General features: G+C 33.3%; 1 protein-coding gene across 1 annotated transcript; it reads left to right on the forward strand.

The window, feature by feature from the left end:
• The first annotated feature begins 29,519 nt into the window (after positions 1–29,519).
• Positions 29,520–58,455, forward strand: LOC129217563 (crossover junction endonuclease MUS81-like). The gene is made up of 11 exons (XM_054851887.1): positions 29,520–29,710; positions 34,682–34,754; positions 37,226–37,303; positions 41,598–41,874; positions 44,207–44,417; positions 45,466–45,579; positions 45,679–45,774; positions 47,973–48,077; positions 49,755–49,858; positions 51,640–51,723; positions 58,266–58,455. Exons 1-11 carry the CDS (start codon positions 29,588–29,590, stop codon positions 58,330–58,332), a joined length of 1,332 nt encoding a protein of 443 aa, XP_054707862.1. The 5' UTR covers positions 29,520–29,587; the 3' UTR covers positions 58,333–58,455.
• Positions 58,456–60,948: the final 2,493 nt, after the last annotated feature.

Here is a 60,948-nt window from a genome sequence, read left to right on the forward strand (position 1 = left end):
TTAAACTTCTAGATATACGTACATGCTTTACAATATTCCAACGATGCGCTAAAAGAATTATTATGTTTTATAGGATAGACCGACCTTAAAATGAACACTTTTAAGCACTATTTTATTTTCAGAAATTCATTGCGTCGTTAAAAACTGCAGCATTTGGTTACATATTTGGAACATATAATATTTTTTTTAAATCGGGAGAACTTTTGAGATTCTTTTTCTGGGGAAGAGGGGAGGGGGATGAAATGAAATGAAAAAAAAAAAAAGGTGCCTCAACCAGCCAGTGAATAAACATCCTCAACCATTGGACATAGGCATGATCCTCTAGTTGCGTTCTCTTTGGAAATGTACATAGAAGAAAGTTACTATTGCCAATTCATCTGCAATTTTTTAAAACTCATTTTTCAAAAAAAAAATAAAATAAAATAAAATAAAATAAATAAAATAAAATAAAATAAAATAAAAAAAAGTTATTTGAATTTTGACAATTTGAATTCAAATTATGTTTTTCGCAATCACGAGTGTGTGTGTATGTAGGCGTGTGAGTTTGTGTGTGGGGGGGGGGGCATGTGTTTGTGTGTTTAGGCATGTGTGTGTGCGTGTTTTCTGGGGGGGGGTATGTGTGGGTAGTTGTGTGTAACGTGTGTGTATGTGTAGGTGTCTGTATGTGTTTGTGTGCACAGGTGTGTTTGTGTGTGTAGGGAAGTAAGTGACGCAACCTGGAGACGGTAGTTGATAGAGTCGGCCGGGCAGCATCGTGAGGCAGCCGGCCGACCGTGGTGCTGCAGAGGGAGGCGGGGGAAAATAAAATCATTGGAACATCAAAACCGTCAAGTGAGAACAATAAGCAATCGTGATTGCTCAAAAAAAAAAAAAAAAAAAAACTATTTATTGACTGGAGGGGGGAGGGTGTTAACCCAGTGGTCCTGTACATCCAAATAAATTACAAATTACATAAGTCTCTAAGTAAGCTTCATGCGTATTAGATTTTGCAGTGCATGTTTTGAAACAAAATGTGCTAAAATTATTGAACCTTGCCTTCCAAAGTAAAAGATTTCCGAACATAAATAAACAAAACATCATTATAATCACGTATCTACACCTAATTGGGAGAATTTCCTAATGGTATTATCGTATTTCAGCTCTTAAAATCCATTAAAATTGAAACCAAAACCGAATAATTAATCCGTACCTCAAAGCAGGAAGGGCGTAAGTCACATTATGGTAATTTTACAGGAGAGAGCTCTTGGTAAAAAATTGAAAATGATTTTTTTTAAAAGAATTGCGTTCACATGGTTCGATGCAGCATAGGATTCTACACACAAATGCACTAATAAACGGAAAATCGCTATTTTTAGATTTACTTCCTTCAGTTTCTGAAGTACAGAAATATGAAGCTAAGTAATTTTAACATTAATGTGAAAATTAAAATAGAATTATATAAAACTCACTTTTTTCTGGATGACATGAGGCTTCCAGGACTGAAAATTTCAAAACAGAAAATTCTTAAATCTAGGTATAACGAAGTTTATAAAACTTAGAGGAGAATAAATTTTTCCCGATAAGCGTCCCCTTTTATTCCTGTATTTTTTCTAATCAGCGACTAAGGATTGGTCCTTTTTGATGTCATCCAATTAACATACACATGCAACATTTTGATTGGAGGAGACAATATAATCACCGTGATGTCATAAAAATGCGTAGCTAGATTCCATGAATTTAGAACTAAATAACAACAAATCCTTTATAATTAAAAAAAAAAAAACTGAGTCACTAGAGGGGGACTAATGCGTAAAAGTAACCAAAACAATTGGGGATGAATAATGAAACATTTAAAAAAGGAATACAACAGTTTCAATCAATGGTATCACGTTATTAAATTATTTTTAAATCGCAATGTCTAGCCAGATCATTACGGTTTATTTGAATTATTTGAGGATTGCAAAAAATTTCATAATATTGAAAAATAAACGAATTTTTTTGTCGCAATAATTTTTCTTTATTTGACCAAAAAATTAAAAAAAAAAAAAGTTTAAAACGAATATTAAACTGTAAGTGACATTCGTTAAGTGTTAGGGAAGGGAGCAAACTGCTGAACGGTCTTAGGTAAGGGGCCACTCATTAACTACGTAAGGATGATTTTGGTAATTTTTGACCCCCCCCCCCCCTCCCTCATGTAAGGGAAAGTAAGATTTTTCAAACCCTTTCCCCCCCTATCTTACGTAAGATTCCATTTCGTTTTCCAAAACAATAAAATAACGAATCTGGAATTGTTGTTAAATTCTCTGCCATAGTGGTTCTCAACCTGTGGGGAGCGCACCCGGGGGGGGGGGGAGGCACGAAAATGTCCAAGAGAAAATAATATTCAAAAGAATTGACAAACTGACTGAAAGGAAAAGCAGACATGCAAATAGAAAAGAAAATGCATTTCAACATATTTAATAATTTTCTTATTAAAGTGAACAACTTCTAAATCAAAATTCTCAATAAAAACATACCAAATTAAAAATAAATTTAGCAATTATTAGTAACTTCCTTGGGCCTATTTGGAAGAACAAAGTTTTTCGAAGGAAGGCTTAACATAAGAAATAGCCACTCTCAGTTCTGTTTCGATATTTGACCGAGATCTATATTATGCGAAATGCCTCTTTTTCCGCATTAAAAACATTTAATGCGGAGAAAGAATCCTCTATCTAGGGTAACAGCACCAGTAACAGAAAACAGACAGTCGTAAATATGGATTTAAATACTAAGAATTTTAGGCAGGTAAAACTGATGTTGCTGTGGCCCATGAGTACGGTGCAACCATCTAGTGTTATCAAAGTGAATTTTATTTGCCAGTTGGTACTTACAAAGCAGTAGGGTTAGTTTTTGAACAGCTAACCACAAGGGCGTCCATATAGGGGGCAAGGGGGGGGGCTCGAGCCCCCTTTTTGAAATTAGAATTTCCTTGTTTTTAGTACTTTTTTCTTTGCAAAAATGTAAAAACATTTCTTCGCCAGCCCTTAGTGAATAAATTATTAAAAATGTCGAATTTTAATGACTCTAATCTGTCCTGAAATCAGTTTTTACGGGGAACATATCCAGCTAAACCACGGGGAAAATATTTGAGCCCCCCCTTGCAACTTTGCATATGGGCGCCCATGGCCACCCACGTGGTCTGCCGGTGTTTTATGTTCATTAATAATTAATAAGGTTTTAGATCTACAAATAAAGACCTTTTGCACATTTTGAAGAGTAAAGGGTACTTCTGTCCGTTGCTGGTCCTTTCCTCATCCTATCTGTTACTGGGTATCATCAGAACTGCCGGTGTCTGTTATTGGGGGCGGACCTTTTTTCGAGGGTGAGCAAATTAAAATAGAATTAGCTAATTCAGAGGCTCCAGAAGCAGCGCAAACGTTAGGTGAGATATAGTTACATGAGAGAAAAATAGCTTTAAAAAATCTAAATACATTAAACGGCTCAGAAAAATTGAGTTAACCTGAGAGCGATGTCTTAAGCATGTCTGTTACTGGTGCCGTTACCCTACTCCTGACCAACGTCAAAATTGAAGTAGTGATTTATTATTAAGTTGTCTTTTGGTTTGGCCACTTGTTTTAAAATGAATTTTTCTTCCTCATGATTGGAGAGTCCTTCGGGAATCTTATGAAATGGATCTCGAACCCACTCGTAACTTGCTGTCAGTTTGTCGTCAGCAAGAAAATACTTTTTAAAATTCTTTGCCAGCATGGCTAAATGATTTTCAATGGTTACAAAAACAACTTTTACATGTTCTTCTTCAGCTTTGTAAATTTTAGTAACTGTTTTAATCAACCTCATCTAGGTCCTAGATTGCTTCCAAATTATTTGCATTCAGTCCTTAAATTTCCTGTATTCTAATAGGACTATGCTCAAAACAAAGTTATGGACAGTAAATTAAATTTGTTTTGGCCGATGGTTCAAAGACGGCAAGACGGCAGATAGCCGATGGCCGATTATTTTCTGTTTCAAATGGCCGATGGCCGATTCCGATGGCAGATGGAAACATCTAACTAAGGACGGCCGAAATATAGATTTAAAACATTTTTTAAGGAACAAAAAAGTCTTCAGTATGTTTTAGAAATCGATGACAAGTCATATCGCTCGTTTGGAAGAAGATTGCCACAATACGAATTTTTTTTTTTTTTTAAACTTAAAGGCTTTCAAAAGACGTTATCTTCTTTGGAAAATAATGAGTTTTTTTTTTGTCTTAATATTAACCACTGGAGAGCACAGCAAACTTATTTCTCTTAATGCAAATTGCCTAAAGAGTTCAACTTCAAACAGGGCTGCGGAGTCGGAAGAAAAATGGTCGACTCCGACTCCGGTTTCTTTCTTTCTTTCTTTATTTATTTATCTAACCCCCCTCTCATGGGAAGGGGGGGAAAATCCCTAAACAAAGATTGAAATATTAATTCCTTTTTATGAAATTTTCGTGTTGTATTTTATTGTAAACCTAACATGTATACAACGTTAGAAACTCAATGTGAAAATCAAATTACCCAACAGTTGCGATTTCTAAAGTGAGATTACTTAAAAATCCCTTTTTTAAAAAAATTGAATAGGATTAATGTGCTTCCTTTTAGTGTTTGACAAATAGATGTTGATCAAATCTTGTGCTTTCAATTTTTGAAAGCTGTAACTTGAGAGATTTTTTTTTGGCTGAGTCGAAAAACTTTTTTTGAGAGGAGACGATCCTCTCCCCCCTCCCGGGTGACACCCATCTGGTGGGTAACAACACAACTTAATTTCAGAATTTATAAAAATTTAAATACATTAATTCTGAAAAATTTCCCCACTAATAAATTTTAAATTTCATCTTAAAATATTCAACAAAAATATTGCACTATATTGCGGGGAGAGGACGGGCACATGTACGTAGTGACAACCAAGCTTTCTTAGAAAAAGTAATTGAATTTAAAAAATTGCATTTTATCGGATCTTTTGGATTTGCGCTTTCGTGACAACACTTACTTGGCACTCTTAACACTTCACTCAAGCACTTACTCCTTAATTTAACACGCGACCTCAAAAGTTTCCTGACTTACTCATACATTCCTTTCACTATTTTATAACTGAAATCGAGGTTAAAAATACATTATTTTTATTTGAAAGTGATTACTTAGAAAATGTTAGGCAACAAAACTGTTTGCTGAGAGTTGCGATCAGTTAAATAAAGTTAAAAAATTAGCAAACTAGGATTCGGCGTAGGTAGCTGTTACATAAAGCTCAATAAACAATGAAGCCAGGTGGTTGTCACAATTACAATTTTTTTCTTATAAGTAGTCCTTTATACATGTAATCAAATTTAATCGTAGTCAGTTTTTGAAAAAATGCAAGGAGAATCGGTGAAAATTAAAGAAAAAAAGAAACCCGGAGTTGGAGTCGGGGTCGGCATGTTTTCGAACGACTCCGACTCCTTTACCCCAAAATCTATCCGACTCCGACTCCACAGCCCTGCTTCAAACGCTTCTCCTGAAAAATTTCATTTCTTCGTATTGTGGCACTCTTCTTCCAAATGAGCGATACATTAAAAAAAATGGATGGATAAATAAATATGATAGTTAGACTACTGACATATTTATATTTCTTATTTTTTGAATAAAAATATTAAGTCGAAATTCACAGCGAAGTAGAGAAAAATACATAGGCCGCAGAAATATGTTTTTAACTGGAGAAAAGATAACAGAGAAAGAGAGACGGATTTAAAGGATTGTAATGAAAAGTCACACCAAACACTAATAGTTAAATGTTCAAAAGTAAAAACGGAAGAAAAACAAAACATTAACTAGAGATTTATAGTATTTCAACATATAAAAATTACAAGGATAGAAATCTAAATATTACTTTCGAAAAATATAACTTTTAAATGTAGTTGAAAATTTAAATGTAGTTGGAAGTTTTGCCATAAAATTTTTATTAAAAAATAAATAAAAAAAAAGGGACGCGTAGCCAAGAACGAAGAGAAGCGGTCCTTGAACTCAATCCTTTCCTTAGACTCGACGTTAAATCCCGGTTATCACAAATTTGCCATTTCAACTGCGCTTGCGCGCGGACTTAGCTGATTTCAAAACTCTTGCTAAATTAATTACAAACATTTTAAATTTGGTAATAAATATGAGATGGCAAGAGATAAAAATTAGAAATCACAAAGTTTTTTCTGATTTAGTTTTTAGGCCTCGGTAAAGATTGAATTTTGCGTCTTAATTATTAATGGATTCGGTGTTTGAATCGTCTGTCCTTTTTCAGGACCAAATTTTTAACCTCAGAAGAGCGTACGAGAATTTCAGCATCACTTCTAATACAAAGTCGAACCTTCAACCTAAATAAAAATGTATAATACTAAGCTGTTTACGCCTAACGTAAAATATCCGCAAAAGACAGATTTCTGTACTAATATTCCAATCATTTTTGAAGTACACAACGTGTTTTACACTTATGTTAAATAAATATTTCCAAACTAATAAATATTGAAGTGTCATTTTTCTCTTAAGATTATCAATTATTCATATCCGTAGTTTCATATAATATATCACGAAGTCGCTGTGAAAATATTCTAATCACATTCATTAATTTGGTGGGACTCTCGCTCAGCTTAAATATAAACAAGCAACACGAAATCTTAAAACAGAAAGCCCAAAAAGCTAAGTCCGCGCGCAAGCGCAGTTGAAATGGCAAATTTGTGATAACCGGGATTTAACGTCAAGTTTTCCTTAGTGGTCCCAATCGTGACCTGAAATTACATTTTCAGAACTTTAGTTTTGAAAAATTACTGCTATTGAATGAGTCATCTTTTCCTCCGAAGTTACCAAGGAGGACCTAAAATCACGTTTTCAAGACTACAGTTTCGAAAAAATTCCAGGGCTTACAATCGCGTTTATAAGCCTTCAATTAAAAAGAAGGGGGAAAAAAATCCGGGGAACGTTCCCAAACTCTCCCTCTCAAGATCATCAAAGTTCTTCTAAAATTATTTAGGAGTTCAATTTAAACATTACTACCCCTTTCCCCTCTAACATCTTCGGATACCGTCTAAAATTGTGTTTTGAAGCTTCCATTTTGAAAGGGTTGGGGGGAGGAGGGGGGGGGGGGGGTTTGACGGGAGAGAGGTTGAATCCAAATTCTTCCTTAAACGTTGCCAAAAAAGCTTGCAATCGCGTTTTTAAAACTTCTACATATTTTGAAAGGTTTTCTTTGGAGAGCAAGTTTTACTAACATAATCGAAGATCTTCAAAAACGGCGTTTTTTTTAATTCTATTTCCGAAAATTGCTCCGCACGTCGTCCCTGAACTCCACCACCTCCCTCTGCTTTCGCTACCAAAGCTGGGGCCTACAATTGCATTTATAAGGGTTCAATTTCGAAGGCTTTGCGGGAAGGAGCATCCCCTGAGTCCCTTTCGCCACCAACAAGGTCTTCTTAACTTCTTTTTAGGACTTCAATTTTTTTGAATCTGTTGAAAGTTCCCTTAACTCCTACCTCCCCCTTACATCATCAAATATCTCCTGAAACTGCGCAAAACGCGCTATGCGTCTACAAGATGCGCAGATAGGTACGATTGAAAGTGTGAAAGCTTGTGTCAAAGGGCACTTCAGACGAAACTCGAGTTGTAAGGACGCTATTGTGACTAGGACGCCCTTTTAGAGGTATCTGAACAATTGTTGGAATTTTTAAAGGGACTTACAGTAGGTCTCAGAGAAGCAGGTTGGTTGTACGCACGTATCTGCCGCCACCTCGGTCGGAGCTATATGGTAGTAACTTAAGTGTAGGTAAAAATAAATGAATCATTCCATCAGTGGTTGGAAGTAGCGCGCTACAAGTAGCTACATTTTTGAGTAGTTTGTAGTGTAGCGCACTACTTTTTTTAAAAAAGTAGTGTAGTGAGTAGTTGACTACAAAAAAATAGTAGTTTGTAGCGATTTCTGGAAACTACTTTTAAATAAACTGAAAACAAACAAAAAAAAAGGTTCGAACGAATTTGATTGGCTCAAATTTTACACAAGTACATCAGCGGATGCAATGAGAAATAAGACTCATAAAAATACGAACTGACCTCAGGCATTTCATTTTGACGCCATACATTCTATCTGTTTGACGCCATTAGTTTTTTTGCCGTTGTAATTTTCATATTTCACCAATATTCATATTGCAAAAAGCACTTATTTTCGCGAAAATAAAGATATCGGTGATTTCGCGAGTTGAAAATTTGGTGAATTTTATATGAACTGACCGAAGATTAAAAAACAAAAATATTTTAGCGAGACTTAGAACTTTGAAAAGCAATTAATTATTCATTAAATTTACCTTTATTGCTATTTACTGTGGTTAAAAATATTCAAAATCAGGAAAATATATTTTATGAAACATTTGTCGTCTCATGTCAGTATGATTTTAAAAAAGATGTTTAAAAAACGTGTAGGAACTGAATATTTTCTCTTAAGACTCGCGGATTAAGTTAACTTCATAAAGGCCTATGTTGTTCAAGCAAACTCACAAAGTTCATTGCTGCGCAACGTTGAGCAGCATTGCACGTAAAGCTTATTATTGTGCAACGTTGAACAGCACAATTGAGAAGTTTATTTCTGTAAAACGTTGAACAGCAGAAAGTGCGAAGTTCAATGCTGTGCAACGTTGAACAGCTCAACTTAAAACGTTTATTGTTGTGTAACGTTGATTCAGGGCCGATCCTAGGGTGTCAGCCGCCTTTCTGCAAAGAACTAATGTGCCGCCCCTGAAGAGCAATTTGCATGTTTTACTATAACGCCCATATAAATATCTTCCTTCAAATTTCTGTATCGAGTTCTAATTTAAAAATAAAACAGAAGAAGGATGAATTTATGTAAAAGGTTAGAAAAAGCTCCTTAGGTAAAGTTTATATCTTTGAAGAAAGTAACAGGTACAAAACATTTACTAGTCGTAAAAACGTATTTTATAGTCTGTCTTTGGTGACATCAGAGAAAAGACGGAGGAGGGAGAAACGGGGGGGGGGGGGAATCGCCCCCAGAAAATATTCGAAATTGGCGTATGAAAAATAGCTGTAATTAATCTTTGGTTGTGTTTGGTTGCAAGGACAAAAGATTCGGGAACATTCAAGTTCCATGGAGAAATTTTCAATATTGACGTCCAAAATTGCAATTTTAGGAAATTTTACGAGACTTGAGGGGAAAGTAATGTTGGAGTTCTTTCCTAAAATTCTTTAAAAATTGATGTTAAATTGCAGCTATTTTTTGTGACCTTAGTTTAGAAAAGATCGGCGCTCTTCCAGAAAATTTTCTGAAACGGAAGTTTTAAACAAGCAATTTTGGGTTATCTTTGTTGACGATGCTGGAGGGAGGGAGATTCGGTCGTCTCCTATCGATAATTTTCAAAATTGAAGTTTAAAACTCAAATTTAGGCTGTCTTTGGTGACGGTAGGGGGTCTGGCATCTTTCCTCTATTAATTTATCGGCACTATTGTTTCAAAAAACACATTTTTCGCTAGATTTGGACACGATAGGGGAAACGGGAAAATATACCGAACTGAGAGAAATATTTTTCGGAATTAAAATCAATTCTAGGCTATTTTTGTGAAGGAAGGGTTTTAGGGCTCTTAAAAGCGTAATTTTGTACTATCTTTCGTGACGTTCAGGAAACCGAGAAGCTTCACCGGATCTTTCTGAAATTTTTCGATATTAATATCTGAAAAATATAACTAAAGACTTGTCTCCGATTGATGGGGGATGCCCTAGTGCCGTGAAATTTTACTTAAGCCATCCGGAGTTTTTTAGAAATGGAAGTTCCAAAATCGTATTTTAGGCATTGTTTGATAACGATGGGACAAAGAGCGGTTGGGGATTCAGTGTGCCCTCAAGAACTGTTTTTTGAAACTGAAGTCAACTTCAGACTAGTTTAGGCAGGAAGTGTTTGGTGGCTTCACGGAACCATCTAAAAACGAAATTTTGAGCTATAGTGATTATGTTGGAGAAAAGGGGGATCCGCGGTATTTCCCCGAAAGTTCTTCGAAACTGATGATTGAAAAACGCAATTTTAGTTTGTTTTTGAGTACGTTAAGTGAGAGGGGGTAGGATTGGGGGCCTATCTAGAGACGTTAATTCAGACCACCTTTGGTAGTAATCTTAGGGAATGAATTTCAAGGCCCTCTACCGCAAAAATTTCAAAAAAATAAATTCGAAAAATACCATTGAGCAATTTTTAATGACGTTAGGAAGGGCTGTCCCCAAAAAAGACATTTTGGATTTTGGAGCCATCATTTTTAGGCTATGTTTGATTACATTAAGGTAGAAAGGGTGAATAAGAGACTTAGGGGGGGGGGGTCTTGTTTAGTCTCGTCAAGGCATCCTTTTGGATCTTCGTTTTGGAGCGACACTTAAAATTTGTAACCCGGGGCAAGGGCCCTGTCCTCCTACCTGATTTGAAACCGGGCAGTTCGTTCGTGATTTCAATTAGAAAAAATTGCTCTAAAGGGGGAAAATTAAAAATTTTAGTCCGTTGATTAGATATGTTTGACTCTCCAGTCTCCACGCATCTACAACTGCTGAAAACAGAATTTGTTGTTTGAAATACTTGCGAGAGTATACTATCAGCATAGGTTTTTAAAAAAAATAAAATAAAATATGTCTTCATTGTTAAGGGTCAATAAAAGCTTGGGAGGCTGGGAATGAGCATTAGTGGCCTTTAAAAGGCACCCTTTCATGCTTCGGGGGGGGGGGGATTCCGTCATTGCCCTTCCCCTGAATGCATGCCCGATTGCCAGTTCTGTCACAAATTTTGCAACCAAATGAAGCATGTGAGTATGGAGTTGATATTAATGGATAATGGAGCTACAAAATGTGCTCTAACGTTTCATTTTTGTTAATATGCTATGCTGTTGGAAATTGGCACTTACTTTGATAATTGAACATTTAAAATTTAGCACATTTATTTGACTTATTATGTTATCTTGTGAGAAATTCTTGAGGAATTTTGCTTGATTATAAGAACTATATGATGCGGCCTGCGGCCGCCCTCTGCTTTGGCCGCCCTTGTGCGGTGCACACTCTACACACCTGCTAGGATCGGCCCTGCGTTGAGCAGCACACCTTGCAAAGTTTATTGACATCAAACGTTGGGCAACATAACTTACAAAGGTAGTTGCTGTGGGAACGCTAAAACCACAACTCAAAACATTCATTTATGTGCAGCATTTTGAGCTTAAACAGCTCAAATTACGAAGTTTATTGCTGTGCAACGATGAACAGCAGAACTTACAAAGTTGATTACTCTGCTACATTGAACAACACAACTAACAAAGTTTACAGCTGTGCAACGTTCAACAGCGTGACTCACAAAATTTAATTGGGGGAAAACGGGGCGCAGTGGGACAAATGGAATTTTTCCTAAACTTCAAAAACTAAAAGTTATGTTTTAGTTAACCTGTGCGGCAACACCACGGAGACCAAGGAGGATAGAAGAAAGGGGAGACGCCCAAAGCCGTAAACTTGCTGCGCGCACTTGAAGCCGTGGACAGAGCGGGTAAGGGAGAGGGGAAGGGGAAACTCTACCCAAAAAAGCAATGGTATTCAATGTAGAGTAATAGGGAAAACGTTCAGAAAGAGAAATAAATGTGCGGCACTTTTATAATTTTTATTGTCGGAGCAAAAATAAAAAATACTTCATTTATCACATACAACAATGAAAAAAGCTATTTCTTTGAGATTTTTTTTTCCTATTTTTATTCATTTTTGTTGTTAGTGAATGCATTTTTGGAATGTAGAGTAGTTATTTATTTCCCCCGATTACCACAATTTCAGAAGCTTAAACGCACTTAATTAACGAAAAAGTATGTCTAAAACTGTGCTTAGTTAGAATTAGAGTATAAACACATAAGAAATAAATTATACTAAAAAATGTGGATGCCTTTAATCTTAAATTTTGAACATTGTTTGAAAGAACTACAGAATGCATATTGTTTGAAAGAACTGCAGAATGTACCGAGTACAGAAAATGTCTTTATTATACACAACAAATATTGACACATTGAAAGTAAAACACAAATGTATGACAAAAATTTAAATTTCTTAAAAAATATCCTTAAAATAGCCAAAAATTTAAATAATTTTTCTATTACATTTTCTTTGTCAAGAGCTCTTTTCAATAAGTTTAGTTTGAAAAACAAATCTGCCTTGTAGTTCAAAATTTATGTATTGCTTAAGCCATTTGCACAAATGAGACATTTTTACGCACTGTATTTCTGGAATATTAACCTTTTTTTAAATTATGACAGTTAAAATAGGATGAATCATCATTATATATCATAATATGATGTAGCAAATTTATAGTTTTCTTGCATTTAAAAAAATATGTGCCCTATCCTCTTTTTTCTATGGTTCTAGTAGAGATATTTCGAACAAGAAATGAGTTATTCAATATTTGCATGTCTCCTTGATATCACCAAAATTCATTAATGTAAACTAACGCGTTTTTTAAAAACTATATTTTCATCGTTTGTTTATCTAAGGGTGTTTGTTATTCATGAAATTTTCTGAGTCACCCTTGAAATAATCTCAAATTTAGTATTCAAAGGTAAAATTTAAAACTTAACTATCAGTGTATATCAAAAAAAAAAAAAACCGTGCATTTTAGACACCATTGCTAAACAATTTAAAGGCAAAATATTCATTTTTTGTTGAGGATACAAAAAAATGCGCATGGAAGTTGCAGGTGGTGTAAACGAAATAAAAAAAAGATAAGCTGAAAAATCTAAACTTATGGTTAAAAACAGCTATAAAAGAAAAAAAATTTCAAGAATTGATAGACATTTTAAATAAAGAGGCTGAAGAAAATAAGAATTTTGTTCTGGTCTGGGCTCTGGGGGGCGGCTGCGGCCTCATAGCCGCAGCCGCCCCCCACTGGATTCGCCACTGGCTCTTTTTAATCTTTCTTTAGTTTTGCTGCATATTTGCTAAGTTTTAATTTTTGAATTTGAGGTACAAATCATTATTCAACAGTCAATATTAATGCATTAAATCAAAGCAGAAACATTCTTATAGTTGCAGGCAGGGCCGGATTAAAGATTTTGGGGCCCATAGGCATTAGAAGTGTTGGGGCCCCCTCACACATGTATTTTATACATAATCTCATATATTCTTTCTCTAGCCTGTATTTCTGTCACCGTGCAAAACCTTCCTTATTCCTTTATCAAATTTCATAACCTACCCCTCATTTTAAAGCTTATAGTTTTAGGTTTTGACTACAATTTTAAGTATTACCAATAATGTTTATTAACAATTAATACAATAACTAAAATGTGTTCATGTTTACTTTTCATTTTAGAGCTAGAATTAAAGATTTATAGATCACTAGCAAAAATACCCGGCGTTGCCTGGGTCAGTAATAATTATGAGAAACAATCGTTACTTGCCCTTGTTTTCTGTTTTAAGCGAAAGAATTTAAAACAAACCTTTTTGACGTGATTAAAAATCGAGCTTCTTCCTTACTCATAAAACTAAAGTAGCAGTAAGTAAAAAGAGCTAAATAATATTCAATAAGAAGCGAAAACACGAAATTTAAGCGTATACAAATTTGAAGAATTTCCGAAATATAAAATTAAACTTCACATGTTTAAAAAGATTTATCTGTTAGTACCTTTTTTTTTTAAATCTAAAACCTTCTCTGTATGGCTATTAATGTACGAACTGTTTTAAAAAATGTAGCCGCCCGTGTTCCCCTTACACTTGCTTTAGTTATTTTGGGAAATTTCAATTTTTGTGTGCACTTGGTGCGGTTTAAAATCTTACCAAATTTGCGAGAATCATTTTGGGATAATACTCCCCCTCCTTACTAACTTTTAGTGTAGAAAATTGTTGCCAGATGCTGAGATACTTTTGGTCAAAATAAAATGGCGCTAAACGGTTTCATCCGAAATGTTTCCAAAATAAGTAGTAAAATTTGGCGATTGTTTGAAATCGTACAAAAAGAAAAATTAATGGAAGTTTTTGTGCGGTTTATGGATTTGCCTAATTTAGTTGTTGAATTATTTTACACAGTATTTTTTTTTTAAATTTTTTTTTAAGTATCTTTGATTGGCGATATTTTGTTTATATGGTGAAAGCTGAGAAACATTATTACGTAGTCTTTGGGCTCAAAAACAGCGACAGTGGCAAAAACTGCCAAATGCATCAGCTACTGAAATCTGTCTGAAAAAATTCTGGCGATATTTCTGCTGGTTGGTTGGATATAGTGAGCAAGTGTCCAATCAGCATAAATAATAATAATAAACCATTAATTACATAAGTTCCGTTTAAAAGTAAAATGATCAGCCAAATCCATTTATTTTTAGCCAATCTTGTGGGAAAACGTTACTTTAAGATTTGACTTGAGAAAAGCTTCAAAAAGTCAGTCGAAACGCAAAAATATTCAACAATACAACAATTAGGAGTTGAAATGACACACTAAATAATAACTTGGGTTGATGAAAGCCTTCGAACAGGGAACAAAAAAGCTCATAACTCGTTTTTTATACAACTTAGAAACTTCGAACAGATGCTATCTTCAGCAGAAAAATTGGCGCTTTCGATGGACATAAAATGTTAATATGTGCACGTTTTTTTCCACCTCCATATTGGGGCATTTATGCGAAAATTGGGACTAAAATTGGAATAAAAAGGGAACTATCAATCAGATTTTTTTCGAACTGGTCTATAAACCTTCCCAGTACCAAACTGAACAAACGGTGAAAGTTTAAGCCAAATCTGCCGGGTAGTTTCTGAGATCTTAGGGAACAAATTTTCCAAACTCCATTTTTAACACGCTTTTATTAGCTTCACCTGTATGTATGTATGTATGTATGTGTCTTGTAACGGAATCTTGCAGCTCAAATTTCGCCCACTTCCTGCGATCGGATTCTTTTGAAATTTGGCACGCGACCGCAGACCCGATGACAATGCAATATTCTATAATCAAATTAATTAATTAACTCTTTTAATTGTTAGTTTCTTCCAATTTTAATCAATATTTTGGTATAAATCCAACAATGTGAAAAAAGAAAAATTAAAAAAAATACATTAAAAAATGCTCGCAAAATTTATTTAAAAATATCTACAAAAACCTTTAATTTTTCTGCATCAGACAAAATGTGTTCCAATGTTCCAAGGTAATAAGAACATGAAATATAATTGTTTTAAACTAATTTCCTGTCAAAATTTAGGTGAGCCTTCAATTGGAAATTCATTGCTGATCAGACCATTGTTGAACAAAACTTTTATTCAAATGCATCTCAAATTATCAAAGTAATATAAATATGATTTCCGCAAACATACATCGACGACTCACAGTAGCTTCCCATCGGGGTGCCCTTTAAGATATTACCTCGCACTCGTTTTATAAATAGTTTCCTCGCCTGATCATTCTCCAACATAAGACTAAAAAACAGAAAAATAAAATAATAGTTTAAAAAACTAAAAAAAAAACACGCTTTCGTAGCAAAATGAACTAAAAAGTGAAAAATATTCTTTGGATGATAGTCGTTGACCAATCACTTAATTTTCATGTAATACAAAAAAGCGGTGGGGGCTTCTTATCAGTTGTCTTGTATTTCTTCCATTTGTTGTCCAAGCAAAAATGTAAATAGACAGCACCCCACCCTTTTTTGTATTGCATTAAAATTAAGTGATGGGTCAACGACTATCATCCAAAGATTATTTTTCACTTTTTAGTTCATTTTGCTACGAACCCAGTAAGCAAAATATCTTGCCTCAGTATTGCATAAAGGTTGACATGCAAGAAAAATCATCTTGCATTAATACTGCCTCAATGTTGTTATGTTACTCCCTTTATGCTGTCAGCAGGCTGCCACAATATTGACTGACAAGGTGTATGCAGCATAATATCAGGAAAATATCAAGGTAGGCTGCTTTTGTAACATTGCATACGTATTGATATGACAGGATAATATCAAGATGTTGTCATGACAGCATGAAATCAAGGTCTAGGCAAGATGATCTTGCTTTTGTAATCTTGCATACGTATTGATATGACAGGATAATATCAAGATGTTGTCATGACAGCATGAAATCAAGGTCTAGGCAAGATGATCTTGCTTTTGTAATATCATACGTATTGATATGACAGGAAAATGTCAAGATACATTGACATGACAGTATGAAATCAGCACGTTTGCGAGGTGTTTTATCCATTTATTTATTTGTATTATTTTCACTTCAAACTCGAGAATTAAATTTCATTCTTTAATTATTTCTGTTATTTTTCAAGATAGTTTTCTAGTCTGAGAATATTTTCTTAAAGCTTGACATCTGATCGGAAATTCATATAAAGATATTAATAGTACTCGCAATTTAATTTAAAAAATGAAAGTTTCTTCGTTTTGCGTAATACTTGACTTATTTTTTAAATTCTTGCTTCTAATTGTATTATAAAGACATAAAATGCCTATTTAGGTATAATTGCGGAAGTTTTTATAGCACATTTAAGAGTAAAAGTAGCAAAATAATAAATAAATAAATACAATAAAGTACATTTTCAAATGGATGTCAGCATTGAAAATATCCCATGGACAAAACATATGAATTTATCTCAAAGAATAACATAAATAACCATTGAATAAAATTAATCTTACTCGTGAGATTGAAGTGATAATACGAAATTCTAGGCTTCATGTCCTTTGTTATTTTCGGCCATTTCTAACATTGATCGCACATCGTCTGCGATATGACTTGTTTAGTACTATATTAATAAACAAATGCAAATATTAGTTATTCATAAGTTATTCCTAAAACAATACTATTCCACACTAATAACTAAGCAACCAACTTAACGAAGCCTAAAAAATGCAAAGCCACGTGCAACTCCTCTGAACCGACTGAATCAATGTGAGCAATGCGAGGGACGCTGGGTAGAAAGAACTGTGCGCATGCGCAAGTATCAACGAAGGTCCACCTGCTCTATTGTGTACTTACCTTGACGGCGACAGCATGAAATCAATATCATCTTGACGGCGTCAACATGTATGCAATGTTGTTATTTTAAGGTAATATCAATATTGATATTTTAAGATGAATGCAATGTTGCATACGTGTTGTTATAGTAATATTGCTTTTTAATCTTTATGCAAGCTTTATGCAGTATGAAACACGTCAATATTGACGCCGTCAGTACAATATCAAGATCTGTCAAGGTTAATGCAAGAAATTTTGCTAGTAGGGTTGTAGCGAAGTTCGCACTTTTCATCCGTGGATAACGGTGGCTCAGTGGTAGAATTCTCGTCTCCCACACGAGCGACCCGGGTTCAAATCCCGACTAGGACAAAGTGAATTTTACAAAAATTTCGTTTCTACTGTTTCCCGTATTTTCTCGAATGTTCTATTAATTTCTGTATCTTTTCAAGTCTGGAAAGTTCCAGCACTTTTTCAAGTTGTATATAAGGAGATGTAACGTTCATTCGTGGTTCTGAATAAAGATCTCGAGTTGAGACTAACGAGTATTCGCTTCATTTGGCTTTCACATTGTCTTCGCTATCTTCATCTACACGACAATATGAAACTCATTGTTATAAAAGTTTGGTGCCATATAACTGTAACATTAATAGTAATTGTAATGATAATTTTGAATAAAGGCTTTTCTAAAGCAATACAGTGATATAGAGCCGCACTTCTTACTAGAAAGCGTGTTTTTTTTAGTTTTTTAAACTATTATTTTATTATATATATAGATTACTCAGTAAAATATTTCTGAAGCATTTATACCATTATTGTTAACTGTAGCGGATTTGAGGGGAGGGGGGGGGGCTGTTTCTCTCAGAAGAGATGAAAAAAACTTAACTACATTATTAACTACATTTTAAGTTACTACTTCAGAACATAAGTAAAAACGAATAAACGAAAAACACACACACATAAAACATATATTTCAATAAAGTCCCTTTGATATTGTTATGAGGGCAATATTGCAGAGATCAGTGCAAAAAAATACATTAAGCTCACAAATTTCGAATTCAAAGGTACAAAATGTCACGATTCCTTCATTAATACTTCTCTGATAGAAAAATTTGATTTCTCTGTTTTAATACTCCCTTATTTTTTTTTACTCATTATAACAATCTTTCAAAGTAATACAGAGTAATATTATACTATTTTGGTGAAATTATATAAGATTTCAGGTGCTTAAAATATTAAGAAATATATTTTACCATTACATTTGAAGCAAATTAGAACATAAGAATTATGTTCTTTAAAGTAGATTAATCGGCTGGCTTCTTTTAAAACATTTTAAAGGAGCCTCACAAAAACTATTTAACAAAACATTATATACGGGAGGGGACACTTTCGACTTTTTCATGATCCTCCCAAAAACTAGATCTACCCACGTCGCCAACGAATTTTCGCAATAATGAGTTTTATATTTAAACATTTAATGGGGAATTTACATGAAATTTGCTGTTTTCCATCCTAACCGAAATGATAAAATTTTATTATTTTTATTTTAGGATTGAATTTTTTAATATTAAATTGTACCTTAAGATTAATCAAATCATTTAGTGAAATTCCGAAGTCTCTTAGTAATCTAGTTGCTGAAATATAAGCAAAAGCAGGCCTCAGATTTTTCGGTGACAATCAGGACAAGTATAATAAAAGGGCTTTAAAAAAAAAAAAAAAAAAAAAAAAAACTTTTTTGAAATCTACAGCTGAGAAAAAAATAATGTTTCGCATCTTGCAAGTTACATTCACGCAATGCATTATTAAAAAGGTCAAATGCCAATCTATTTTTATATGTTGTTATAATTCAGAGTGACCTTAAAAATGAGCTTAAATTATATCTTGTGTATCCCTTCATGGAATGCATGAAATAACTGAAACTGCGCAGATATTTTCATATCAGACGATTTTACGACATAGATGAGCAGAGAAGTAAATGTCGTTAGCCTTTGATTTTTTTTTACGTTCGCAGCTGATCCGTCGGGAAACAGTAATTAAAAAGGAAAATACATACACACACAAAGCATTGAAATTTATTAAAAGAAAAGTAACGTCAAAGAAAATGATTAAGCCCGTGGCAGCCTGTGACCAGAAGACCCCATAGCACTACAGACTTGAAATTTTGTACAAAATTACTTCGAACCTCGGGGGGTTGCACCTTGGGTTTTTTATTTTAAATTTCGAATTCTTTTTTTAAAATTAATTAAATTATTTATTTATTTTTTTCTAATTAATTTTTTCGGGACAAAATTTCACGTAAATTTACTCTTAAAAGGATGAAAGATTTCACAAACCCCTTAACATTTTATGTCGTTCGAAAGGGATTTTTTGTACTGCATCAGGTTGAGCTTGTTCCAATTATCTCAATTAATTTGAACAGAAGATATAAGGGTTTCTATTGTAGCGAAAAGTCCTAGGTTCGACTCAATTCAAGCCCGGAACTAAAGAGCAAATTTTTTTTTGTCCAGGACCACGAATTTGAAAACGATTTTTCAAACGTACAAAGCTGCCAGTTTGCAATGCTTAGAAACCCTTTAGCACCTATAGCTGTGCAAGTTAGTACATCTGTTCAAAGCCCCCTTTTTTTAATATCTCGATTATGCATATTTCTATCAAGTTCTTTTTGCTTTGGGGTAGTTGTGTTCCAATTATCAGCTCTTTTACTTAAATTCTATTTTCTACAGGAGAGAGAGAGGCGGAATTTTCATTTTGTTTTGTTTCTCAAAAAGAACTCGTAACGCGTTTTTAATCGATCTGATTCTTTCTAATGGACGATTTAAATCTTTGCGAATCAAATAAGAATGCGAAGCAATCTTCTGGGATTGGTGATTGTCAGCTAGCAGGGGGCAGAGCCCCGTAGTTTTTTGAGCAATCACGATTGCTTATTGTTTTCACTTGACCGTCCTTGGCGTTGTGGTTCCTTTTTCAGCTTGGACCAGGCACACCAGAAGCACCGACCACCGGCCTCTGCAGGCGCGGCTCCGAGCACTGCCTGCTGGAATCCGTTTCTCCTGGTCGATGGCGTCCATGTCCTACACACACACGCATACACAAACACACGCTCATACACTCAAACCTTTACACACATACACACACGCCTACACATGCACGCACGCGTGCCAACACATACACACACACAATTATACACACGTAACCGCCTAGGAGGAGGGGTAGGCTTGGGGGGGGACAGGAGCTGTTTCTAGAAACAATAGCCCCCAATGAGTAGGGCCCTGTCGCAACTCGTGATTGCGAACAACATAATTTGAATTCAAAATTTCAGAATTCAAATTAATTTTTTTATAGCTTAAATAAGTTTTCATTTCTCGCGATTCTAAAGATTTAAATGTAATAACTTTTACTAACTAACGCGTGCGAAGCTCGAAATGTGTAGCCCTTCCGCTATTAAATGTGTAATTCTTCCGCTAACGTCATTAAAGATACAAATTAATTGCATTTTTAGGACTTCGATTTCGAGAAATTTCCGATAGAGCGCTCTTGAATCCCCTCCCTCTCCTTCGACATTATTTAAGATCATTTAAGAGTTTATTTTTAGGATTTAAATTTGAAAATTTTCCAGGGTACAGCTTCCGAATATTCTCTTGACATTGTCGAAAACCATTAAAAAAAAAAAAAAAAACCCTGCGTTTTCTGAACATAACTTTTAAAAAATAGGTAGGTTCGCGAGAGTTCTGAACCCCACCCATTTCCCTTACATTATCGAAGATTATTTACGACTGTATTGTTAGGAGTTGAATTTCAAAACACTTCCAGCGAAACGTCAACGAAACCCCTTTCCCCAACATTATTGAAGATCGTTAAAATTTCGTTTTTGCATCTTCAATTTAGAAAACTAAGAAAATGTTTCGAATCCCGTCTTTTCTCAAAGAGTTCTCAAAGATTCGAAACATTTCTGCATAAGCACAGAGCAATCAAACACATGTGAAAGAAATCCGTACATTAGTTGAGCAGTGCTATCGCTGATAAGCCAGGGCTAAGACTTGCACCCCACCATGCTGCAGACACTGGCTGGTGAGATAAGTTTACTTTATCTACCAGTCTGTTGGCACGCTCAGCTTCAATGAGATGACGTCTGTCTCCAGTTCGGTTATTCACTAATCTAGACTGACGAGTTCTAATAGAAACGAAACTGCAGTCTCTGCATGTGATAACTGCAGTGTCTGAGAAACCGCAATTCCAGCGTATAAATATTTACAGTATAAAAAAATTCTCAAAACTTCTGTGAACTCATCGGATTATTATGATTATTTTCACAATGTATCAGTTTATTTACACGAAGCCAACTTCACAGAGAACTGTTATTTTTATAAGCTCTTTGTACTTAAGAAGAGGAGAAGCTACAATCACATATCTCTTGTTTTCTGTACATTTGCGACAAATGAAATGAAATAGCAATCTTTGCAGTTGGCAACGGCTTTTATTTCCCAAATCCAAACATTTCACCGTCCGTTAAATACAGCTAAATCCAGCCGCCATATTTGAAAAAGGTTGCTAGATTCTTTTGTTTATCGCCATATTTGGCGATAAGCAAAATGAAGCAATTCTTTTGATACAATCGTTACGGATCAAGTTAAGTTACTTTATTAATGGTGTACAGTTAAGAAAAAAAAACATTTAACAAAAACAATTTTTTATTTTTAATGATTTAAATATATTAGTTTATAATTGAACTTAAGAACCATTCCTAAATTGTGTTTTATTCATACAATTCGTTTTAATTAATTAAAAAATATTTTTAATGTCACATAAGAGGCAAATATGAAAAATTATTTTTAAAAAATCGAATTGTACCACGTTTGAAAAGCAAGCACTAATAAGCCACAAACAAACAAACAACACAGTTTAAATGCAGTTACTTGTTTTATTATAACTTCACCGTGAAATTTGGTTATATGTTAGTTGATTAATATACTTATGGTAGAGTCATATAGGGTCATAACTTTCATACAGGGACTCGAATAACTCATTGGAGCTATCTGTACAAAGTTCCCCCCCCCCCCCAAAAAAAAGAGACACCATAAATGAAAGAAAAAAGACTCCTTTAAATACTCCTCAACCCCCCCCGAAAAAAATCAACGGCAAAGTTTGTTCCATGATCTGCAGGGGTGCCCTTTCCTTCAAGAGTGTGATACCCCTCCCCCCCCCCCAAGAACGAAACCAAAATACCTGTAAAGAAAATTTTAATGGCAGCGCAGTTCTGTCCCATGAATCCCCCCCCCCAACACATACAACCATGCTCGTCATATGGGTGATCAGGGATTTAATTGCCCTTTCCCCCCTGGATTTTTTAAATGTTTCTGAAATTGAGCATTTTTGTACGAATTTGGTGGTTTTTTTTTTTTTTAAATTAAATGCATTGCGCACAATCTGACTGATTCGAGCACTTATAATGTAAGTTTCTAGAATGGAGGGGCGGGACATTATCCCCCTCCCTTCATTCCAGAAAATTTGAAATGGCGGGCCTTTGGGACAAAAGACACATTGCTACAAACTTACATACATGCTTACATAATAAAGTGCTCGAATCAGTCAGAGCATGCATAAATCAAGGGCGGATCCAACTTCTGCTTTTAGAGGGGGTTATTCAGAAAAGGGGGGAGGGGTCGTGTCACATATATTGCTCTTCTTGAGCTCAAATGGGGGGTACCCGTCCCCATCTGGAGCCGTTCCTTAATAAAATTTGCAATGGATAGCAAATTTGCGTATTCTATACTTTGTTTAATATAAATTTCTCATTTCAGTACGAAGATAATTTTTTTGTTTTAATCAGATCAGTTTTTTTGGTGCATTTATTTCTTTGTTTTTTCGCAGCCCAATGCAAATGAAATGCTAGAAAAAATTTTCGTTAGTAAACTCCTAAAATCCCATAGTTAAAAAAAAAATAAAAAAAATCGCAAAACAAAATTTTGAACAGGCATCTCGTTTACAGGACCAATCTGTGAGCTCAAGGCCAAATTGCAACTGTTATTCCCTCCCTCCCCCGCCCCCCTCCTCGACTGCCTGCATACATAGACATTTGTATGTGTAATTTTACGGAGTAACTAAGAAAATATTTCCATTTTAAATTATTAATAAAAAAGAAAGCTTCGAATATTATGAAAGGGCGTTTATTAAATACCTTCAATAAAGCATTGACATTTTTTCTGGTGGCTGGGCAGCTTAATTTTAAATATAGTCAAATTTTGCCCAATATTTACTAACGAAAATAATTTCAGGTATATAAATTAGTATCAAAGTCTCAAAAATCATATTCATCATACCAACATAAAGGTAGTGTTTGTTGAAAAAATTTCATCATTCTCTAACTTTCTGGTTTTGTCTCCACTTATTTAACAGATGCTCTTAACATGTGAAATCTACATTTTTAAATTAAAATGTAGCTTTTTTTCTTTTTCATGTATTCAAAACTAGGGAATAGAAACGCGATCCATCGTTTTCCGAAAAGTTTCACTTTTGGTTTCGATTCTATCCCATAGCGCAGGTGTTCCCAAACTTTTTCGATTCGCGGCAGCCTTAGAAGAAATATAATTTTCCGAGGCATCCCAGTCTTTATTGATCATATATGTGTACGAATGTTATCGTGGGCACTTCGTGGCATCTTTTCGCAGATTAATCGGTAAAAATCGGCTGAAAAAAATTGTTAAAGTGGCCGCTGACCGATATGCTAATGCATTGTCGCATCTCTACTCCGCACCAGCAAAAAATGACGTTGATATTCCATTTAAATTCTTGAGTCACTAGAAAAAAAATAAATAAATAAATAAATAAAAACATATTTAAAATTTTTTCCCTCCATGAGGGAGAAAATGAATAAAATACACGACATATAAATCCGCAAAATGGGGGAGGAAATCAATAAAATATTTGTTAACTAATTAGTCTCTTTCATTTCTATTTAACTATATTATACTTTATCCTTTATTTTGCGGCCTCTTGACAGAATGTACTACACCGATCCCTTCCATTTTGGTGGAACTTAGAAATATCAATCATGAATTTTAATCTCTTTTTGATATTTTCAATTTGGCCCAGGTTCCATAGTTGTGGTACGCCCTTTGTTAGCACAGCCATAAAAATATATTACTTTTTTCAATTTTTCAGAAAATTTGAAGTGATAAACAAATGTTACACAACAGTTTTTAATTTTAATCTATACATTGTCTTTATCAATAAAAGTATTAATTTGAAATTAAACCCTGCCAATGTTTGGAAAATAAACAAAATCTGGAAAACTAAGAAATTACAACAGAGAAAGCGAAAATGAGTGAGCTCTATTTACAATTCATGTATTGATTTAAAAATCCTCTAATATATATAAATAAGCATGTCCTTGATGAACATTGCCTGACTGAGACAATTTCTCCCACTCATCAATTAGTCAGAAACTAATGCTTAGTTTCTCTAATTAATATTTCATTATACCTTTTATTAGTGTTCATTTTCAAAAGAGAAACATATCCTCTGTAATATATAAATATACAAACAATTGATGAACTGTATGTCTGAGACAATTTCTTCTACTCATATTTAATGAAACATAACTGAACTAATGCTTATCTGCTACATTAGCAACCAGACTTCACCTGATTAAAATGGTCCCTCCCCTTTCTGGCTTCTTTATAGCAAAAATAAAGTTTATAAATTGATGTAACTTTATCACACTTGTAAGATATCACACAGAAGTAGCAAATTTGAGGGTTTGCAAAAATATAACTATTTAGTCGAAAAAACTAAATATACAGACACATAGACTTGGATATAAGAATTTTATTTATAGCTACAAAAAATATAGGCACCATTTCAAAATATGTAATCTTTACTTTGTGATTAATGAAACAGAAATTTGATACATGGTTATAAACAAAACTCTTTTAATAAAGTTGATTTAATCTTGCTAAGCAGGTGGTGCAGTTGATGCCATTATTTTTTTCAAAAGCATCTTTACTTTTAACATGAAGCCTTAGGATAACCATATAGCAATACAAAAATCTTCGGTTTTCCCTTTGGCCCAGATCAGGGATTATGTGGGTTAATGACATCAGCTTTGATTACTAGACTACATAGAATGCAGCCGAGTCCCTGACCCTAGAGGCACCCTTGGGTAAGATATCAGGACATGAAAAAAATAGCAATGAGGTATCAAGGAAAAGGGATTACTTGTGATGATGTCTCACTGAGCAAAGCATGGGATGTTCAAAGAAGCTCCCACACCTGGAGTAAAATTGCTTTATACATTTCTATAAAGGTTGTGTAAAGTGAGAGAGAGAGGTTTTTAAAGAAGTGATATGAGAAAAAAAAAAACCTTTATTTATAAAAAAACACACACACACATACAAAAAAAAGTTTAGTTGTGCCAGTCATTGGAAATTAAGGGGTTCAATGACACTAATTCCCCACACTTTTGGTTACACTTCATTAAGTTTAGTGAAAATATATAATACATTCAAATCTCAGACTGGTTCAAACTTCAAGTTATGGGAAGTTACCACAGCCCCTCAAGGAATATTTGAGATATTGAGAGTTGATTGTATAACACAAATAAAAAAATGTGTTCCAGAATTTATTCCAGACGATTGAAGACCTCAGTGATCGTTAGTGGTGACCAGGGCTTGTTAAATATATCCATGGTTAAAGTACAAGTTCCCATGCCAAACTGATACTTTTGGGACTGCTGGATCAGGGGTTGCTTGGCTCCTGGTCTGAATCAAAAAACCAGAACTGTCTTCAAGGCCTCATCCAACTGGTTAATCTCCATGTTGTAGTAAGTATGGGGACCCTGGAATGTTGAGAGAGAGAGAGAATCCCATTCTTCAGTTGATTCAGTAGCTACTCTTCAGGCTCGGAAAAAACCGAAAAGCACAAGCAGAGTTAATGGCAGCAAATGAAGCCAATTCCCCCTACAATGTGCCATTCAGTCGGGAATTTCCAGCCTCTGCAACTGGACACCTGAAATAGTTCTTGGACTCTGGGAAGAAAAAACAATTTCATTTAAAAGCAACAATATTATACAATGCTAATGGACACAATACCGTTTTTCATAATGTTCAGAAAAATAATATATTTTATTTCTCAACATGTTTGTAATTAAAATATTTTGTTAATAGGTACAATAGTAAAATAGCTGTTATCAATAGCTTATTTACTATTACTTTTTTTGTCATCTGTTACACCAAGGTGTAACCATGTATTATATAAAAAATTTACTTAGCTATGATTGCTTCATAATAGAGATTATATCAAGAATAGAAGCAAGACACATTCATATGAAAGATTATCCAAGAATTAAATGCATTGCCTGTGTATTACAAGAACTCTACCGTAAAATCCCGAAAGTAACCCCCCTATCGATTATAGCCCCCCCCTTTTTTGTGAAAAGTGAAATCACTTTAAAATCCTGAATATACCCCCCCCCCTTCACCTGAAACTTTTCCGAACATCTTCATTTGCCACTCCCTGCAAAAAAAGGATAACATTTTCTGCTTTACTTGGAAAGCATTTACAAAGGTTTAGTTTCCCCCTCCATGTGCAGTTTTGCTTTTCTAGAAAAAAAAGAAAGAAAGAAAGAAAACACAATGATTTAAAGAAAACAAAAATGGTCTCCATAGTTTATTCCTTCCAAAATGTCTAGAATCCTTTTGATGCAAGGGAACCCTTTTTTTTTTGTTCATAAGTATTACAAAAGAAATTTATACGATTGTACTGCTTTTTATTCCATTTGGAAGGAGCATTTTTGTTCTGATTTGTGAAACTGAACGATCTTCAACACGGAGCCATTTTGAAAACGTGACACCATTTTGGAAACGTGTTGCTTAAAAAGTAGCGCGAAACTTAAAAATAACCTTTTTTTTAAAGGAGAAATAATGTAATTGAACGAGTTTAGGATCATCAGAAATGTAAACTTTACTAAATCGAGTAAGAGATTTGTCTGTGTTTGCGTTCGCGATTTTTGCAAAGCTCAGTTTTCGAAATTACAATCTTCGTAATGAATTTGCGGCCGTGATTGCGATTTTCGCTTCTTTTCTGAAACAAGAACATTAAGATTTTAATTCTTTTACTGTAACCTTATTACTTTCAGTACATAATGAATTTTCAAGCGATAAATTATATGGGTTTTGCCAACTTAAGGTGCAAAATCCTTTCTTTTGAAAAAAAAGTGCGCCCTCATGCAATTTATTACTACTAAAAAATTATGACAAGTTTTTATTAATTAATTTCTCTTTCTTCATTAATATTAACTCTTATTTACTTATTATTTCTTTTCTGTACTCTAAAATTAATACTACTAAAAACAATTATTTTCACTAATTTTTCAGAAAAATCTCGATTATAACCCCCCCCTTTTGAAATCAACAAGTTTTGTTTTGAAAATAGGGGGGGGTTACTTTCGGGATTTTACGGTAAATATAGTATGGCACAAAACCAATTCAAGTTGAGAATCAAGTTTTATAACAGTCTGGGAGTAACTAAAGTTTCCAATTACACAGATTAACAATAGAGAATAGCATCCATAAGAAAATAACAATTTTAAAGATCAAACATACCCACACTTCCGTTGATTCAGTAATTACTCTTCAAGCTCGGGAAAAACCGAAAAGCATAAGCAGAGGAAACGGCAGCAAATGAAACCAATTCCCTCTACTATGTGCCATTCAGTCAGGAATTTTCAGCCTCTGCAACTGGACACCAGAAACAATTTTTAGATTCTGGGGAGGAAAAACTTAATTTAAAATTTGAATGCAACACTATAACAATGCTAATGGAATGGCATACAATAGTTCTAAATAGGTATCCATCCTATTCAGAAAATAATTAGTATATTTTGCTTCTCAACATGTTATTAATTAAAATATTCTTCAACAGGTACAATAGTAAACTAGCTGTTATCAATAGCTTATTCTCTTTAACTCTTTTTTTGTTGTATAATACACTAAGGTGTGACCATCTATTATAAAAAAAAATACTTCAGCTATGATTGCTTCATAATATTACATCAAGAATAGAAGTAAGACAAATTCATAAAAAGTATTATTCAAGAATTGAATGCACGACCTGCTTATTACAGGAAAATTCTCAAATTATAGTATGATACAAAACCAATTCAAGTTGAGGATCAAGTTTCATAACAGCCTAGGAATAATTACACAGATAAACAATATAGAATAGTTTCAAAAAGTACAACTGTAATAAATTAAAATAGATTGGACATCTTTCTGCGAATGGAGAAAAAATCTCAAGAATAAAAACAAATATCAAGCAGTAAAAATCCTCAACATATAAGCACTTTAGCCTGGAGCGTTTGTTGCTGCTCACAGCTACTGCACCCCACATGATACTTTGGTTTAAATAATACAGTATTTATCCTTAAGCATGTGACAATATTTGGAACTGGCAAGAAAATCAAATCTGCATGTTATTTTTCTGAAAGTTATGAAGCAACTCAGCAATAAAAGCATGATTGACAGATCTTTTAAAGGATGATGAGTGAATTATTTAATTTGAGATTTCCGTTACACAGAATTCTATTAAATAGCAGAAGCTAGAAGGAAAAAAAAATGATTGTTTGATAACTGTTTTATAATTCAAAAAGGTAAGAATCTGCATCAGATGAATCTACTCCTGTTTAAAAACATAATTTGGTCAATAGGTACCTGCATTTTGAAAAAGAAAAATGCATAAATTATTTTTCTTCTAGAAAATACCATATTTTGCTCCTGTCTGTAACTTTGCAATTTTACTCAAATGAAACAGATACACTATATAGGAAGCTAAATATAATAACTATTGCAGAAATAGTTATTAGTTAACAGAGAAATCACATTTCGTCTAACGAGCAAAGTATTAAGTCCATAGCAAGAAATTATTGAAATCAAATCCTTATTTACTTCATATCCATAATGACGACGTTCATCATTGAGCGAAACCGTTTTGTAAGATACTATTAAGATGCATTACTTTAGAAATTAGTTGATTTAATATGAAATCTACACTGAATTACAAGCCGTTATCTAAGTTTACTTATGCTTTAATTAAAATATGAATAAAATTGTACCATTGTTTGTTTCTTTTATGAATCAAAGCAAACTCCTCTTTGTTCTCATGTTCACGAGCGCCAAACCATTACGAGATCACTTTGAAGAAAGAGAAATACATAAATTAATCATTTCATCTCAATAGCTCAATATTAAATACATTGTAACATGTTATTGACATCAAATCACATTTATGACATGTAAGATCGAGCGAAACCATTTTGCAAGACATTAGGCAGTTTTTGAATAAATATTCGTCGAAATAACAAATGAAACTTGCAACATTACTAATTTCAAGAGTTAATTTGTGTTTTTGTGAAACATAAATTCAAATTACTCATTAAAACGTACCTCACAATCATCTAAATCCTCAGGCCCCCTCGTGTATCTACCGTTTGTTCGCGCGCCAAATCATTGCGTCGCCAAATGTCAAGGTTGCCGTAAATTTCCCTGTAAAAATCGCCAGGATTTAGCTGTAATTAATGTCCGCCAAACATTTCAAATGCGCGTAAATCGTGATTATAATTAAGTAGTATTTTTTATACGTAGGAAATTGAGTAAAAATGGATGCTAGACGTAAGAAAAAGAAATATAAGTGTCCAAATCCATTATTTGAGCAATGGCTTACCGAATGGAAAGCTGAAGCTGCAGAGAAAGGACTGAAGACACAGTTTACTTATGCAAAAGTATTTTCTCATACATGTTGTTTATTGCTCAAATAATTAGTTTATTGATTGTATTGTACATATTTTATTTCAATTATTTAAGCTCAGAAAATTTATCTGTATGTTTGTGTTAATAATAATATTTAAGTTAATAATAATATATAAAGTTACTGATCTGGGCGTAGGATTTAAAGTTTAGTCAACAGTGCAGCATAGCTAGTAACAAAGCCAATAAGATGCTTGGGTTTATCAATAGATCTATTTCAAACAAATTTAAATTAGTTCTTCTGCCCTTATATAGAAGTTTGGTAAGACCTCATTTGGAGTATGCTGTTCAGTTTTGATCTCCTTATCTTAAGAAAGATATTAAAGTATTGGAAAGGGTTCAAAGGCGGCTACAAGGCTAATAAATGGACTTTCTCATTTAGACTATAATTCAGGGGCGGATCCAGAAATTTCTGTTAGAGGGGTCAAGTTTTAATGGCCAAGGTGTTAGCCCTCATTTAATCAGAGGTACCAATTACCCCCAAGGGTGATATCGCACGCCATCATAAGCACCCTCTCCGCCGCTAAATTTTTTTATTGGAGCAACTCACGCCATGAATCATGTTTCCTTAAATTTTGATAAAAAATATCTCTTAAGGAAGATAGACTGGTCACAATACCCTAAGCTTTGACTTTGAGTATGTTTGATTATAACTATAAAAAGTTGGGAATAGCACACGAGACACACACACACCATGGGGTTAAGGCGGAACAGTGCTTTGAAAAAAAAAAAAAACATTAAGCTCATTGTTGCTAATTAGAGATGATTGTTTTTTTTTTTCGGAATGAACAAAAATTTCAAAATAGCTACAGTTAAGTAAACGTATCCAGTCAATCCTTTGAACGATGACGTGCTGAGAAAAAATGCTTTACAGAATCAGGGGGTGGGGGGAGAAGGTGAACATTGATTTCATGTTCAGTTTTTTCGGATCTGAAAAACTGAAGTTTAATAATAATCGTAATAGAATTCTTGTGATGGGGTCAGCTGACCCTTTGACCCTCCCCTGATTGCTACGATTCCAGGCTTAGAATGCTAAAAATGAACAGTCTTGAGCAAAGAAAAGAACGAGGGGAAATGATTCAGTTTTTTAAATTTATTAAAATGAAAGATGTTACAGGGCTGAAGTTTAGCATTGAAAACATGACAAGGGGTCATTGTTTTAAGCTATTTAAATCTCAGGCTAACATGGATATTAAGAAAATTTATTATTTTAGCAGCGTAGTGGAACCTTCGAACAGCTTACCGGAATAGGTGGTAATGAGCAAGGGAGTAGATAGTTTTAAGAGGGCCATTGGTCTTCACTGGGGATTGTAAATTGACTAGGACCAGCCTAGCTGGACCCAGAGCCTGTTGCTGGTCGTCACTTTTGTATTTGTAAATAATGTTCTCGAAATACATATCTGCATTTATCCCCGGTATCACAAACATTGCAATGTGTGTCACCCTTTCTTGAAAAAATCTGCTGACTATTCCTCAGTTAGGGAAAAAGTAACTTTAAAAAAGTTCTTGAATGATGCTGATGCAGGTAGATTTCAACTGTATATTTTCTGGGATATAATCCACAAGTAGCATGTACAGTAAACTCCCGATTATCGGCGGTCGGATTAACCGCTGCTCGGATTATCCGCGGCTCTTTTCACATTCCCCCCCAAAATTATGATCGTGTGATTGTTCGCTTTTAGATTTTACATTTTTTAATAATCAATGTCAGTAGATGCAATGTAGCAATGTTTTCAGTTATAATTTAAATGCATGCGCGAGTGTTATTAATATTAATATATATATATATATATATTTTTTTTTGCCATCGTATACACTAAGTATTGTTTTTTACTTATTATTCGGATTATCCGCGGTTACCGTGCCACCCTATTCCACGGATAATCGGAAGTTTACTGTACTTGTATTTAGCTTCTTCTGTTTAAGAATTTCTTTTCTTCGATTTAGATACTGAATTCAATCTATTGTTGGTTTATCTTGCAGTCTATTTTTTTATTTCTAACCTGTATTACAGACTGCTGAAAAAAAAATTCTTCTACTTTGCGTTTGGCACTTGTTTTGCAGAACATTTCTCAAAATCTTTATAATCTTTAAAAATTAAGCTATTTATAAGAATTCAAAGAAGTAAAAGAAAAAAAAAATCAAGATAATTTCTTCAGTATTTTCCTCCCTGAATTATCGAGAAATCTTGTAAAATCTATCTCCCACAAATCTTGTAAATACTATCACCTGGGAAATCAATTGCATATTTTAAATTTTTAGGATTGACATAACTTTATTTGTAGAGATGAGTAGAATTTTTTGCTTGTGATAAGCAGACAGCTATTTATAATGCAAAATATAGCATCATCAATCCAATTGTAAAGTTTAGGAGGATGCAAGTAACTAAAAGCTACTCTTTTTTTTTGTATGTGTGTAAAGACCATGGTTATGTCAATTTTTTATTTGAAAGTACAGTCGAACTTGGATAATTCGAAGTTCAAGGGGACAACGCAAAACTTCGAATTATCCAAACTTCGAATTATCTAATTTTTCTTAAAATTTTTATGACGGGAAAGAAATGGTAAATTATACTGCAGAAATTACGAAAACAAATATTTATTATTTTTAACTCAAATATTACAGCTGTTTAAAATACTGAAATATTTCTGCTTGCTTTAAAGAGCTTACTTGATTTTTTTTAACAAAATCTTCCAGAATATTTACAGCTCTAAACACACCTTCACTCACGTTGGGTTGTCCCTCTACTTAACGACGATATTCCGCTAGATGGAAAATTGCCTAACTTGCAGTTGGAATCGGCCGCAGCTCTTCTATCTCATCTTCAATATCTTCATCGTCTTCTTTTGAGTTGCTCTGTTTGTTAAGAACTTTGGATACAATATCCGTATCAGATAGTTCTTCACAAATCTCTACGTTTTCATCCACGTTGACGAAATCATTAAATGGCAAGCTGTCTGTCCATGCAATTGAGAGAGGTAAACTTTCTTCATCGAAAAGTTCGCTAACGGCGCCGCTTTTGACGAATCCTGCTTTCCGGAAACAGTTCGCTATCGTTTTTTGGCTCACTGAAGACCATGCATTTAAGCACATTCTTGATGCGTTGAGGAGGGTGACTGGAAACTTTATAGAAGAATCAGTAAGTAGGTGTTGCACTACTAGACTTCTGTAAAAATGCTTCAAATTTTTAATGACGCCTTGATCCATTGGTTGCACCACTGAAGTCATGTTTGGCGGAAAAAACTTCACTGTGACATTTTCCATTGATGGTATCAATTTGTGAGCCTGGCAGTTATCAATAAATAGAATAATTTTTCTGTTTTTTCTTTGATACATTCGATTTAGATCAAGCAGTCATTCTTCAAAAATATTTCTCGTCATCCATGCTTTCAAGTTAGAACGGTATTTTACAGGTTTTGTTTTTACGTTTTTAAAGCACCTTGGATTTTTTGATTTACCAATCATTAGTAATGGTAATTTTTCAGTACCATCCATATTTGCTCCCACAAGTAGGGTTATTCGCTCTTTGCTATGTTTTCCCCACTACATTTATCACCTTTAAAAGACAAAGTCTTTGGAGGGGTACACTTATAAAAAAGTCCGGTCTCGTCGACATTGAAAATGTCTCTTTCCTGTGTGTGCTGAATGATTTCAGCAACTTCTTCTTTCCACTGATTTGCTGCATCTTGGTCCACACTTGCGCTTTCTCCACACACGGACTTGAAAGAAATGCCATTCCTTTCCTTGAACCCATCCAACTATCCAGAACTTGCTTTGAAACTTTTGTTTCCTAAGCTGACAGCAAATTCTTCCGCTTTTGCTCGAACAAGAGTTCCACCGAGAGGGATGTTTTTGTCCCGCGCTTGCTTGAACCATCTCAAAACACACTCGTCCACATCTGGGTTATCTGGTTCTCGAGCTCGTTTGTGATTTGGATTAGATTTCAAAATTTTTTCCTTGTTTTTTAAAAAGGTGGAAAGAGTGTTCGGAGCTATTCCATACTCTTTTGCGATAATGCATTTCTTTTTTCACTCCTTTCTCTACCTCTAGTATGACAGCAATTTTTTGATCGAAAGATAAAATTTTATAAGGAACACGGGGCTTACTCAACGACATTGTACTGGACTCGCTCAGCAGAAACTAAAAGCTCATGGAGAAAACTCGAATGGTATTGACTCAATCCTGGTTTTGAAGGAAATGCTAAACGTGCACGTGTCATCAATGATTTATCCCATTGGCCAGAGTATCACTTGTCATTTACAAGAAAAGGGGTGGGAATCACCTTGTCGGAGGGTGTAAAAAACAGGTGGCTGGAGTCCTCCTGGAGACAGATGGTCTACATTCCTTTTCCCCCTTTTATCCCCGCGCTGTTTCCTAGAACAAATAAGAATACCCTCCCCCCACCCCTTTCTCTTCCTCACGGAATTTGCCATGGTAGCTAAAAATAACCCGGCCACCTTTCAAAAACTGTATTGAAACTACATTTTGTTCTTTTCTAAAGGAAAAAAACTTCGAATTAAAGAAGTTAGACTTCGAAATAACCAAGATTTTGTAGCATTAATTTGAATATAAGTTTCAAGGGACGGACAAAAAAATTCGAATTATTCACGAATTCGAATTAAAGACGTTCGAATTATTCAAGTTCGACTGTATTTTTTTGTGATTAGTAGCAATTTTTCAGGAGATATTTTGTTAATTAGAACATTGGATGCAGCGTCAAATTTTAAGCGTGAATAACTTGATTTTGGTGGCCATATATACAAAGAGATATTTCTGTACTCTTTGATTATGTATATAAAAAAAAGCTGTCTTCCTGCAATCTTTGGTGAAAATATTTGATGCTAATAGGAAAAAAATTGCCAATTTTCCAATTATTAACGAAATCTTCCCATTTTTCAGAAGAATTCTATAGCATTCATTTGATTACTTCAATTTTTCTTTTTTAGGCCCTTTCCTCATTGAGGAAGTACCCATTGCCATTATCATCTGGGAAAGAAGCAAAGATTTTAGAATATTTTGGTATGAAGTTGTTTCTTTCGTAAAAAATATTATTTTATTTTTGGTATATTCAAATGGGAGAAAATAACCAACAAATACATAATAAGGAAAAAAAGAAAAAGAATTGGTTTCTGACGAATTAGATTTTGCAATGAAGGATTGCTGCCAGCATTTGAACTTTTAAAAAAAAAATGTTTTAATAAATCTTTTTGAAACATTTTTTTCCCTTCTCTTTTTGAATTTCTATGCTTTATAGTTGATTACTCAGCCTTCGGAATCACAGGTGGTCCACTAGTGTGACTTATCTTTATACTCTTTTGCTGTCTTTGTATTTGTTTTTACACTTATTTTTAACTATTCCATTACATCTTTTTTTAATGAATTGATTGATGTACCACCTCCCAGATGCATATATACAGGATTGCCCACTTAGGGGGATCATTGACAGTTTTAGGTAAGGGAGGAGGTGTTTTTAGGATTTTTTTCTCATTAACTCTTGCTTTTGGGGGGGGGGGGAGCTTCATGGTATTTAGGGGGGGGGGGTGCCGCTTTGATCTTAGGTGGTGGGCACCCCTGGCATCTATCCTATATATGTAGGCACTAAGGTTAAATCTGTTCCTCCTTAATGATTACTTTAAAATCATTATGCTAGATTTGTTTGGTTTTAACACTAATTTGTTTTTTATAAATTACAGAGACTTAATTTTTAGCAAACTTGAAGTGGATTCAAATTGTGCTTTGGAGCTTCCCGCTGTCCGTAAATGGTGTCGTATTTTTCTCTCAACATTTTTGGCCCTCTTATCCCCTTTGCCACTAAGTGCCACACTTCATTTTACTCCTTGCTATAATTTTACATAAACTTATTCTTATTAAAAAAGGTGCAATGTCACACCTCCCCCCCCCTCCCCATTTTCACAAATTCACAATTTCATGAACTCCCTTCCTCCTCAAAGTTAGACATCATTTGTGGACAGTCCATACCCTTATGTAAATTTTTTTATACTGTTGAACCTTGTTAATTCAAGCACGTTTAAAACAAATTGCTGCTAAGACAAACTATATTTGCAATCCCTGTCCTTTCTCATTTATAAGTAAAAGTTTTTGAATAAAACAAACTATGGTTAAAACAGATTAAGTTTAAAGGGCCCTTTGAGTTCATTTTTGATTATATTGAAAAAATATGTAAAGGATTTTTTTGCCAAGTGTTTTAGATTTCAAATACCCCTTTAATAGTTAGAAATGAGCAGTTGCTAGGCATATTTAATGACCAAAAATTTCATTTTCACACTCAGATTTCTAATCTAAGGCACCAAATTTGAGTCCTAAAGTTTTTTTCTCTGACTTAATGCAAACAACCTGAAAAATTAACCTGAAAGGGCAAACATTTCTTCAATTGCTATTTTTTTAAAAAAAAATTCTTGTGCACATTTATGTTTTTTTGTGTTTTGTAAAATGGCACCTAAACTTTTCATTTTGACTCTATAAAAACATATCCTGGATGTCATCATGCCACCTACAATAAAACCTTGCTTCTGCAGCAAAAATTTCGACATAGCGACATTTATTCCTAGCACTATCTTTCATTTATTTTTATCTTGTAGTATAATCTTACAGAATTCAAGCAAAGCTATAAAATGGATAAAATAGGTTTTCAGATCGCAAAGATTTTTTAAGCTAGAGGAGCTTCTATTTCAGTTTGAACTATTTCTTTTATGGACATGTTGAGTTTGGAATTTGGACAAAGTAATATTTTAAAGCTTGGTTATGCATAGCTGCCAACTTGTACAATTTAGCTGTACATTGTAAGATTTTTGGACGTTTTGTACGATTGTGTGGCCTTATGGCAGATTTGTACAATTTTAGGTTTTTGGTTTTAATTTTACGATACATCGCGAACGGTTGAAGTTTACTTTTACTTCCAGCACTTTTGAGAGCAACCCCTAACATTCTATTATTTTTAAATTTATTTATTTTATTTTAATTTTATTATTATTATTATTTTTTGCTTATAAAAGCACAGAGCAAGTAAAGGTAAGGATTTCAAAATATAATATTAATTTTAATACTTTGCTTTATAATGGTCAAAAAAGCGTAGAAATATAGCCACCGCGTACATTGTAAGATTTTTTAAGTTGGCATGTTGGCAGCTATGGTTATGTGGAGAAGATGCTTTTCTAAAAGATATTTAATTCAAATAAAATTAAGAATATTTAGTTAAAGGTGAAATAATGGCCAATAATCTTTCCAAATCCAATGTTTTTATTTTCAAACTATTGAATGCATCTTCTAGAAAAGAGTTATGTGCATTTATTCGAATAAATTACTTGTCTTGTAAAGTTCAGTTATTAACCTCAGAATTCTCTGATTTGTATGATCTCTGAAATACTATGTAAAGTTTCTTTCCTGCTTTTTTTTTTTTTTTGCAAATTTGTAAAGTTTAAAAATAAAGAATTTTGAGTGGTGTGATATTTTTATTTTTTATTATATTACAGGAGACAAAATATGCTCCATGCTAGATGCAAAACTTAAAGAATGGAAGCAAGGTACACAACCCGCTTCACCTAAAAAAGGTACTCAAGACTTTTTTATACTTAAAAAAATTATCAGGTTAAGACATCTAACATAAACACATCAAATTCATAATTATAAATTGAAAAAATTTAATAAGCTTTTTTCAAGTGGTATAGTACAACCTCGATATCTCGAATCTCTCGGGAAGGAAAAAAAAAATTGAGATATAAAGGTTTCGAGTTATTAAGGTTTTGAAAAAAAAAAAACAAATAATTCTCACAATGACATGTAGATGTATCACACTGCATAAACGACAAAGATTAATGATTTCTTTTAGCACTTTTCTAAGTTTTAAATACATTTACATACCTGTTTTAATGTGATGACAATAGCTTGGAAATCTAATTTACAGGGAAAGAAAATAAGAACAAATTATTAAAAGAAAAAGTCCTTAATCGAAGTCTGCCTTCTAACAGAGTTCTTTTGAATCTGCACAGTTTTTTCTAATGCAGCAATTGCAGCAGATGATTCTGCTCCAATATTGTCTGTTGTTTCAAGAAATCGCCGCAGCAATTGCATTGCATTCTCTGCTTCTCTTATGGAGACTTTCTCAAACTCTTGTGGTTGCTCCATTTCTTCGCTTTCTTCGTCAGAAACCTTTTTCACTAGCAGGAAAACCTGCTTTGATAAAACAGTTTCTTATGGTGGTCTCTGTAACATTTCTCCATGCAAAATCAGCCATTCTCATAGCTTGCAAAATGTTAATTGAAAAATTGCATGTTTTATCTTCAGCAACGCTATCCAGAAGACTTCTGACGTGTTGGCAAAAGCCATTATTTTGGTTCTTGGAGAGATTCGTAAAACCTTGACTGTATTTTAAATTGTTTAAAACTTACCTGCAAATTCAAACCTATCCGAGAAAAATAGATTCCCGGTTTTAAAAGACGTAAATTATCTGGCGGACGTATGAAATCCCCAAGTGACTAAACACCCAACAAGTCAATCACGTGTTTCCCCATTGGCGGATGTGACGTCAGAACTCAGAGTTGAGGATCTTTCTGCTGAAAGCAGTAAAGAAGATAATTTAAAAGTAGCAACAGTTAAAATAGTAACTGTGTTGAGTTGCTTTGAGATGCAACAGATGCAAATTTGGATGACGTCACGTCATTGCGTCGGGGTAACAGTGATGGTTTAAATAGAAAGTCAATCAATCGATCGATCTCTTATGATTTGCCTCCGTTCAGCAGACGGTTTGTTTTGATATGAGCATGTGAGCTCTGATCGATTTGTCGACGCAGGGGACGTGGAAGTTTATGAAAGAAATGTAAAATTAAAGTTCGTTTTGCCTGCCTGAAGTGCAGGATAATTTCTGAAACAGTACCCTATGTTTAGAAGGCGGTTTTGTGAAAATAAAATTAAAAGAAATAAAGAGTTGATGTATAAGAATTAGGCTTAACAGGACCAGAGGACCGAAGCTGCTCATCATAGGTTCCGAGCTGGTCGGACCGTACAGGTTCAGTGTAGGGTGAGGCATTTCTTCGACTGCATGTCCCCTATTAGGGTGAGGTGACCTCTAATAGACTATACTACTGAATGTTCTCCTGTTTGGCAAAGAAACCAGGTAAATAATTTCCTGTACTGCATATGGTGAGGAGTCCTCTACTGTGGTATGGGTGTGCCTGGAATGCAGTGACCATTGACAGAGGATGGTCTGTTGTCTACGAGTGGACGTGTGGTTTTTTCAACTCAAAAGTTCATCCTTTTGATGGATGTGGCTTTCATGTTTTGTGTGCCAAGTGCTTGTGAGTGGACTTACAAGGGTATGAAATTTTTCCAATAGTTTTTCTTGGAAATGTGGCATGCTGTTTAGGGTTGTTAATTGAGGACGTTTTAGAACTGAAATTTAGAGAAAACGAATAATGTGATATTTCTTGTTGATGTATGTTGGGGGAAATATATTTAATTTGTTTATGGGGATTTGATTTTATAAATGTTGAATGTTTGTTTTTCCTATTTATACTTATACATATATTTTAAATAAAATGTTATTTAAATTGAAATTCAGTTTCCATTGCTTCATTTCTCCCGAACTTACCATTCCACATCCGTTGGTCCTTTTCCCGAGGACCAACATGACGAGTTGCGCTCTATAACCTACTTTGAAGCTACGGATAATTCCCTGGTCTAGTGGCTGCAATTTCGAAGTCATATTTGGGGGCCAAAACTTCACAGTAATGTTTTTCAGAATTGGAAGACTAACATGAGCATTGCAATTATCGATGAAAAGGAGAATGTGTCTTTTTTCCTTTGACATTTTTTTATCAATTTCCTTCAGCCAGTCGGAGAATATTTCGCTGGTCATCCAAGCTTTTGCATTAGCTTTATAGGCCATTGGAAAAGACTTCACTTTCGCAAAGCACCTGGGCTTCTTCAAACGTCCTATCATAAGATGAGTGAGCTTTTCTTTTCCACTTTGATTTGCAGCCAGGAGCACAGTAACATGAAGCTTACTTTGCTTGCCCCCTCTGCTTTCTTCTCCTTTGAATACAGCGGTTTTGTTAGGCAAGTACTGAAAGAACAATCCAGTTTCGTCAGCATTAAACACATCATCTGGTTTGTAGTCTTTTAGAAGAGAAGGCAGTTCTGCAAGCCACTTTTCACAGGTTTGTGGATTGACGGAAGCACTTTCACCGCAAAGTTTCCGAAAAACGATGTTGTGTCTCTTTTTAAAGTTTTCCAACCAACCGTTGCTGGCTTTAAATTCATTTTCTGCACCCAGTTCTTTTGCAAAATCTTCTGCTTTCTGCTGCAACATGAGTCCACTTACAGGAATGTTCTGATCGCGGCATTAAATAAACCATTTTCACACTCATTCCTCCTACTCGCTGATTTTCGAATTTTCATTTTTTTACAATTTACTTGATCATAGTTTTTTTCAATAGGTAGACGGATTTTTGTTATTGTTGACAGTGTACTGGTAGAAATTTTAAATTTAGCAGCAATTTCAATTTTCTTCATCAGTATGTTTTCATCAACAAACTTCAAGATTTTAATTTTATCCTCAATTGATAACACATTCAATTTACGCTTTACACTAGCCATTTTGCAGGAGTTAAAAATAAGACTGTAGAAGTCAAGAAGAATGCATTTTTGCTGGAAAACTGGTCAACTACAAAAATTCGACCCCCTGTTGTCAAAGTGAGCACGTGTTCCAAACCAGAAGAGAAAAGATAGATTCTAACCTTCAGAGAAAACAAACAAAAGACCTCAGCACCTCCTCATACCAACGCTTCCCTATTCTCTTACCCCAGTCCTTTATTCTCATACTTTCCAGGAAAAAAGGGTGAAGAGCTACATGCAGATGTCTCCATAACTGGTTCTGCTAGAAAATTTTCCAAGGGGAAAGCATCAATAAAACCTTGCTTCTGCAGCAAAAATTTCGACATAGCGAGGGTTTCGAAAAATTATTTTAGATAAGTATAGAAAATACTTAAGAGTTTTATGCAAAGTGCTGGGGAATTTTTTTTTTTTTTTTGAGATATCAAGAGTTTTGAGATAAAGAGTTTCGAGATATCAAGGTTTGACTGTACTTCTTTCTTATAGGTTTCCCCAACAAAACCCATTTTTAATCTTCATGATTATTTTCTTATTTTACTTATTGTCTCCATGTTTGGTCAAAGAGACATAGAAACTACTTCATTGGTGTAATGTGCCTTTTAATAGCCTTTAAGACGAAACAAGACTAAATGTTTCTCTAAAATAAAAAATAATATAATAAATTTTCAAAAAAGCTATTAAATGCACAATAAATCTCTTTAAAATAATTGTCCAAATCACTTTAAATGCTCCATTAACATGTAAACTCAACTGCCAACTATATATATTGAGCATTTTCTTCAACCTGGAGGATACTCATGTTGTTTGTGCTGTGTGTAGAGCAGTGGATTCTTACATTAGTCCTCTCTTAATACTTTTAATTGTATAAAGCCCGTATTCGTTTTGGGTTTCTTAAAATAGTAAATCAAGTGAATCCAATTATGATGCATATTTCCTTGCGTTCGACAAACCTCACCGGTCGACCGGTAAGGTTACTAACCGCAGCATTCTATGATCAACTGGTTACCATTCTAAGCTGTTGATTGGTTGATTGGAGCACGTGATCATTAGCTGTCACGTGATTAACTAACCTGTCACTACTGGTCGTGCTTGTCGAACGTAAGCTTTGAAAGATTTAAGGACTTCTTTATGCTGCTTTTTGTATTGTTTCATGATTTTTCTTCATAATATTTCTAACTTAAACATTTGAAATGCATCAAGATTCAACTTACAGTTTATTTTATCTTCATTTACTAGGTACTCAAGGTAGTTTACAATCTTCTCAGGAATCTTCTTCATCCAGTTCCACTTCTTTACCAGATGTGCCAAGCAAACCAAAAGCAGCAACTAAAAACTCTGTTGAAGTGAAAGTTATTAGCAAAGGTAGAGTTTTTCCAGCACCAAAAGCTGTATGTGAGCGCTCAAGTACAGAATCATTGGATGATGGAATTGATGTAGCAGATGATACTTTTTTTCTCCTACCTGGAAGCTTTAGTGTTGTTCTGTGTGTTGACAATTGTGAAACACTTTCAGGGTATGAATGTGTTTTACTGATTTATTATTGTTTTTTTTTTTCAATATGCCATCAGGGTTGCCAACTGCTCCCCATTTTGCAGAGTTATTCCGCAAAAATGGGGAACCTCTGCGGCTCCACAAAGAAGTTATTTTGCTCTGCATTTCCTGGCCGAACGTTTTTGAACTTATATTTTGCTATTATCATGTCAAACATCTAAATATGGGAAATTAAAGATACTTATACTCAAAGATTGGAATGATGTTTAAAGCTGTTTTATTAATTTAAAAATAATTATTTTTACACTAGTGTTTAAAATGATTATTAAAGTTCTAAAACAATTTTAATTATGTGGTTTTAGTTATTTTAATTGGATTTTATACACAAAATACCGAACTGCTCCACAAAATTTCAAATTGCTCCTCAAAATCACCGCAAATGCTCCTCATATTGTTCCGCTAAGGTTGGCAACCTTGTGCTATTATTTTCTCAAAAGAATCTTACTTTAGTTTTTTTGAACTGAGTCAGTACATATAAGAAAAATTTCATTTCTGTATCTTATCTTAAATCTCCATGTAGAGTAGATACGTTTTTTTTGAACAATCACGATTGCTTATTGCTTTTATTTGACTGTTTTTGACGTTCCTTTGATTTTTCCCACCAGCACCCTCTGCAGCATCACCGTCGACCTGGTCCTCACGATGCTGCACCTCTAGCGAAAACCGTCTCCAGGTTTCGTCAATATCCTATACTTACACGCATACATACACGCACCTACACACATATACATATATACACCTACACACATACACAAACACATACACGCACCTACACACTCACATACACACAACTACCCACACACTCATGCCTGCACACAGACACAAACACATATGCCTACACACACATACACATACCACACACCTACACACATACACACAACTACCCACACACTCATGCCTGCACACAGACACAAACACACATGCCTACACACACACACATACCCCCACACACAAACACACACGCTTACATATACACACACACTCGTGATTGCGAAAAACATAATTTGAATTCAAGATGACAAAATTCAAATTATTATTATTTTTTTGTTTTGTTTTGTTTTGAGAAGATTTATTTTGCCATTTTTAAACCATTAAATATATTTAAGCATAAATTAGTGGATTATTTTCCCTAAAAGAAAATATCTTTCCTGTTGGAAATAATTCATTCATTTTCCCCTTGGCAAACCCAATGGCTCCCCTATTTTCATATTTTTTCCTCTGATCCTGCAGATTTGTTCTATGGCACCTAGAAGGCTGTGTGGCCTCAGCTGAGGAACCCTGAAAGTGAAGAACCAAAACCAAACACAGGACTTGATGTAGTGCTAAACCTGATGTTTCAGTAGTCATATTCATCTGTTTCATTGGCACAGCTAGCTATTCTAGAACATAGAATTTTGGCAGTTTGGGATATGTCCATATGTCGGGACAGAGCTGATGACCGATGAATATGTATAATGGCATGTTATAATTACACATACTAGATTGAGTCAAAGTCTTTTATCAAATCTATATGTTACAAAACCATATACAGTGAAACCTGTGTATAACAATACTGTCTATTACAATAAACTTGTCTATAATGATATTTTTCTGAGTCCCAGGAAAATTTCAGCATAAATAATCTAACTGTCTATAACGATAACCTGTCTGTAACAATTTCTTTTTAGGTCCCAACAGTATTGTTGTAGGCAGGTTTTACTGTACAGTCAACTCTCAATAACTCCAAGTCCCAAGGGACCTGCTAAAAACTTCAAGTTATTGGTAATTTGAGTTATGATGGGAAGTTCCCACAGCCTCTCAAGAGTCCGGGACCCAATGAAAACTTAGAGATAAAGGAATATGTTAGTTATAAGGCTTTGAGTTGTCAATAGTTGACTGTATCAGCCAAACCTCTGTATTATTCCCGCTCAAAAAGATAATTGCATTTTTGTAGAAATCTTTTCTGACAATCAGTAAAAGATTTCAGTTTACAATATTTAGTTTTATATGCATGCCTAAAATTTAATGCATGCTTGTTTCATTTATTTATTAATTTCTCTATTGTTTTCCATCACGCAACTAAAAGTAATGCCAGTGCTAATAGATAATCACTAATAGGTCTTACTGTTAGTTTTGGTCATTATTTTGTTTCTGTTTGTATATTCTTGCAAATTTTCGATTTAACTTTGATATTAAAATGATATACAAGGTAAATATTCTGCTAATAAAATGAAATAGACATTTGTTTTTGCTTTTCATGTTAAATTTTTGTATTTTTATTCTCTATCTGTTTCTGAAATCATTTTTCTCCTTAGTCAAGGAAGAAATAGGAAGTTGTTTCTTTCTGAACTTCAGAAAAGTGGTGTGGAGTTTGAAGTAAGAAAGCTTCATGTTGGAGATTTTTTATGGGTAGCGCGAGAGCATTCAAATACACAGAGAGAATTGGTATTAGATTTTATCATTGAAAGGAAAAGGCTGGATGATTTTGCTCACAGTATCAAGGATGGACGATTCAGAGAACAAAAGGTTTGAAGTTTTGATAATTGTTGCTATTTAATGTAGTTTTCTTTTTTGTTGTTATTGTTATTTTTTTTAAGGATTGATTTGTATCAAACTGATATTTTTTTAATTCATTGAAACTTGCTTTAAAATGCTTCACATTGCTGAAATTTTTAATGTTTTACATCCTTTTCTTTGCTAGCGTCAATTTCTCATACTGAAATTGGTTAAGAATTAAAACTACAGTGAAGCACTATTTATGTTTTAAAGGGACTGCATGAAAAAAGCATATTAATGAAAAAACATATTATAGGTACATATTAATATGTATTACACTCTGCATGGTCCAATTTAAAAAACGCATAATTGATAAAAGCGTATAAAAGAGAAACATATAAACGATGCTTCATTGTATGTCTTTTGACTGTTTGAGTAAATTAATATTGAAAAAAAGTTATTACAAAATCTTTACTGAAAAAACATTTTAAATTTTTAGAAACTGAATGAAAAAATATCAGTAGCATAATTACAGTGAGTGTAAGTGTGTAGCATAAGAATTTTGATTGAATTGGTTTTCTCGCCTATCAAATTGTTTTTAGGGAGTATTTTATTTTGGGCTCACATTTTTCTTGTCTACCATAATTCAGTTACAGTTACGGATTGGACATGACAATGGGTGGTTTTATTATCCACGTGGGCTCTTTTATAACCCCCCTTTTGTTTGCAGATTAGGTCAAATTCACCCTGTGTGTATGTTTATCAGAAATTAAAACAAGAAATCTGTCACATACTTTTTTTTTGTGGCTAAAGACAAATTAAATAAAAACATTTCTGCTTTCAAAAGAAATATTCAAGTCAAAAAGGATTGAAATAGGTTCATATTTGATATGCATAAACTGTTTCATTTCTTTAATTTTGGTGTTTTTTTTTTTAAATTTCAAATGGCAGAGAACTTGTCAAATTGATAAAAGACAAACATAACTAAAACCGAAGAACCGGAAGAAAAAAAGTCATTGTCTCAACATATATGTTTGTACATTAAATTGTGTAATGAATGTGAATTTTTAATTTTCAGTTTCGTATGAGGAATTCTGGTTTGAAGAATCCTATCTATTTAGTTGAACATTACAATGTTAAATATTGCGGCCTACCGGAAGCTACATTGGAGCAAGCTTTAGCAAACACGCAGGTTGGTAATCATTTCACTGAGGTTTAATGTGAAAATTTAAATTTAAAAAAAATGTGCTGATCTGCTGCTATTTAATACCTTTTCTTATATATCTTACAGATAATTGACGGCTTCCTAATTAAGCGTACTCAAGGAGTTAAGGAATCTGTTTCTTATTTGTCGCTTATGACAAAACTCATTAAGAATAAATATCAGGTAATCTTAACCTAAATTTTTAAAATTATTTTTAATAATTAAAGTAAATTTCATCTGTTTCATAAATTAGCATCTATTTTCTAATGTATTAATTCAATGCTAGTATTGTTGTATTGGTAGTTACAAGCCCTCTCCCCCTTCCACTCTCAATCTTTTACTTTTAAATCTCAGAATTATTCTTTGTTGGCTTTTGGCAGTGGTTCCCAACCTTTTTTTGCCTTGTGAACCCCTTCCAAAATCTACTAGCTTTGCGAACCCCTTAATTAGTGACAAGGCACCCCCCTCCCACGCACATAATAAAATTTGTTAGAAATTTTTTACCTTCAGAAACAAAAATAATAATTGCAAAATATAGAAGTATGACCTTTGCTGAAATGATGCCAAAAGAATGGTTTCAAAACAAATTCAACCGAACAAACCCAGTGATAAAAGTTTTTGCCAACTTTGGAAAAAAAATTTTTTTAATGGGATGGTTGAGCAACAAAGAAGTTCCAAGTTTAGTTTTAATGCTTTGACAGTTTCAGTCTTACATTAGGTTCAGCATTTAATTTCCTTCTGATTTTTTTTTGCTATGCACTAAAACTCATTTTTCCATTAGAAACTTTGTCAAAAAAGGGTAGTAAAATTAAAAATGTCCCCCCCCCCCGAAACAACATTACATTTATTTAGAATGCAAAATCAGTCAATTAAAAAAGGATCTTTAAAATAGCTTTTAGAGAAAGCGTCTCAGATTGACAAAATGATCTTTATTCTTCCAGTAAAATGAGAAACTTTTCTAAATTTATTTCTTCTTAAAAAGGACCACAAATCTAGCTTGATAAGGATATACTATGTACATTAATCATTAGAGCGCTAAAAAAATTTCTTATCCTTAAAATGCGTATTAATTTTTTATTTCATTTCATTTTTGAAAAATAATAAAAACACCTACAGTTAACTGTAATTGTTACATAAACAGTAAATTTTACAAAGAAAAATATTTTTATGTTTACTTATTACTAGAAAGTTTTTTTGCCCAAATTTTATTGCTCCTTTTAGATACAGCACAAATTAATTTTCATTTTTTAATTATGTAAAAAAAAAATTACGATGTTCCTCACACTGTCGCAAGTTTCTCTCAGGAACTTTTCCTAAAGTTTTTTTTTCTTTTCACTCTTCCTACTAGGTACTGTGCAAATAATTGCAACAAACAGCAGCGCCATGAAACTTATTCTGGCACCTGCATTTTCAGTGAAGGACAAGAAAAGCACGATAACCTGATAGCTCCTCGTAGCACTCAAATGGTAAAGAAACTAAACATCAAAATTAACAAAAGCTGTTTCGGAGGTTTGAATATGTTTCTATCGAGTTGAATCGAATTTTCCAACCAAACTGAGAAAACTGAAGCATTTATATGTTTTCCTCTAAAAGTACATTGCTTTCAAAAGTTGAACTTTTTCGACACGAGTTTAATTCTACATTCTACAATGCTTAATGAAAATGAAAAAAACCTGTGTCTTGTAATGACAGACTTAGATCTTTTATTTACAAAATAGAATGTCAGCAGCATGAGTGCTAACATTTGTATCCAAAGAGTATCGAATGGGCCAGAGACAAATGAATAAATGATGAATGGAAAGCGCTTGAATTTGAGACTTCATCTCAAGCAACCATGTTTAAATTCGGCTATTAAAATATTATTTTCATGAACCCCCTTTGTACCTCTCGCGAACCCCCAGGGGTTTGCACACCGCGGGTTGGGAACCGATGGCTTATGGCATAGGATGATTGTTTAGATTTCTTCGATGCCCGGGATTGAACTTACGTCGGTAGAACAAAAAAGCTGTGGGTAAATTTAATAAATCATTGTCGGATTTACTGACTTTCTTTCTTGCGAAAGGTTAAATTTTACAAATAATCATTTTTCAAGTACATTTTTTTTGGGGGGGGGGGGAAGGGGGGAATTGACACAATATGGTTTCTTATATTTTGAATGTTTCATATTAAAAATCCAAGGTTTGAAATTCCGGAAGTAAAGTAAAAATACATGCTAAAAATGTCGCATCTGTGCAAATAGATTGATCATTAAAAAAACTTTATTCACCATTTCTTTTTGAATTAGGCAAACATTTTCCTCAAAACTAATTCATATGTTTGGATGTATTCTGCACTATGGTAATTTCTTTTCAATTATTTTCGAAATTCACTCTTATTTTTAGAACCAGACTCTGAGATCTGCATCAAAAAACTTATTAAAAAAGAAAAATGTGCCAAATGCCTTCATAACTTTCACTGAATTCAACTGTTCATCCATGAAAAATAAGGTAAGATATTATGTATCTATTGTTTTAAGTAAAATGAAGTTGTCAATCGAGAAAATAGTTAAAATTACTTACATCATTTATTTTACTTAAAAAAAGCCTCACAAGTTGATGCATTGATAAAGAATCTCCTTGGCTACTCTGAAATATTTATCTGCAGTAAAATGCTTTTTTTTTCTTTTTAATTTGAGCCTCTAATACATTATTTTACTCATCGTTGCTACTCAAGGATAATATATTTTTAAAGCATTTTATACCAAATTTATTATTAAGTTAATTGTTCAAGATATTAAAGTAAAGAGTAAGTAAATGAATAACTATTAATAAAATTTAAAATGTCATATGACTTTTGTGGCAAAAAACAATGAAATTTTGCTAAAGATCTTTCTGAGGGGAAAAAATATTATTTGAGAAACATTTTCAAAAAAAATTCTACCTACATTATTTCTTTGAGCCCATAGCTGTTGCTGTTTATTCATCCTCTTTGTACTTGTATTGCCTCTTTCTGTAACTTTAGAAGAATTTAACACTTAAAAGATGTAAGTAAAAAATTCTTTAATTCACAGTGCATCTTCTTTAAATGCCACTGTGATGTAGATTTTTGCTGATTCATGTCTTTATCCAGAGCTTAAAAGATAAATAATAACAAAAAAAGGGAAAAAAAAAGACATATCATCCTCTATTTCATTTCATATTTTTGTGTGTGTTCAATAATATATTTAAATACAAGCCTTTTTAGTGTTCATATTCAAATAATTTAAAGCAGTGTTTAAATTTCCTATCATTGATGTCTGCTATAAAAATATATATGTTACCATTAAAGTATGAAATCCGTTATTTTATAGAATACCTAGTTATTTCACGGAATAACTGATCATGTCCATTAAAGTGTAAAACTATCTTATATTTCATGGTTTAACTAGTTATTTCATAGAATAACGATCTGCAGCTCGTTAAAGTGTAAAATAATCTATATCATGTATCTTGCACGACAAATACATTTACCTTCCACCCCAACTGCATTTATGAACTATTCCAGGCCATAGGCAGAGAACTTGTTTAGCGTGTTGGCGGCAGTTCATTCCGGTTAATTGATTGCTTGCACGTGCATTGCCGGCTGCTGTTTGTGAAATACTGTTTCCCCGTATCAGGTATTGAGATACATTGCAGCGTATAAATACCATTTATACGCTGCATAAATTAGATAAATTGCTCCTTTTTCATTTTAATTGTCTATCATTAGTTTATTTATAGAATACCTATAGTTATTTCATTTTAGATAAATCGTTTATTTCACACTTTAACTGCCTCTCATTAGTTAATTTATAGAATGCCTAGTTATTTCATAGAATAACTAGTTAAAGTGTCAAATTAATATCATATTACTCACTTTAATAGACACAATCAGTTATTTCATAGAATAACTAGGTATTCTATGAAATAACTGCATTATATACTTTAACGGTAACATATATACTAAGTAGGATTTCATTTCAAAATATGACTTCATTAAAGATTCTTGACCTTTTAAAGCCTCAAATCAAACTTGTAAACTTTCCTCCAAGTTTTAAACGGGAACCTTAGGACTTCTTTTTTTGTCCTTAGGTGTGAAAATTATCTATGTATTATTATTATTATTGTTATAAAATTTTGAGCTATGTTTTTCCCCTTTTTTAATAGAGCCTTACTGTGAAAGAAATGTTTGCGAAACATTTATTGCAATTTTTTGGATTATCTGTTGATAGAGCTGCTGCTATAGTTGAGCATTTTCCAACGCCTGCACTGTAAGTCTAACTTCAGATTTAAAAAATTGATTTTATGTTCCAATTTATATAAATTTACGACCCCTCCCTCCTGGTGAAAAAAATATGTTAATGCTCAATCTCTCTCTGTCTATGTTAAAAAAAAAAAAAAAAGAATGGAAATACAAGTTTTTGTTTTCTTTTTAAGGTATTTTTTATATTAAATTGCATTCAATACATTCGTAGTAATAACTATTCATGTTTTCACTGCAAAATGTTGTTGTAAACTTATTTAAGCAAGAGAAGTAAATTTTGAAGGCAATCCTTAATCTGATGAATTTAATTTTATGGAGATAAATTTAAGCAACTTAAAAAGGATAATCATAACATTCCATTTTCTTTCAAATAAATATTATACTTTCATTCTCACATTGCTTTTGAAGAAGATTGAAGTGCAGTTCAACTTTGGCAGCCCAAAATTGCTTAACGTAAAATATCGCTTGACATGAAAGACTTGTATGGTGCTGTTAGTTAACAATCTTTTAATCATTTATTCGGTAAGATGAAAGCTAGTTATCATCATCATAGGCTCTACAACCCATTGTGGATCCTAGCCTCTTCTGTGAGTTTCTTTCGGGTGGATCTATTTTTTGCTTGACCTCCAATTTGAAAATGTGATAGTTTTAAAGTCTCCTCCCAAACAATCCAGTCTTCTAATTTTTTGTCTTCTTCTCGGAGATTTACTAGCTGGTCTTAAATTTATGATTTTAATTGGAATCGCCTCGGTAGATATGCGATAGCATCTCCTGTCTATCTCATTCTTTGCAATTGAATGTATTTTGCTATGTTCATATCGTGATAGTATCTGCACAATTAAAAATTATACCTTATTCTCCTTACTCCATTTATTTCCACTTCCCCAAACATACCACGTAGAACTTTTCTTTTGGAAATTAACAAAAGAGAACATGTACTTTTCATTCATCGCCCATGTCTCTGAACCTTAAATCATAATTAGACTAATGATGATTTTATAAAGTAAAATTTTTGCATTTGTCTTGGTCAGTTTAGATTGTAAGATTTTTTCATGTCATAATAGGCTCAACTTTCTGTGATTAATCTTTTATTTATTTCTGGTCCTATATCATTCTGAGTATTTACTTCTGTCTCAAGGTATTTAACGCTGCAGATGAAATCTAGTTAACATGACAGAGTTATCATGCAAATATGAATATCGCTTTAAGTTCAACTACCACTCAGTCAAATTTGGTTTTGACAAAAATAAAAATAAAATAATAAATTAGTATATGTATAAAAACACTGCTTGTATAGTAAGTTGTTCTGTATTATATTATAAGTATAATTCCTAGGGGTCCTCCTTCATGGTATCGAGTGATGGCAAAGAGTAAAGTATAACTTGTGCCAACATTTTATTTTCTGATATGACTGGACAGGTTATTTCGCCCTCTCAATTTTAAAAAGTACTTCAAAGTACTTTGCTTTCTCAAAGTTCAGAAAGGCTTCTATTTGTCTTTAAACACTGATCCTTACGTACTGACTTAGATGCGTTTCTGTATTTTTCTCTTCGTAATAAAAAAAATTTAAGCACAAGTTTTTCTTTGTTTGTAATTTTAAAATAACTAATGGGGGGAGGGGGAATCAAGGAAGTGATTGTACATGTCCTCTCCCTCACCCTGGGGTTGTGACTTTGTTTAACAATTGGTGATAATGAGTGGAACACTTTTAATACCTTGTATAGAAATTTCCTTCGATAAGTGTAATTTAGAATTTACAGTGGTTTAAAATATGAATTTGTGTTACAGGTTTTTAGAAGCATATAATAATTGTGAAACAGAAGAAGAACAAATTCAACTGGTATCTTCTATAAAGTTTGGCTCATTTAAAAAGTATGTAGCTCTTTCATTCTTATTTATGCTAAAATGCTGTATGATAAATTACATAAACAGAGAAATACTTGTTTTTATATGTTGCAAAAAGTTGTACAAACAATAAACTGTTTGTTTTCAGTAAGTTACCACCCATTAGCCAGTGCTAAGGCACAGATACATGAAATACACCGCCAGCTGATGGAATGACTGACCTGGCGGTGTATTTCATGAATAAACTGTTTGCTTAATCAGAAAATTTTTAAGGTCTTGAGCATTTTATTACACTATGTAAATGAATGGAAATGTAAACTTTTTATTCGTGTTCTAAATCACAAAAAAATATACCTTTTAAAAATCACTGCTTTATAAAGCTGTTATCATAGTTTTTTTTAAATATTAGATCGAGTCACTAGTGCAGCCAGAACTTTCTCCTGGTGGGGAAGAAAGTCTAAGCAGATTGTATATGTTTGATTTTAGTATTACATGTTTCCTTTTTTAACGGAGCTTTTTTATGTTCATTTAATTTTAAATTATTAGTTTAAGTTTTAAATTTCTAATTACTATTTTCAGATCAAGTAACAACACTAAACAGAACAATATCTTAAAATCTTAACATCCTTAACCTCCCAGCTTACGTGACTTCTTTACTAATATGAAATGTCGCACATATTTCTCAGATACTTTTGTGAAATTTATATTTTTGATAGGTTAAATATCAAAATTATGTTGTAATTATCTGAGAGTTAATAAGTAGGCCACCTTTTTGGTAATATTTTAACTATGTTGTAGCACATGTAGTCTTTTAGTCAGGAAAAAATATCCCCGAAGATTAAAGCAGGTGATAATACAGGCAATTTTCAAAAATTGATACTCAAATTGTAATTTTCTGTTGTAAGTCAAAAACTATTTTTCAAATTATAAAATGATAAAGTTCTTGTTATTAACATTAAAAATATTAATTGAGACATTCTAATATTTGATGCAGTATTTATTTAGTTAATATAGTGGAGTCTCAAAAATCCGAGTCTAGAAAGTTCGAGGTTCCACTTAATCCGAGGTGCTTCATTCATATTTAAAATTTAATTTTTTAGTTGCTCAAAAAATATTTTGATTAAAATCTGAAAAAAAAAATTTTTGCTTCAGTAAAACTAATTAACTTCCAAAATTAAATAAGGAAAAAACATTGAAAAGTTTGTTTCAACAACTTCCAAAGAGACACGAAATATTTGGCTAAAAAATATGTCAAAGAACATATTAACATCCCTTTTGGACAGGGCCGGATTTAGGGGAGGGCAGGCCCCCAGGCTACTGCCTCAGGCCTCCACAACAAAGGGGCCCCCACAATAAAATTTTTACAAAATATCCTAACTTTCACGGGTAGAAAATATCGGATATATACATATATGTCAAAATATTCGAATATATATCAAAGTATCGTATATTTTCAAAAATATGATGATCTTTTCGAACCCTGATTAGGGGCCTCCACTCCTTCGTTTCCCCGGGGCCTCCACATTTCGAAATCCGTCCCTGCTTTCAGAGTATCTGATTGCAATAAAAAAAGTAGGTGCACTACTCAAGTTTCAAAAAGGAACTTTAAACCTTTCACAACTAACCATTTTTGTGTTATGCAAGATACATCTTGTACATATGCACTCTGATAGATACAGAAAACTTGTCAAAATGGCATTGGGCTCAGTCAAAATGCGTGTTTTGATTGCTTCAAACTGCACACATAAATACGCACTGATATCTTGAAAAACTTGTTCGGATGCAATTAAAGTGTAAATTTATGTTGAAAGTTTAGTAATAAATTTTTCGTAAAGAAAATACTTCTTTTTCTTTGCATAAGGAAGTAAAATGTGTCCCTCCTATGTTGTCCAAATAATGTTAATTTTCAATATGGAAGAATTTTCCAGATAATCCGAGCTTTCAGTAATTGGAGGTGACATGAGCACCAATTACCTCGGATTTTCAAGACGGTACTGTACTAAGCTTATTTGTATTTTAAATATTTTGTACAAATAATCAAGTACATGCGGGGCAAAGTGAAATAGTTTATTTCATTTATTTAATCATTTGCTAAATCAATTGAATATTCATTTATTAATTAATTCATTTATATTCCTTCATTTACTGATTCACTTATTCATTCTTTTATTTTCTTGTTCATTCACTCTTTTACTCATTCATTTATTTTTCTTCATACATTTGTTTAATTATTCCATTGTTTCATTTTCATTTCATTTATTTACCTAACCTTTTATTTACTGACTTATTTAATCAAAATTATTTTTTTTGTAAAGAAATAGAAAATATTTCATTTGAAAAAATTTTTATTTTTCACTTTGCCCCATGAAAAAAAAAGTGAACATTTTCCACTTTTTGGAGCTGCAAATTTACTGCCAAAATTAAAAAAAAAAATACTGTTTCAATGCAAGTTTTATTATAAAATACAATGCTCTTTATGTACTGCAATTTTCAAAGCAAATTTCCAATTTGCTCATTTTGAAAAAGCTCAGTCATCTTAACTATTTCACTTTGCCTCACATTCCCCCCACAATTAATTTTTAAACTTCCATTTAAAAAAACAAAAACAATCTGCTTTAAAACACTCAAAAATAAATAAATAAATAATAACAATGATAGTAAAAAAATTAAATAAATAAATAAAATAAAATAAAATGACAAATGGATTTTTTAAAATGTACTACAAAGTAAAAGAAATAAAACTGTTGATACATTGACTCAACTGTATACTTTTAGAATATAAAAGAGTGAAGTAACATGAAGGTTTTTAAAAACAGTTAGTCTATCTCTGAGATGCAAACAGCAGAATGCTAGAAGAATTCCAATGATTTCTAGAAGTAGGTCTAGGGAAGAGGTTAGAATACCTGAAATCAGGCGGTTGTTGTGCTACCTGGCATATACAGTAGACCCTCGTTTTACGTAGGGGTTATGTTCCACGGAAATGCCGCGTAAAACGAAACAGTGTAAATCAAGACTTAATAATAGTGTTAACATAGGGTTTAGGTTCCGTAGATGAAAAAAAAATCCATTCTAGTGATAGATTAATATCAGGGACAGCGTTAAGCATTCGCCAATGCGCCAAATACGATAAAATCGTAAAATCGGCGAACAAAATTTGAATTTGGCGAATTTATTGGCGAATAGAAAATTCTCTAAAATATACACAGAGAGAAAAAAATCCCCCTTCAGAAGTCAATCTAGATAAAAATTAAGTCCGTTCACAAAATTGTTCCACTAAAACATGTTCCACTAAAAACGGACCCATCACAAAATTCCGACCCCTAAAAACGAACCTTTCACAAAACTCCCAGACTAGCAATCTGAAAGTTGTTTTATCCTCGGAACCCTCCGAGCAGATTGAGGTGCGCGCACGCGCGTTAGCATCCATCGGATCGGAGGAAGGATGACGTTTGCCTCTCGCCTCTTTGCGTCACTGTACTTGCGCCTCTCGCTGATTGGATATCGAGTGCACAGCGTGGCTACTGAGTAAATAGTGTCGGCGGATGCCTTGTTGAATGGCACGTTTGTTTCATTGTGATCGATGTCTGAAACATCGGAGTAAGATAGGAATGCAGTCTTTACTTCGTTAAAAGCTTTTGTTTCTACTCTTAAATTTATTGAAGAATGATAAATATCACTTAAAGTTGTTTTTAGCCATTTTTTCCTTTGAAAAATTACATATCATTTGGAAAAACTACTTAATTTGCATTTTTTTCCCCTCCAAATTCCTAAAAACGGGCAAAAATATATATTCCTGGATATACCCCTGCCCTTATCTTCAAAAAATTGTCAAAAATTAAGTTATGCTTCACTTTTTGATTAAATATTTCTGCTGACAAAAATACATTTAAAATGAGTAAAAGTTAGTCTTTGACTAAAACTTTTGAAATTTGGCTAACACTTAAAAAATTTGGCAAATTTACTGGCGAACGATTCGAAATCCTTAGCGCGATCCCTGAATATAAGTAATAAGTTTAAGGTGTACTTATTCCAATACATACGCACAACATGCATAGAGAAAGCATGAACTATGTTACTGCTCATTAACACTAGAAAGACGACGTTTTCCGTATACATAGAAAGACTAGCAGTGGTCATGTTGATCGTAATACTTAAAAGATTAAAAATAATTTATTTTCAGGATTTTTAATCGTAGAAAGATTAGTTTTGATGCGTTATAAGTTCATTTAACAATTTAATCATAATATAACCTGTAAATTTGTCTGAGGCTGCTTTTTTTAGATTTAATTTTGTGCTCTATCAAGTGAAAAATAACCATAAGTAATTGATATTGCGAAAGATTAAATTTGTACAAAATAGAGGACATTTTCTAAGCATGTAATCATTAACAAGTATTTTCAACTATTCATGTGATTCATTTCTTAAATGCATAAACATCGTAATATACTTACTTTCCTTTTTTTAAACAATATTTACAAATAATCATCTTTATCACTTTGCCTGTACATGAGCAACAAACGGTCGTTTTGCAACGAGAACAAATGTTTGTAGTTTTATTTCCGCATTGTTTCATTTGACATCGTTTTCCTTTTTTCTTTGATAGAGAGGTAGAAACTTCATCATCATTTTATCAGAATCTTTTTTGTGCAATTCTAGGTTCTGAAAAAATATTGCAGAACCTAGATCATTTTCCAGAATCATTTTCATGAAAATTCTGCAAGAGTTGCAGGAATTAATTTTCTGATAAGTTTTGTTTTCCAACGGTCCTTGGCGACATCATAAAGAGAATTATGACACTGAACCCTTCAAGAACATCAAAGGAAACAAACGCCTATGTTTCAAGCAAAACACATGTTTGGTGCACAAAATAATTCCAGCACAAGTTTTTAGAACCCACCTGTTCTAAATCACCCCCTTTTCAAAACCAAAGAAATTTCATGTGTCCGGTCACATGCTTTTCAAAGTCACCTTTCTCAACTTTGGCCCCTGCTATAATAGCAGAAAAAACACGAAGCACGTGAACAACAGGTGTTTCACATTTTCCTAACAGTTCAAAGAATTGCACCTGACCAGCAGATGCTACTCCAACACTCTAATTACAAAAGAATATTACTCACCCTGACAAGTAACAAAAAATACATAGTACACATAGCTGATAAGAGAAAGGTGAACAAAACCAAAAGCATAAATACCAGCTCATTGAGCGGTCAAAATGACCGCTGTCAGTCTTTCTAGGCATAAATTTTTATAGCGACTGTAATAATAAGCCTAAAGAAATAAAAATTACTTTTGTCTGATCTTAATAAATAGTTAGGAAAAACCAATAAAGGAAAAAGAGTTTGAAAATTAAATGCAGAAAATAGGAGCGTTTGAAAATCGTTTGCGGTCAGAATGACCACCTCCGTCCTTCCAGTGTTAAAAAGAGCTGCTTATGTTATTCTTTAGGCATACAATGAAAAAATTATCTCTGTAGTTCTCTGTGGGGCATTAAGGCTTCCATGATCACTCGCTTAATTTCCATGACGGAATCTTCCTACACTAACCATTTGCCGTTGAGTAGGAATGACTCAAAAGTTTCTGTGTGAAAGCTTTTGGTTTTGCCATTGTGTGTCATTGATGTCCTCATTTGTTTTGTTCTTTCTTTGTCACTTCTCAAAATTCTTCCTGTGAACTCCAAATTGTGCAAGTTTAATAACTTCTGGAAAAAGCTCTGGAATCAATCTCAAAAAATGTCTCTTGTTGCCCAAGCTTGCCTGTTAGCATGTCAAAATACAGTTTATTACATGTTATCTACAATCTCAGGAGTTGGGATTTTGAAAGAGGAAAAATTTTATCTGTTTGCAATGCCGCATCTGCGTAAAATCAAAACTCATCCATGTAAAATAAAATAAAAGTCAAATATTAAACCCTGTATAATCGAAACCGAGTAAAATAAACCTGCGTAAAACAAGGGTCTACTGTAGCTATAAAACAAAAATTACCTCTGGGTGTATCACTCAGATAGGTGTGTTTATTGGAAGGTTGAGAAAATAAGACTTAAATGCTGTCCATAAATGTATTCCAAGTTAATCAATTTTCAAATTTAATTTTTTTGAAATTTAATGCGTTAGTGTTTTTAATTCCCCCAGATTCCCCAACTAAAAAAGAAAATAATTTCATATCAAATATACTTTTGTTTTTGAACAGTTTGTCAACGATCTTAGTTCAGTAGGAGCCTTCAAATAGCGTTTTGTAAAAGAAAGGGGAAAAGCGTGAAAAATATTTTATTTAATTTATGTAGTTTAAGGGTGGTAAGATAAAATTGTTTTTTGTATACATTTTATTTCAAATCAAAATTGGGTATTCATGTTTATAATAATATTAATGTTCACTTTTTCCAACTTTTTTTTATTTTAAGAAGTGGTGAGGCGAAAGGTGTTAGTCAACCTCTAAACGGGGCAATGGGCTCAGAAAAATTGGAAAACCCTATTCTAAACTGTCTTCCAATACTTTTTTTCCTCTTCATTACTTTTCTTTTTTTACCTTTTTCAATCTAATTTTTATTTTCATTATTTTTATTTGATTTACAGAAACATTGGTCCTGCCCTCAGTCGAGCTGTGCACCAATTTTACACTTCTTCTGGCTCCTTCAGTTGATAATTCATTTCTCGCTGTTGTATCTTATATATATTGTACACATCTCTCATGTATCATAGTGTCAAAAAATTACTCATTGAGAAATGTATAGATTCTTTAATGGATATTAAAATAAACTTTTTTGTGTTTGATCGTTTAATGAAGTTTTTAAGTAGTAAGTTAGTCAATGTGTTGGAATTTGAATTTTATGTAACTTTCTAAAGGTTGACAAAAAGGGGAAAAAATCGAAGTGAAGTAGAACAGCGTACATCATTGAAGTGTCATATGAATTGCAAGTTAATCCCAGGTATGTAACTATTTTCACCCCCAGGATTCACGTTAGGACACTGGATTGTGCTTTTCCTGCAATATTTTTTAAAATAACACTAAACAAAAATCGATTTGTATGCAATAACCACCCAAGTCCCACTTAGTATTTTGGGTCACTGTTTGAAATCCCACCTTGGATTTTTTCCTTAGCATGAGCAACACTGGATCTCATAATCGAATTTTTTCTTTGAAGAAAAGGAAAAGGCAACTGTAATTCACAACAGAAATTTATTGCATTTCTCCCCTCCAATTATTATCTTCATCTATGAAGTAAAAAATTAATTAATAGAAAACTTTTTAATGCTTTAAACCTTCCTCCAAAATAATTTGTTCCTTGTTTTTCTGATTTGTTTTTTTCAATCGCATAAGTATTGTTCACATTACTGTTTTCAAGATGAAGGTCAATTCATCCCTTGAGATCAAGCCCATATTCATCATCAGCTTTTTCATTTATATTATTTTCTGGACGAAATAATGTGGCATCAATGACTTTCTCTCCCCCCCCCCCCCCTAGAATCTTAATGAGAAAATTATATTTTAATTTTTTCATATAATTCTTTAATTGGTAGATGTTCACGTATAAGTTCTACTTACAAAAACCACACCACCGTGGAAATTTATATAGGGGTGAAACTTTGGAAGACCATATTGTACATTACAAGGGTTATTGTTAGACAATTTAAGAATGTGCACTAGCCAGCCAATGCTACAAAGAAAAAAAAAAAAGACTACATTTTAAGACAGGAACATTGCTAGCAATATGAAAAGGTGATGTCAAGTGGTATTGGACCTGGAAACGTATGTTTTAGGGATATTATGTAACCTGAAATGACAAAAGGAAAAATTAGAAAAATATATGAAACTGCAAAGTTTATCGATATTGAAAGCAAAATAATTTTGTCCAGCCGCCTCCCTGATGTTTCCATGGCATTGTTGGTGTTTCTGACTCTTCCAGTAGCACAACAGCATCGATCAGAAGATCATTTTCAAAGCTAAACCTTATTAAAAAGTGCTTATGAAATGCTAGTTCTTTCTTAATGCTTCTGTTATACCAATTGTTCATTAGTTAGCTCCAAATCTTAATCATTTGTGTCACAATCAGTTCACTCAATGATATTATCTTTGTATTCTCTCCACCAGCAACTAATTTCAGCAAATCCGTTAAATCATGAATGGAATCTCTCTCATTTTTTCAGGATCTACCAAAGAATTTTCCGTGTTCAAATGGAAGTAGCGTTTAGTAAAAAGGGTTAAAAGTAATCTTACATCAGAAAAAAAAGTTCCATCTAAAAGAGAGAATTCAGAGAAAAAAGAAAGATTTCGTTTCAGGGATAATCCATAAAGCGGACTTGGAACTACAGGTATCTGTCTTCTATAATGAAATGTCAATGGACCAAATTCCTGAAATGTGAGATTTTTACTCTTCAATATAAAATCGATGCATTTTAGACCTTGCTTCAATCATTGCCTGGGTTTTATATTGAGAGGTAAGTGGAAAAATAAATATTAGTAGGTGGAAACTCATTCAAAATTTGGGGTTGAAAAAAAAATGGCACTTTGAATTCCTCATCTTCCGAGACCGATTCCTTCCATAACTTTGGAATTTATCATGTCTGTTGCGAATTTTAACATACTATAGCAGTGTTTTTCGTTTTTTATCGAGGTTGATTTTACAAAATGGTGCTAGAGCTTTTATCAAAGATAGGTTTTTAACATGTTCTAGTATTGTAATGACTCGGTTTTTCTCAATTTGATTTTAAAAAGTGGCAGAGTAATCGAGTGAGTGTGATTGTTTACTGCAGGGGGTTCTAAAACTTGTAGACATTATGACTCCCTTTTTAGACTAAATATTTTGGAGACTCCCTTAAGCTTCACCTTCGTCTAAACCCTAAAACAATTACTAAAAACTACACTAATGGTTACGTTTTATCCTTAGAAACACAAGTAATTAGTAAAATAAACATGAATTTTTGTCTCTTGAACTATCCTCATATAAATAATAGCCAATGATAAAGTAACCCGCGTGTTTCAACGATGAAACTCGCGCCACGGCATGATAATTTGATAATATGTTTTGGTGATGTTTAACATGCAGGGAAATGCTTTATTGTGACAAGGCTGAACTCGATCCGGTGACTTAACTATTTTACTGGTTAGACTGTCATTTTAGGAGAATAAAGAAACCTAAAAATGGTCAACAATGACTTCTATGTACTGGAGTTAATGTTTAATCCACTGGAGTTAGGATTAAACTGCCAAATGCACATAGAAGCAAATTTTCACCCGTCATGCCATCACAAACGACTT

Source organism: Uloborus diversus, chromosome 2 (assembly GCF_026930045.1).
Source record: "Uloborus diversus isolate 005 chromosome 2, Udiv.v.3.1, whole genome shotgun sequence".
In the NCBI taxonomy this organism is placed as follows: Eukaryota; Metazoa; Arthropoda; class Arachnida; order Araneae; family Uloboridae; genus Uloborus; species Uloborus diversus.

Coding starts and splice junctions, on each gene's coding strand:
- LOC129217563 (XM_054851887.1), top strand. CDS start 29,588: ATGGATGCTAGACGTAAGAAAAAGAAATATAAGTGTCCAAATCCATTA. Junction 45,775..47,972: donor TCATTAAGAATAAATATCAG/GTAATCTTAACC, acceptor TCTTATTTTTAG/AACCAGACTCTGAGATCTGC. Junction 51,724..58,265: donor AAGTTTGGCTCATTTAAAAA/GTATGTAGCTCT, acceptor TTTGATTTACAG/AAACATTGGTCCTGCCCTCA.